The 66,573-nt window shown below is 60.2% G+C and overlaps 3 protein-coding genes across 4 annotated transcripts in view; 2 read left to right on the top strand and 1 right to left on the bottom strand.

Annotated features, from left to right (window-relative positions):
• Window positions 1-9,795, top strand: part of RPIA (ribose 5-phosphate isomerase A) — a 23,343-nt gene extending 13,548 nt beyond the window's left edge. For both annotated transcript variants that reach the window (XM_064151682.1, XM_064151681.1), the window contains 5 exons: window positions 1,011-1,075; window positions 1,772-1,840; window positions 2,669-2,810; window positions 4,908-5,007; window positions 8,684-9,795. In XM_064151682.1, the coding sequence (XP_064007752.1) occupies window positions 1,011-1,075; window positions 1,772-1,840; window positions 2,669-2,810; window positions 4,908-5,007; window positions 8,684-8,781 (474 nt within the window). In that variant the 3' untranslated portion in view covers window positions 8,782-9,795. The remainder of the gene's footprint in view (window positions 1-1,010; window positions 1,076-1,771; window positions 1,841-2,668; window positions 2,811-4,907; window positions 5,008-8,683) is intronic.
• A 14,191-nt stretch (window positions 9,796-23,986) lies between these two features.
• On the top strand, window positions 23,987-46,665 carry SUCLG1 (succinate-CoA ligase GDP/ADP-forming subunit alpha). The gene is made up of 9 exons (XM_064151680.1): window positions 23,987-24,105; window positions 29,326-29,429; window positions 31,414-31,530; window positions 33,020-33,232; window positions 33,322-33,379; window positions 40,377-40,460; window positions 44,148-44,299; window positions 45,135-45,323; window positions 46,421-46,665. The coding sequence occupies exons 1-9, from the start codon at window positions 23,997-23,999 to the stop codon at window positions 46,445-46,447; spliced, it is 1,053 nt and encodes a 350-aa protein (XP_064007750.1). The 5' UTR covers window positions 23,987-23,996; the 3' UTR covers window positions 46,448-46,665.
• An 8,764-nt stretch (window positions 46,666-55,429) lies between these two features.
• Window positions 55,430-60,895, bottom strand: LOC135179813 (succinate--CoA ligase [ADP/GDP-forming] subunit alpha, mitochondrial-like). The gene is made up of 3 exons (XM_064151850.1): window positions 60,709-60,895; window positions 56,848-56,999; window positions 55,430-55,924 (listed from the first exon to the last, which is right to left on the bottom strand). Exons 1-3 carry the CDS (start codon window positions 60,878-60,880, stop codon window positions 55,430-55,432), a joined length of 819 nt encoding a protein of 272 aa, XP_064007920.1. The 5' UTR covers window positions 60,881-60,895.
• Between the last annotated feature and the right edge of the window lie 5,678 nt (window positions 60,896-66,573).

The raw sequence follows: 66,573 nt of genomic DNA, 5'->3' as shown, positions 1-66,573 counted from the left end.
CTGAGCTTGGAGAAGCTCCTGGTGTTAATTACCTCCACTGTGTTAATGAGGAGAGAGGTGTGCAGAGAAAGCTGGATTCAGTTTCAGGGCCCACACTCCAGTAAGGACATTGAGGGCTGGAGCAGGTCCAGAGAAGGGCAACAAAGCTGGTGAAAGGTCTGCAGAACAGTGCTGGGGAGCAGCAGCTGAGGGAGCTGGGGGTGTTGAGCCTGGAGAAGAGGAGGCTGAGGCAGAGCTCATTGCTCTCTGCAGTGCCCTGAAAGGAGGCTGCAGTGTGGTGGAGGTTGGGCTCTGCTGCCTGGTCTCAGGTGATAGAAGGAGAGGAACTGGTCTGAAGCTGTGCCAGGGGAGGGTTAGGTTGGAGAGGAGGAAAATGTCTTTGGTGCAAGAGCAGTCAGGGATTGGCAGAGGCTGCCCAGGGAGGTGCTGGAGTGCCCATGGCTGGAGGCATTGAAGAAAGGTGTGGCCGTGGCCCATGGTCTGGTGGCCATGGTGGTGCTGGGTTGCTGCTTGGACTGGATGATCCTGGGGCTCTTTTCCAAGCCAAACAAGTCTCTGTTTCTCTGAACAAGAACTGGCTTCATTTGCTTTCTCCTCCAAGCTCCAGTGCTGCCCGAGTGCTTGTCCTGATAGCTGGCAAGCAGGCTGCCCTGCCATGGTTCCTCCAGGTGCTTGGAGTCTCCCAGGCTGAGGCTTGCTGGCCTGAGATGGAGATGTGCTGTTGCTGAAGTATCGTGGCCAAGATTCCCCCCAGGAGCCCCCCAGCCCATGGCTATCAGCAGCAGAGGGGAGGAGATGTGCCCTGCAGGGCAGAGTTGTTCAGGGCTTTAGGTGGGCAGGTGCCCTCGGGTGGCTGCTCACAGCTTGGGGGGGTGCAGCAGAGTGCTGCCAGCTCTCAGAGCACTGCTGCCTGCTCTCTGGGGCCTGACAGCCTCCCAGGCTGCAGCAAGAGCAGCAGCTGGGTGCTCCACAGGGGAGATTTCCACAACGAGTTTCTCCTCTTCCCACAGCTGGATGTTGCCATCGATGGAGCAGATGAGGTGGACTCTGACCTCAACCTCATCAAAGGGGGCGGGTGAGCCTCCTGTCCCTCTGCCCGCGCAGCTGCTGCTGGCCTCTCCGCAGCCTGGCCTGGCTGCAGGTGTCTCTGGGGTGGGCTGGAGAGGCTGAGGGGGTCCTGTGCAGGGCTGTGAGTGCTCCTGAGGCTTCTGACCTGGAGTGTGTGCAAGGGACACAGTGGGGCTGGGGAAGGAGCCCTGGAATGGGACAAGAGCACTGCCAGAAGCAGAAAGCCAGTGGAGGGGACAGGACATCGAGAGTGTCAGAGACACTGAGGGGCAGTCTGCTTCCTGCCTGCCTTTTACAGCCTGAGGTTGTTGGGGCTCCTTAGCCTAGGGAAGAGAAGGCTGCAGCGAGACCTAAGAGCAGCCTTTTGCTACCTCCAGGAGAGCTGGGGGGGAGGGGGCTTTTGACACAGGCATGGAGTGACAGGACAAGGGTGATGGCTTCAAACCGGGAGAAGCTGGGTGTGGATTAGATGTTAGGAGGAAATTCTCCCCCCTGGGGGTGATGAGGCACTGGAACAGGTTGCCCAGAGAAGTGGTGGGGGCTGCAGGCCTGGCTATGTTGAAAGCCAAGCTTGAGCAACCTGGGCCAGTGGGAGGTGTCCCTGCCCGAGGCAGGGGGTTAGAGCTGGATGAGCTTGAAGGCCCTTCCAAGCCAACCCCATCCTGGATTGCAATGCTGATGTGGTTTCTTTCTCTCCTTGCAGTGGCTGCTTGACCCAGGAGAAGATAGTTGCAGGATATGCAAAGTGTTTCATCGTTATCGCTGACTACAGGTGACAGTGGTGGCAGCTCAGTGTCCCAGGCAGGGTGGGGATGCTCCTGTATCAGGCCTTCCACTGGGGCAGGCTCCCAGCAAGTCACTTCAGCTTTGCTTCTTCGTGTTGACCTCAGCAGGCCTGCTAGGAACCAGCAGAGCTGGGGAGGGCAGGGCAGGGCTGCTCTGCTCCCTGAGCTCGGTGCCTGGAGCACACAACACATCTACCCTTCTGCACATGTGGCTGCAGGGCTGCACCAAAGGAGGCTGTGCAAACGTGGCAGGGCAGCATCCTGCACTGAGCTGCACATGTGGCTGCAGGGCTGCACCAGAGGAGGCTGTGCAAACGTGGCAGGGCAGCATCCTGCACTGAGCTGCACATGTGGCTGCAGGGCTGCACCAAAGGAGGCTGTGCAAACGTGGCAGGGCAGCATCCTGCACTGAGCTGCACATGTGGCTGCAGGGCTGCACCAGAGGAGGCTGTGCAAACGTGGCAGGGCAGCATCCTGCACCGAGCTGCACATGTGGCTGCAGGGCTGCACCAGAGGAGGCTGTGCAAACGTGGCAGGGCAGCATCCTGCACTGAGCTGCACATGTGGCTGCAGGGCTGCACCAAAGGAGGCTGTGCAAACGTGGCAGGGCAGCATCCTGCACTGAGCTGCACATGTGGCTGCAGGGCTGCACCAAAGGAGGCTGTGCAAACGTGGCAGGGCAGCATCCTGCACCGAGCTGCTCCTCCTGCGCCTCTGCGCACCGTAGCTGCCCGCTGTGTCCTCTGGGGCCTGGCTGGGAATGGTGGCAGCAGTGCCAGGCCTGGTGCTAACCCCCACTCCAACTGTGTCCTCAGGAAAAGATCCCAGAGCCTGGGGGAGCACTGGAAGAAGGGAATTCCCATCGAGGTTATCCCCATGGCTTACGTCCCTGTCACCAGAACCCTGACCAGGAGCTTCGGCGGCACCGCAGAGCTGCGGATGGCAGTCAGCAAAGCGGTGGGTGGCATGGGTGGCATGGGCACCACAGCCCCTGGGAGCCAGCTGGCTGTAGGCAGTACAGAGGGCTGCCCTTCAGTTCAAGCTAGGAGCTTCTGCTCCTGCAAGGGGCATCCTTTGGAGCTCCTCCTAATTAACCTTTAGTGAGTGAGGCCAAGTGCGAGCTCCTGCAGCTGGGCCATGGCAGTGCCAAGCACAAAGCCAGGCTGGGTGAGCAGTGGGGGTGCCAATTGGTGCCAAAGTGCCCAGCAGCCAGCACTGGTCCCTGGCAGCCCAGAGCCAGCTGTGTGCTGGCTGCAGCCAAAGCAGGCAGAGCAGCAGCACAGGGAGGGGATTCTGCCCCTCTGCTCTGCCCTGCTCAGCCCTCACCTGCAGCACTGCCTCCAGCTCTGGGGAACACAGCACAAGAAGGACCTGGAGCTGCTGGAGAGGGTCCAGAGGAGGTCACAGAGATGCTCAGAGGGCTGAAGAACCTCTGCTGTGGGCACAGGCTGAGAGAGTTTGGGCTGTTGAGCCTGGAGAAGAGAAGGCTCCAGGCAGACCCTAGAGCAGCCTTCCAGTACCTGAAGGGGCTCCAGGAGAGCTGTGGAGGGACTTGTGACAAGGGCTGGGAGTGACAGGAGGAGGGACAATGGCCTTGAGATGGGAGAGGGGAGATTGGGACTGGAGATGAAGAAATTCTTTAGAATGAGGGTGGTGAGACACTGGCACAGGTTGCCCAGGGAGGCTGTAGATGCCCCCTCCCTGGAGGTGTTCAAGGCCAGGCTGGATGAGGCCTTGAGCAGCCTGTGCTGGTGGGAGGTGTCCCTGCCCGTGGCAGGGGGCTGGAACTGGAAGGGCTTTGGAGGTCCAACCCAAAGCAGTCTATGACTGTTTAGATGTTCAGGGTGCTCACTGAGTGCCTCCCAAGTGTCTGTGAGCTGGCAGAGGAGGGCCTGCCAGGCTGGGGCTGCCCTGCTGTCTGTAAAGAGTGCTGGGGGCTACAGGGCACTGCCCTGCCATGAAGGGCCTCAAGCTGGGGCTGTGCTCATGCTCACTCCCAGGCTCCTCTATACCACATGCAGCTGCCACTGCTGCAGACTGCCCCATGCAGGGCACTGCACTGCTTCCCCTGGGAGCTGATTCCAGGGTCTGAGTGTGCTCAGGGGGAACGTTTCCTTCTGGAGTGCAGGGGGAATGTCCTCAGCAGCCCTTGTCTTTCCCGTGGCACTCCTTGTGCCAGGGGAGTCTCTTCCCTCCTTGGAGGCTGCTGCTGCCTCCTGGCACATGAGTGCTTGCTGGGCCCTGCTGAAGTGCCCTGTCCCCAGCCACAGCTGGCTCTGCTCTGTTGAAAGGACTCAGTTGCTCCTGCTGTTGGGCTTGAGAGGGTGCTGGGCACCTCTGGGATGCCCAAGTCCAGCAGCTCTTCAACTCCAAAACCTCCCCATGGTAGGCAGCAGCACCCCCTTTCCCCTGGGGCAGAGCAGCCTTGCTTTGGGCTTTGCTTGCAGGAGTGTTCTTGGGCCTTCTCTTCTGAGAGGTGCAGTGAGCAAAGTACAGCTCCTGAATGGTTCTGTGGGCAGGAGGAGGAGCAGTTGGCCTGGGTGGTGCTGTTATGGACTGGGCTCTTGAGTGATGACCCTGAACCATTGTGCTGGGGATGGCTGGAGCCTGGGAGGCTGTGACAGACCCTGGCTGTGCTCAGGAGAGAAGGAGCTCATGGTGACAAATGGAGTTTGGGCCCTGTGAGGAGCAGCTGAGGGAGCTGGGGGTGTGCAGTGTGGAGAAGAGGAGGCTGAGGCAGAGCTCATTGCTCTCTGCAGCTCTCTGACAGAAGGTTGCAGTGATGTGGGGGTTGGGCTCTGCTCCCCAGTTTCAAGTGATAGGAGAGGAACTGGCCCGAAATTGTGCCAGGGGAGGGTTAGGTTGGAGATGAGGAAACATTTTGTTGCAGGAGTGGTCAGGGATTGGCAGAGGCTGCCCAGGGAGGTGGTGGAGTGCCATGCCTGGAGGGGTCGAAGGGAGGTGTGGCTGTGGTGGTGCCACATTGGTGGTTGGATTGGATGATCTCAGAAGGCTGTTCCAACCCAAACAGTTCTGTGATCCTGTGCTTCTCAGGGCCCTGTGGTGACAGACAATGGGAACTTCATCCTGGACTGGAAGTTTGACAAGGTCCACGACTGGAGGGAAGTCAACACTGCTATCAAAATGATACCAGGTAAGGGCTGTGACACTGAGCAGCACAGAAGCTGCCTGGGGCCTGCTCCATGGCACACAGCCCTGGGGTGGGAGCTCTGCCCTGGGCAGCAGCAAATGTCAGAGTGTTTCCTGCCCTCACATGGCTCACACAATCCCAGCACCATGCTGGGGGTTGAAAGGGGCCTGTGCAGATCATCCAGTCCAACCTGACTGTTGAAGCAGGTGGCACAGGAACATGTCCAGATGGGGTTGGAGACTCCACAGCCCCTCTGGGCAGCCTGCTCAGGGCTGTCACCCACCTTTGTTTTCCCTTGGGAGATCACTCAGCTGTACCCAGGTGGCCTTCCCGTGGGGGCTGACCAGCTGGGCTGGTGCTGGCTGCCCAGGCTGCATTTCCCTGGGGCACAGCACTGCTGTGCTCAGCCTTGCTCCCTTGAGCCCCTCTGGCCAGTGACTTCGGTGGAGCCCCTGCTGGGCTCTGGAAGGCTCTGCACTGCCTTACAGCATCTTCCAAGAGGCTCACAGCCTCCTGTAGTCACAGAACTGTTTGGCTTGGAAAATTCCTCTGACATCATCCAGTCCAAGCAGCAACCCAGCCCCACCATGGCCATCAAACCATGGCCCCAAGTGCCATGGCCACAGGTTTCTGGAACCTCTCCAGGGATGGGCACTCCACCACCTCCCTGGGCAGCCTCTGCCAATCCCTGACCACTCTTGTACCAAAGACATTTTTCCTCCTCTCCAACCTAACCCTCCCCTGGCACAGTTCCAGGCCATGTCTCCTCCTGTCACCTAACAGCAGGCAGAAGAGCCCAGCTGCCCTTGCTATGAGGGTGCAGCAGGTCCTGGCTATTCCTGTTGCTGTGCAGGGGAGCAGCAGTGGCTGACCTTGCTCTTTGCAAACCTCCTGCAGGCACCCTGCTTTGCCTCAGACCTGCTGCCTGGGCCAGAGCTGCCTCTGGGTGACTCAGGTCTGCCCAGGGAGCTGCCACTCTGGAGCAGCAGAGGGGTGCAGCCACACCTGGATTTCTGTCTGGTTGTCTTGGCAAAGCCTGCTCCTGGATCTGGTCAGCTTTGGGATCCCTATTGTTGTGTTTTCAATTGTACCTCCCTGTGCTTGCCTCTGGTGAGGTCACACCTGGAATCATGGTTCACTTCTGGGACCCCCACTCCCAGAAGGACAGGGCATGGTGGAGGGAGTCCAGAGGAGGGCAAGAAAGGGTCTGGAGAACAGGTCTAGGGAGGAGCAGCTGAGGGAGCTGGAGGTGTTTAGTGTGGAGAGGAGGAGGCTGAGGCAGAGCTCATTGCTCTCTGAGAGGAAGCCGCAGTGAGGTGGGGGATGGGCTCTGCTCTCTAGTCTCTGGTGACAGGAGGAGAGGAAATGGTCTCAGGTCGCCCCAGGAGGGGTTAGGTTGGAGATGAGGAAAAGTTCTGCTGCAAGAGTATTCAGGGATTGGCAGAGGCTGCCCAGGGAGGTCGTGGAGTCCTCATGCCTGCAAGGGTTCCAGAAACCTGTGGCCATGGCACTTGGGGACATGATTTGGTGACCATGGTGAGGTTGGGTCAGTGCTTGGAATGGAAGATCTCAGAGGGCTTTTCCAAGCCAAGCAGCTGTGTGGTTCTCTGCAGTCCATGACACAGCTGCCTTGGCTGGCTCTGTGCTTGGTCGGGGCAGGCTGCTTTGGGTGGCGTCCTGTGGCAAGCAGCAATGGGCACAAGCTGGATCCCAGCAAGTTCCACTGCAGCATGAGGAGAAAATTCTTTGGTGTGAGGGTGCTGGAGCCTGGAGCAGGCTGCCCAGAGAGGCTGTGGAGTCTCCTGCTCTGGAGACCTTCCAAACCGACCTGGCTGTGCTCCTGTGTGCCCTTCCCTGGGTGCTGCTGCTTTGGCAGGGCTTGCACTGGCTGCTGTCTGAGCCCCCTGCCCTGCCCTGGGTGCTGCTGCTTTGGCAGGGCTTGCACTGGCTGCTGTCTGAGCCCCCTGCCCTGCCCTGGGTGCTGCTGCTCTGGCAAGGCTTGCACTGGCTGCTGTCTGAGCCCCCTGCCCTGCCCTGGGTGCTGCTGCTCTGGCAAGGCTTGCACTGGCTGCTGTCTGAGCCCCCTGCCCTGCCCTGGGTGCTGCTGCTCTGGCAAGGCTTGCACTGGCTGCTGTCTGAGCCCCCTGCCCTGCCCTGGGTGCTGCTGCTCTGGCAGGGCTTGCACTGGCTGCTGTCTGAGCCCCCTGCCCTGCCCTGGGTGCTGCTGCTCTGGCAGGGCTTGCGCTGGCTGCTGTCTGAGCCCCCTGCCCTGCCCTGGGTGCTGCTGCAGCGCAGTGTTGCAGTGAGTTCTTTGTGCACCAGGGAAGGCTCTCACACATGGGTCCCCCCCCGGGTACAGTTTCAATACTTCACTATAGCTTAAACACTAAAGCCATAAGGAGAAAGGGGTACTGGAAACCACAGTACCTGTGGCCCACCTGCTACAGCCACAGAGGGAAGGGCCTGTGGGAGAAGCTGCAATGCTGGGATATGACTAACAACCCCGAGTAGCTCTACTGCTGGAAGGACAGGGTATGCTCACCCTGTCCCTCTGGCCAGCAGAGCTGGGCAGCTGCTGTCCCCAAGGGCAGGCATCCCCAGCACGGGGCAGCAGCTGTTAGGCTGGTGAGCCTGGTGCTGCCCACAGCTCAGCCACCTCTGCTCTCGGTTCAGATGTGTTCAGAGCTCTGGGCTATGTGACCAGGCTGTCCCAGGAGGCTGAGCCAGGCAGAACCAAGCTTTCAGAGCTCTGGGCTGTGTGACCAGGCTGTCCCAGGAGGCTGAGCCAGGCAGAACCAAGCTTTCAGAGCTCTGGGCTGTGTGACCAGGCTGTCCCAGGAGGCTGAGCCAGGCAGAACCAAGCTTTCAGAGCTCTGGGCTGTGTGACCAGGCTGTCCCAGGAGGCTGAGACAGCAGAACCAAGCTCCTCCCTTGTTTCCCAGTCTGTTACTTAAGGACTTTCCCTACTGCCCATGTGCACTGTTGGCTTCGGTGGTCACGTAAGCCCCTAGCAAGGGGAGCCTTCATCGTCCCTCAGCTCCCTCTGCAGCTGGCTGTCCCTGCAGAGCTGGCTCCACATGCTGTTCAGCCAGCACCACATCCCGGCCTCTGGTTACAGGCATGGTGCCTGCAGGCTCTGTTTTCCTTAGGTGTATCACTTGAGAGCTCCCAGAGCCTGTTTCTTGCCAGGTCTTAGCTCTGGTAACCTGGCAGCTATTGGCCTGCTGCCCTCACTCCAGCCAGCCACACACCAACTGCCCTCTTACACGTGGCTGTGCCCTGGCACAGGGGGTGGCTGGCCCTGGCACAGGGGATTTCTATCCCTGGCGCAGGGGGTGGCTGGCCCTGGCACAGGGGATTTCTATCCCTGGAGCAGGGGGTAGCTGGCCCTGGCACAGGGGATTTCTATCCCTGGCACAGGGGGTGGCTGGCCCTGGCACAGGGGATTTCTATCCCTGGCGCAGGGGGTGGCTGGCCCTGGCACAGGGGATTTCTATCCCTGGAGCAGGGGGTAGCTGGCCCTGGCACAGGGGATTTCTATCCCTGGCACAGGGGGTGGCTGGCCCTGGCACAGGGGATTTCTATCCCTGGCGCAGGGGGTGGCTGGCCCTGGCACAGGGGATTTCTATCCCTGGCACAGGGGGTGGCTGGCCCTGGCTGAGCACAGGCTGCTCCACAGGTGTGGTGGAGACGGGGCTGTTCCTGGGCATGGCACAGGCAGTCTACTTCGGCATGGAGGACGGCTCGGTCAGCGTGTGCCAGCGCCAGCCCTGCTGACCCGCTGCTGCCCACTGCCAGGCTGCCACGCTGCCAACACCGCCCTTGCCTTACGCAGCAGCGCAGCCCGCGGCAGGACCTGCACCAGGCTGCACTGCTGCCACCCCGAATGTGATCTTCAGGAGCAAAGGGCAAGGCTCTGCTGCTGGAGAGCTCTGTGTTGACTGTTCTGGAGCAGTGGCTGCTCTGCAGAACCAGGGGCACCGACCTGCTTTAACCCTCGGAGCTGGGCTTCTGGGAGTGCTTCACCAAAAACAATCTCCCTGGCTGCTGGCTTGGGTTGGAGCTGGGCTTCAGCACCTTGGGAACAGAACCTGAGCCCTTCTGGGTGCTGGCGGCGCTGGGTGGCCCAGGGCAGCAGTGCTGGCAGTGCTGGGTGACCCAGGGCAGCAGCAGCACCCTGCCCGCTCTGGCTGGGACAGCGATGCACAGAGGAGCACATGCAGTGGGGACCTGCTGATGCCTTATTTGGAGCCTTTTTGGTTCAGGATTTGCTGCCTTTTATTTTTCTACACCTTTTGTAAGCCCCTCGGGTCGTTGTCCCCTGTGCACCTGGCAGCTCTCTGCGCCTCTGCTGTCTCCACGGGCATAAGTGAGGTCCTGTTCTGGGCCTCTGCCTGCAGGAGACGTTTCTTCTGTGGGCCCAAAGCTGCTCTCCCTGATTTCAGTACCTCTGAGGAAAGTCTGTTCCTTTAGCTGGAGGTGTTTGAGGCTTTGCTGACCAAGAGAAAGCTTTGAGTGCTTGGTGGAGCTCAGAGAAGCAGCTCCCAGCAGCTTAGGGCTTGGTGGCAGCTGAAGGTTTCTTGTCCCCGTGGTGGCAGCTGGTTGGGCTGTGGAAGGGCAGAGCAGCAGGCACAGGGGAACGGAGTCTTCCTGCCCAGGTTTCCCACATGTAGCAGGAGGGAGACTCTTCCAGCATCTCGTGCTCGGCGTCCAGGTGCTTTGCATGGTTCTGATGCCCAGGTGCAAGCCCTCTCTCTGTGTGGTGGACTCCAATAAAACTGTTCTACCGTTTGGTTCTTGCAGCGACTCTTCACTTGTGTGGGCAAGGGAGGAGGTCATCCTCAGGCTAACTTCTGCCCCTTGCCAGGGCCCTTTCCTCCTCTGTGCACTTGGCCTTTTTGCTTAAGGTTTTAAAGGCTGAACTGAGCAGGCTCTCTAATTGCCACTCATTAGCTGCAGTTCTCCTCTCTTACATTTGTCTGTCCAGCACCTCTGCACCTAAATACAGCTGCTTTTGTCTCCAAAAAGGAGCTCTTTTTATGGCTCTCATCTTCCCCTCCCTGCACATCAGTTGGGCTGACTGAAGCAGGGCTTGGGTGCCAGCTGGCCAGCAGCCAGCCCACAGCCTGCTGGCAGCACGGAGGTAGCTCTTGAGGAGCAGCTCTCCCTGTGAGCCTGATGCTGCAGTTAGGCTTGCAAAGCCACAGTGCTTGCCACGGGATTGGGATTTGGGATGCACCTTGGGCTCCTGAGGTAATCCCAGCTGAACAGAAAGCAATGGAGCAAAACTGTGCCCAAGCCCCTCCACACTCAGCACACTCTGGAAGTCAGAGGGGCAGGAGCTGATGCTGCTGGGGATCCTCTCTGAAATCAAGCAGCTCCTCTCAGAAAGCTAACAAAACCATTCCTGCTCCAGTGCCTCCCAGACCCACACCAGATGTGAGCTCTTTCGGCTCTGTGCTTAGCAGGGGCTTGGGAAGCCTGAGGGGGAAGGTCTCATTCCTGAGCTACTCAGAGTGCTTGTGCTGCAAGTAGCACTGCTGGGATGGAACTGCGAGTTGTGGCTGTTCAGCTTGGGGAAGGCTGCAGGGAGACCTCAGCTGCAGTTCAATACCTGCAGGGGACCTGCAGGCAGGCTGGGGAAGGACTGTTCAGAAGGGCCTGTGGGGATAGGACAAAGGGCAATGGTTTGGAGCTGGAACAGGGCAGAGTCGTGTCGGACATCAGGAGGAAGCTCTGCACAGTGAGGGTGGTTAGGTGCTGGCACAAGCTGCCCAGGGAGGTGGTTGAGCTTTGACTTGCAGACGTTGAAGATCAGCCTGGATGTGTCCCCGTGCAGCCTGCAGGAGGTTGCACAAGATGCCCTTGGAGGCTTCCTTCCAACCTGCTGCACTCTGAGACTTCCCTGGGTGGGGGTAGTTCAGCTGTGGCCACACCAGAGGGCTGCTCCCAGAAGCTCCTGGGCTTGAATTTGCTGATGACACCTTGGGTGGTTTGCTCTGTGGATGTTAAAGAGCCTGAGAAGGTTTCACGGGGATCAAAGCTGGCATGAGTGAGTGGGAGGAGCTGCCCCTGGAGAGCCCACGGCAGGGTGGTTGTGGCTGGCTGTGGTGGGATGATGCTGTCCAGCCCTGGCCTGGCCTTTTGGACCACACACAGCAGGGGATGCAGAACTGAGCTGCAATCAGCCCTGATTCATGGATTCACTTGGCCCTGGGGAAGACAAAGGCGTCAAGAGGGAGCAACGGCAGCACTGAAGGTAATGAGCAAGAGAGGTAATGAAACACAAGTCCATTCCAAAAATAATGCACCAAGAGAGGGCTTCAGCTGGAATTTAATTAACCTCTGGTTAATAGGGGAAGTAATTAAGCTGAATTAATTAAACTAAGCAGAAAGAAATTAAGTGTTCAGTTAAAATGGATCACCTCATGACACCCTGCCAAGGCTCAGGGCTAGGCTGGCCTCTCAGCCAGAGGCTCTCCATGAAGACCTCTGCTTCCCAAAGGGAATGGGGGAGACAGATGGATGGGGTGGGAAAGAAGCTAACCCAGCTAGGCTGGAAACAATGATAAAGTGCATAGAAATAGAAACCAACACCAGCCCTGGGTGTGTGAGCAGCTGGACTGAACCAGCCCTGTGCAGTGATGCTGGCTGTGGCCCAGCTGCTCCAGCGCAGGGAAACAAAACCAAGGGCTGGGACCTGCACTTGGGTCACAACCACCCCAGGGAGGCTCCAGGCTGGGGGCAGAGTGGCTGGAAACTGCCCAGCAGAGAAGGACCTGGGGGTGCTGGGGGACAGCTGCTGAAGATGAGCCAGGGTGTGCCCAGCTGGGCAAGAAGGGCACCAGCAGCCTGGCCTGGATCAGCAGTGGTGTGGCCAGCAGCAGGGCAGGGGTTGTGCTCCTGGACTGAGCACTGAAGAGGTCACACTGAGTGCTGGGTTCAGTTTTGGGCCTCTCACTCCAAGAAGTACATTGAGGGGCTGGAGTAGGTCCAGAGGAGGGCACCGAAGCTGGGGAAGGGTCTGGATGACGGCTGGGGGGGAGCAGCTGAGGGAACTGGGATGTGCAGCCTGAGGAAGAGGAGCCTGAGGCAGTCCTCTGCTCTCTGGAGGCTGCAGTCAGGTGGGGGTTGGGCTCTGCTCTGTGGCCTTAGGTGATAGGAAGAGAGGGAATGGCCTGAAATTGCGCCAGGGGAGGGCTAGGTTGGAGAGAAGGAGAGTTTCTTTGGTGTAAGAGTGGTCAGGGATTGGCAGAGGCTGCCCAGGGAGGAGGTGGAGTGCCCATCCCTGGGCATGTTCTGGCATTGAGCCTGGGGGTGTAGCTCAGTGCTACGGTGGGGCAGGGTTGATGTTTGGAGTCCAGGATCTCGGAGGCTTTTCCAACCCAAACAGATCTGTGACCCTATGCAAAGGGAAGAAATCCTCCTTCCCAAAGTGACTTCCCGAGTTCACCCAACAGCTGGACCATCAGGTAAAGGCTGGTGTGCTCCAGCCTGAAGATGAACAGGAAGACCTAGAATCCACCTTTTCTTCCCCACCTGAAACTTCTCAAGTTTATTCATTTCCCCTTCCAGGACCTTCAGTGGGAGCTGTCTCAGCCCTGTACCTCCACAGCCCACCCTGCTCAGCCTAAGCAGGGCTGGGGCAGCTGCTCTCTGCTGGCTGCAATCCCATCTGGCCTTTGTTCACAGATTCACAGAGTGGGTTGGGTTGGAAAAGACCTTCAAGATCATCCAACCCCCTGCCATGGGCAGGGACACCTCCCACCAGCACAGCTTGCTCGAGGGACACATCCAGCCTGGCCTGGAACACCTCCAGGGAGGGGACATCCACCTCCCTGGGCAGCCTGTGCCAGTGTCTCACCAGCCTCACTGCACAACTTCCTCCTCATGTCCAACCTCACTCTGCCCTGCTCCAGTTCCACACCACTGCCCTCAGCCTATCCCCACAGGCCCTTCTGAACAGTCCCTCCCCAGCCTGCCTGCAGGTGCCCTTTAGGTACTGAAGTGCTGCTCTGAGATCTCCCTGGAGCCTTCTCTCCAGGCTCAACAGCCCCAGCTCTCCCAGCCTGTCCTCACAGCAGAGGTTCTCCAGCCCTCTGAGCAACCTTTTGGCCTCTTCTGGACCCTCTCCATTAGGTCCATGCTCATTGTGTGCTGAGGGCCCCACAGCAGGTGAAGTCTCCCCAGAGCAGAGCAGAGCAGAGCAGAGCAGAGCAGAGCAGAGCAGAGCAGAGCAAGGGGCAGGATCTCCACTCCAGCTCTGCCCACACTGCTTTGATGCAGCCCAGGCTGCCCTTGGCCTTCTGTGCTGCCGGTGCCCATTGCTGGCTCCTGTCCAGTTCCTCCCCCACCAGCACCCCAAGTCAGCAGTAGGAGCTGCTCTCAGTCTCATCATCCCCCAGCCTGGATTTTCCTTTTGTGCTAAGTCCTGGGTGTGACCTGGTTCCTTGGGTGACACCAAAGAAGGCAGGAATCAGAGTAGCCAGTGAAGGGAGAAGTGCTGGGACCAGCCCTGGAGCCCTCAGCACAGACAGAGACCTGTTGGAGTGGGGTCACAGGAGGCCACAGACATGATCCAGGGTCTGACAGCTCTCTGCTGTGAGGCCAGGCTGAGTGTTGGGATTGTTCAGCCTGGAGAAGAGAAGGCTGCAAGGAGGCCCTCTGGTGACCTTTCAGTGCTGCAAGAGGCTGAGCAGAAGGCTGGGGGCAGAGTTTTGAGCAGGGGCTGTTGTGTCAGGACAAGGACAGATGGTTTGGACGAGCAGAGGCAGACTCAGGCTGGAGAGAAGGGAGAAACGTTTGACTCTGAGGGTGCTGAGGATGCCCAGAGAGGTGGGAGATGTGCTGTGCCTGGAACCACTGCAGGTCAGGCTGGATGGGGCTCTGAGCAATGTGATGCACTCCTGCTCACTGCAGGAGGGTTGGACTGGATGACCTCTGAAGGTCCCTCCCCACCTAAACCTTTCCATGAACCTTCTCCCCTGCCCTTCACACTGGCACAGCAGCTGTGCCCACTCCTCGTGCTGCCAGCATCAGCCTCTGCCACAAGCTGCTAAAACAGAGCCAAGCTGAAGGCAGCCCGGAGCAACCTGGCACTGCAGTTAGCTGCCTTTGGCAGAAGCCTCCACTTCGGAAGAATTCTTTTCAAGTTGATGTTGTCTTTTCTGGGCTGCTGTGGTGAGAGCAGTGCTGTGGTGTGAGCAGTGCTGTGGTGTGAGCAGTGCTGTGGTGAGAGCAGTGCTGTGGTGGGAGCAGTGCTGTGGTGAGAGCAGTGCTGTGGTGTGAGCAGTGCTGTGGTGGGAGCAGTGCTGTGGTGTGAGCAGTGCTGTGGTGGGAGCAGTGCTGTGGTGGGAGCAGTGCTGTGGTGAGAGCAGTGCTGTGGTGAGAGCAGTGCTGTGGTGTGAGCAGTGCTGCACTGACGAGCTCCAGGACCAGTGTCAGTGACCACAGCAACACTGCAGGAGTCCCCTGCTGGCCCCGGGGAAGGAACAGGAAGGTTACTTCCAACCAGGACATCATCACAGCGAAGGAGAAGACATCCTGGAGGTCACTTCACTTTCCTGCCTTCGGCAAAGGTTTTGGTGTCCCTCATCACATCTCTTCTCCTCTCCAAGTTCCTGCTGTAGCTTCAAAGAGCCAGGGAGGTGCTGCAGGTTTTACAGAGTCACAGAGTGGGCTGGGTTGGAAGGAACCTTCAAGTCCCACCCCCCTGCCACGGGCAAGAACACCTCCCTCTAGCCCAGGCTGCTGAAAGCCCCATCCAAGTGATTCTTCCCCTCTCCTCTTGTGAGACCCCACCTTGAGACTCCAGCTCTGCTGCCCCAGCGGACGATGCACACAGAGCTGCTGGAGAGAGTCTTGAGGAGGCCACAAAGATGATGCCAGGGCTGGAGCAGCTCTGCTCTGAGCACAGGCTGAGGGAGCTGCAGAGGAGAAGGCTCCAGGGGGACCTCAGAGCTGCTGCCAGTGACTGAAAGGCTCCTGCAGGAAGGCTGCAGAAAGACTTTTGCTGAGGGCATCTGAGACAGGCCAAGGGGGAATGGTTTGGAGCCGAGGAAGAAAGTCTGCAGTGAGAGGGTGGTAAGAGTCTGGCACAGGCTGTCCAGGGAGGCTGTGGCTGTCTTCTGCCTGGGGATGTTCAAGGCCAGGTGGGATGAGGCTTTGAGGACCCAAGCCTGGCTGAGAAGTGTCCGTCGTGCATGGCAGGGTCTGGACTAGATGAACTTCAGAGGTCCCTTCCAGCCTAAGCCATCCTCTGATGCCTTCGCGTCGAAGAAGCTGCAGAGTGTTTTTCTGCCTGAACCCAGAGGCTTTCGGCAGCTCACAGACCCCAGAGAGCTCTGCCCTGGGTGGTCCTGCACTTCCTCTGACCAGCAGCCGGTGTCAGTGTGGGCTGGGTGGGTGCTGGCTGCTCGCAGCTGCCCTGCAGCCGGTGTCAGTGCGGGCTGGGTGGGTGCCGGCCGCTCGCAGCTGCCCTGCAGCCGGTGTCAGTGCGGGCTGGGTGGGTGCTGGCAGCTCGCAGCTCCCCTGCAGCCGGTGTCAGTGTGGGCTGGGTGGGTGCTGGCAGCTCGCAGCTGCCCTGCAGCCGGTGTCAGTGCGGGCTGGGTGGGTGCTGGCAGCTGGCAGCTCCCCTGCAGCCGGTGTCAGTGTGGGCTGGGTGTGTGCTGGCCGCTCGCAGCTCCCCTGCAGCCGGTGTCAGTGTGGGCTGGGTGGGTGCTGGCAGCTCGCAGCTGCCCTGCAGCCGGTGTCAGTGCGGGCTGGGTGGGTGCTGGCAGCTGGCAGCTCCCCTGCAGCCGGTGTCAGTGCGGGCTGGGTGTGTGCTGGCCGCTCGCAGCTCCCCTGCAGCCGGTGTCAGTGTGGGCTGGGTGGGTACTGGCTGCTCGCAGCTGCCCTGCAGCCGGTGTCAGTGCGGGCTGGGTGGGTGCTGGCAGCTGGCAGCTGCCCTGCAGCCGGTGTCAGTGCGGGCTGGGTGGGTGCTGGCTGCTCGCAGCTGCCCTGCAGCCGGTGTCAGTGCGGGCTGGGTGGGTGCTGGCCGCTCGCAGCTGCCCTGCAGCCGGTGTCAGTGTGGGCTGGGCGGGTGCTGGCCGCTCGCAGCTGCCCTGCAGCCGGTGTCAGTGCGGGCTGGGCGGGTGCTGGCTGCTCGCAGCTGCCCTGCAGCCGGTGTCAGTGCGGGCTGGGTGGGTGCTGGCAGCTCGCAGCTGCCCTGCAGCCGGTGTCAGTGTGGGCTGGGTGGGTGCTGGCTGCTCGCAGCTGCCCTGCAGCCGGTGTCAGTGCGGGCTGGGTGGGTGCTGGCAGCTCGCAGCTGCCCTGCAGCCGGTGTCAGTGTGGGCTGGGTGGGTGCTGGCAGCTCGCAGCTGCCCTGCAGCCGGTGTCAGTGCGGGCTGGGCGGGTGCTGGCTGCTCGCAGCTGCCCTGCAGCCGGTGTCAGTGCGGGCTGGGCGGGTGCTGGCTGCTCGCAGCTGCCCTGCAGCCGGTGTCAGTGCGGGCTGGGCGGGTGCTGGCCGCTCGCAGCTGCCCTGCAGCCGGTGTCAGTGCGGGCTGGGCGGGTGCTGGCTGCTCGCAGCTGCCCTGCAGCCGGTGTCAGTGCGGGCTGGGCGGGTGCTGGCTGCTCGCAGCTGCCCTGCAGCCGGTGTCAGTGCGGGCTGGGCGGGTGCTGGCTGCTCGCAGCTCCCCCGCGGCCAGGCCGCCCCGCAGCAGCGCTGGGCGCAGCCGTGCGGCAGCTCTGCCCCCCGGTGGCGCTGGCAGCCTCTGCGGCACACGGCAGCCTGCGCCCCGCCACCGCACGGGGAGACCTCTGCCACCGTCCAGCCCCACGCACAACCAGCACCTCCGTGGCCACCACGGGCACGTTTGGCTGCCTTTGGCACACCTGCAGGGACGGTGAGTCCGCCGCTTCCCTGGGCAGCCCGTGCCAGCGGCTGCGAGCTCTTTCAGTGAAGAAGTTTCCTCCAATATCCAACCGAAGCCTCCCCTGGGGCAACCTGAGGCCATTTCCTCTTGTGCTGTCTCATTATTAGGGAGCAGAGCCCAAGCCCAACCTGGCTCCAGCCTCCTCTCAGGGAGCTGCAGAGCACAATGAGGTCTGCCCTCAGCCTTCTGTTCTCCACACTAACCACCCCCAGTTCCCTCAGCTGCTCCTCCCCAACCCTCTTCTCCAGGCCCTTAGAATCATAGAATCAGCCAGGCTGGAAGAGACCTCTAAGATCATCCAGTCGAACCTATCACCCAGCCCTATCCAACCAACCAGACCTTCCCCATGCCCAGGCAGTGGCTGGCAGGAGAAGGCTTCATGACCAGTTAGTTCCTCAGTGCTGGAGCTGCAGAACAGAACTGGCATCATTTGCAGTCAGCGTGGTGCCTGCACCTCCCGTGCAGGAGCAGGGCTGCTTGGCCAGCCCTTGCTGCTCTCCACTGCCACAGAGCTTCACAGGTCTCCCAGAACCTCAGAATGGAAGCAATGGCTCAAAAAGGCAGCTCTCAATGATACTAATTCTGGGCTTTCACCAGCCCAGAGAGGAGCTTCAGAGAGGAGCAGAAAAATCTCTCAGGCAATGGTGAAGAACAGGTCCAGGAGGTGAGAGCAGGGCCTGTGTGAGAGATCATCCCTGAAGAGCTGGCTGCGGCTTTGCACAGGTCCCCAGACTGCATCGGGCTGGAAGGGACCCCAGGGGCATCCTGTGCGACCCCCTGCAGGCACAGGGACAGCTCCAGCCAGAGCAGGCTGCACAGGCACCCAGCCAGGCTGACCGTGAATGGCTCCAGGGACACAGCCTCAAGCACAGCCCTGGGCAGCCTGTGCCAGTGTCTCACCAGCCTCACTGTGCAGAGCTTCCTCCTCGTGTCCAACCTAACTGCCCTGCTCCAGTTCCAAACCACTGCCCTCAGCCTATCCCCACAGGCCCTTCTGAACAGTCCCTCCCCAGCCTGCCTGGAGCTCCTCTGCAGATACTGAAGTGCTGCTCTAAGGTCTCCCTGGAGCCTTCTCTCCTCCAGGCTGAACAGCCCCAACCCTCCCAGCCTGTCCCCATAGCAGAGGTTCACCAGCCCTCTGAGCACCTCTATGGCCTTCTATGCACTCTCTCCAGCAGCTCCGGGTCTCTCTTGTGTTGGGGTCCCACAGCTGGCCCCAGCCCTGCAGGTGAGGTGTCCTCAGAGCAGAGCAGAGGGGCAGGATCCCCTCTCCAGCTCTGCCCACACTGCTTTGGATGCAGCCCAGGCTCCCCTTGGCCTTCTGTGCTGCCAGTGCCCACTGCTGGCTCCTGTCCAGCTTCTCCCCACCAGCACCCTCAAGGTGTTTACTGCAGGGCTGCTCTCAGCCTCAACATCCCTGGGGATGGTGAGGTGGTTTGCCTCAAGCTAGGATCTAGAGCCAGGGAGGCCTCACAGGGTCTGCAGTGCTGCAGCTGAGCTGCCTTCACTGCTGGTGCTCCACATTTAACTGCCATGGAAGGAGGACCAGCCCTGGGTAGTGAGCTCAGACATCTGCCTACATCTTCTAGACTTTAGACTGTAAGAGCTGATCCTGGAGCAGAGAAGTGCAGCAGAATGTTAACTGGGCCCCGCAGAGCCTTGCTCAGGGACACTGCTGAGTCAGCACGAGGAGGATCCAGCAAGAAAAGCCTTCAGCTTATAAAGGAGCTGAGCCCTTCTGCTGCCAGAAACAGCCAAAGGTGACTTCAGCACAAACAAAGCCTCCACCTTGAACCAAATACCTTCTTGTTTAGGTGCAAGAGAAATGTGGCACTGAGCACTGCCAGCCCCAGCCATGCCCTGGGCTGATCCCCACAGCGTGGGCAGCAGGGGCAGGGAGGGGATTCTGCCCCTCTGCTCTGCTCTACTGAGACCCTCTCTGCAGTGCTGGGGCCAGCTCTGGACTCCTCAGCACAGGAAGTTCATGGACCTGTTGGAGGTTGTCTAGAGAAGGCCATGAGGAGGATCAGAGGGCTGAGGAAGCTCTGCTATGGGAACAGGCTGGAGAAGAGAAGGCTCCAGGGAGACCTTAGAGCTGCCTGCCAGCAATGATCCCATAGAAGCATGGAGCATGGCCTGCAGGGCTGGGGGCTGAGCAGGTGCAGCACATAGGGCTCCACTGACAGCCACTGGAGGTCTCTTTCAGGCCCCAAACTGAACAGCTGAACAAGCCAGAAGGAGTCTTTCTGGTGTAGCCTTCTCACAGAACTTCAGCCCATCTTGCTCCCACTGCTTCCTGGCTGGAAGCTCCTTCTCTGGAGCCTGCATCCTGCTCCAGCAGCAGTGAACCCCACCCAGGGTCCTGAAGAGAACTTGTCCTGAGTTTTTCCTTTTGTGAACCTCTCCCATCCTCATTTCCACTGCATTCCAGCTGGGCACCAGATCACCTGCAGCTCCCACCTGCAGCTCTGTGCAGCCCGCAGGAGGCTGCCTCAGCATCCCCTGCCCGGCACACAGCCTGCAGGCGGAGCAGTCCATGGTGTGCAGCCCTGAACTGCTGCCTGCCAGCTGTGCACAGCAGCAAACAGCTGTCTGCAGAATTCCCCAGCAGGCTCCTGCCTGGCAGATCAGACTTAGAGCATTGTGGAATTGCTTTGGCTGGAAGAGACCTCCAAGCCCATCCAGTCCAGCCAGCAACCCAACCCCACCATGGCCACCGAGCCATGGCCCCAGGTTTCTGGAACCCTCCAGGCATGGGCACTCCACCACCTCCCTGGGCAGCCTCTGCCAATACCTGACCACTCTTGCAGCAAAGAAACTTTCCCCACCTCCAACCTAAGCCACCGGGCAGGGCAGGGCTGCAAGAACACTTCCCAGCACCCTGGGGCAGCCCCAGCTCTGTCCCTGGCACCTGAACCACCCAGACCCTTGGCCTCAGCTGCCCTGTCCCTGGCAGGAGCAAGGCTGCGGGCCCTGGCTGGCTGAAGACCACTGAGCTGCTCCCAAGCCCTGCAAGGGGCCAGCTCTGCTGAGCCCTGCAGCTGCAGCAGCATTGCTGGAGCAGCTACTGACAGCAGCACCTTTCCTGCTGGAGAAATCCATGAGGGACATAAAAAGGGCAGCACAGCATGGGGCTGGCAGGCTGTGACCACTGATTTGGTGTCTACCCATGGGGACTTCCCCTAAAGTGCTTCTGACAGAATCACAGGATGGGTTTGGTTGGCAGAAGCCTTCCAGAGCATCCAGTCCAACCATCCTCTGACTGCCAAGGCTGGGCTGACCATGGGCCTCAGCACCACAGCTCTGCCCCTGTCAGGGAAGACGACTCCACAGTCTCTCTGGGCAGCCTGCTCCAGCACATTACCCCCGGCTGCAGAGGGACAGGGATCTGCTGGAGAGGGTCCAGAGGAGGGCTATGAGGATGATGAGGGGCCTGGAGCACTGCCTGGTGAGGAGAGGCTGAGGGCCCTGGGGCTGCTTAGTCTGGAGAAGAGAGGACTGAGAGGGGATTGAATCAATGTTTATAAGCACCTGAGGGCTGGGGGCAGGAGGGGGGGACAGGCTCTGCTCACTGCTGTCTGGGGCAGGACAAGCAGCAGTGGATGGAAGCTGCAGCACAGGAGGTTCAGCTCAGCACAAGGGGAACTTCTTTACTGCAAGGGTCCCAGAGCCTGGCACAGGCTGCCCAGAGAGGTTGTGGAGTCTCCTTCTGTGGAGCCTTTCCAGGCCTGTCTGGATGTGCTCCTGTGTGCCCTGAGCTAGATGGTGTGGTCCTGCTGTGGCAGAGGGGGTGGACTGGATGATCTCCTTGGGTCCCTTCCAGCCCCTAATGTCCTGTGAGCCTGAGATCTCTGCTCTGGAGAGAGGCTGAGAGCCCTGGGGCTGGGCAGTGTGGGGAGGAGAAGGCTGAGAGGGCTCTGAGCAATGTCTGTCAGTAGCTGAGGGGTGGGTGCCAGGGGGAAGGTGCCAGGCTCTGTTTGGTGGTGCCCAGTGACAGCACAGGGCACAAGAGGCACAAGCTGGAGCCCAGGAGGTTGCAGCTCAGCATGAGGAGAAACTTGTTTGGTGTGAGGGTGCTGGAGCCTGGAGCAGGCTGCCCAGAGAGGCTGTGGAGCCTCCTGCTCTGGAGCCTTTCCAAGCCCCCCTGGCTGTGCTCCTGTGTGCCCTGCCCTGGGTGCCCCTGCTCTGGCAGGGGTTGGACTGGCTGAGCTCTGGAGGTGCTTTCCAGCCACCACCACTCTATGATTCTGTGACTGTCCTGACGTTCAGCTCCAGGACCTGTGTTGCTCTTGTAACAAAGTCCCTTTCTTAACATCACTTCCAGGAGGAACTCCAGCCCTCAGCTGAGCTTCAGGCTCTCCTCGGTGGCTGCAAACCATTGTTCTCAGATTCAATCCCTAGATCTTTCCTAACCCTTTGGCTACCACACCCCAGCTGAGCCTGCCCTGAGGGTCTCAGGCAGCCCCAGCCGCGGCTGCCGGAGTGCTGCTAATTGCTGTGTGTTTGTCCCCGGGCTGGATAGTTTCTTTCTAGGCAGTTGATGCAATCAGCTAAAGGGCTCCCGGTGGGACAGGATGTTCCTGGCAGCAACCAAACCACTGCCTTAAAACACTGCTCCCCATTCCCTGAGTGTGGCCAAGGAGTTACTGCACAGCTGGCACCTCTGCCCTGGCCTTTTCACAGGTAGGGCAGATGCCAAGGCGAGTGATGTGCTGTGCTGTCTGCAGGGCAGGATGGGAGCTACTCAGGGGGCACCAAGCTAGGAGCAGCTGTGGAGCTGCTGGAGGGTAGCAGAGCCTTGCAGGGGGACCTGGCCAGGCTGAATGGGTGGGCAGAGGCCAAGGGGATGAGACTGAACATGTGGTGGAAGGCCCAAACTATGCCAAGCTCATCCAGCCCAAACTCTTGCCCAGCCCTATCCACTCAACTAGACAATGGCACTAAGTGCCCCAGCCAGGCTTGGCTGCAACACCTCCAGCCACAGCCACTCCACCACCTCCCTGGGCAGCCCATTCCAATGCCAATCACTCTCTCTGCCAGGAACTTCCTAACAACATCCAGCCTAGACCTGCCCTGGCACAGCTTGAGGCTGTGTCCCCTAGTTCTGGTGCTGCCAGGGCTCTGCCCTGGCCCTGTCCCAGCACTGCCTTAGCACAGAACGGCGCTGCCCCGCCACAGAACAGCGCAGCCCCGCACAGAACGGCGCTGCCCCGCCACAGGACGGCGCTAACCCGGCACAGAACGGCGCTGCCCCGCCACAGAACGGCGCTGCCCTGCACAGGACGGCGCTGCCCCACCACAGAACGGCGCTGCCCCGCCACAGAACGGCGCTGCCCCGCCACAGGACGGCGCTGCCCGGCACAGAAAGGCGCTGCCCCGCACAGAAAGGCGCTGCCCGCCACAGAACGGCGCTGCCCCGCACAGAACGGCGCTGCCCCGCACAGGACGGCGCTGCCCCGCCACAGAACAGCGCAGCCCCGCACAGAACGGCGCTGCCCCGCCACAGAACAGCGCAGCCCCGCACAGGACGGCGCTGCCCCGCCACAGAACAGCGCAGCCCCGCACAGAAAGGCGCTGCCCCGCCACAGGACGGCGCTAACCCGGCACAGAACGGCGCTGCCCCGCCACAGAACGGCGCTGCCCCGCACAGTACGGCGCTGCCCGCCACAGAACGGCGCTGCCCCGCACAGTACGGCGCTGCCCGCCACAGAACGGCGCTGCCCCGCACAGTACGGCGCTGCCCCGCACAGTACGGCGCTGCCCGCCACAGAACGGCGCTGCCCCGCACAGTACGGCGCTGCCCGCCACAGAACGGCGCTGCCCCGCCACAGAACGGCGCTGCCCCGCACAGTACGGCGCTGCCCGCCACAGAACGGTGCTGCCCCGCACAGTACGGCGCTGCCCGCCACAGAACGGTGCTGCCCCGCACAGAACGGCGCTGCCCAGCCACAGAACGGTGCTGCCCCGCACAGAACGGCGCTGCCCAGCCACAGAACGGCGCTAACCCACACAGGACGGCGCTGCCCGCCACAGAACGGCGCTGCCCCGCCACAGAACGGCGCTGCCCCGCACAGTACGGCGCTGCCCGCCACAGAACGGTGCTGCCCCGCACAGTACGGCGCTGCCCGCCACAGAACGGCGCTGCCCCGCACAGAACGGCGCTGCCCGGCCACAGAACGGCGCTGCCCGGCCACAGAACGGCGCTAACCCGCACAGGACGGCGCTGCCCCGCCACAGGATGGCGCTAACCCGCACAGGACGGCGCTGCCCGGCCACAGAACGGCGCTGCCCCGCCACAGGACGCCGCTAACCCGCACAGAACGGAGCTGCCCTGCCACAGAACGGCGCTAACCCGCACAGAACGGCGCTGCCCGCCACAGGACGGCGCTGCCCCGCCACAGAACAGCGCAGCCCCGCCACAGAACGGCGCTGCCCCGCCACAGAACAGCGCTGCCCCGCCACAGAACGGCGCTGCCCGGCACAGAACGGCGCTGCCCGGCACAGAACGGCGCTGCCCGGCACAGAACGGCGCTGCCCCGCCACAGAAAGGCGCTGCCCCGCACAGAACGGCGCTGCCCGGCCACAGAACGGCGCTAACCCGCACAGGACGGCGCTGCCCCGCCACAGGATGGCGCTAACCCGCACAGGACGGCGCTGCCCGGCCACAGAACGGCGCTGCCCCGCCACAGAACGGCGCTGCCCGGCACAGAACGGCGCTGCCCGGCACAGAACGGCGCTGCCCGGCACAGAACGGCGCTGCCCGGCACAGAACGGCGCTAACCCGCACAGGACGGCGCTGCCCGGCACAGGACGGCGCTAACCCGCACAGGACGGCGCTGCCCCGCACAGGACGGCGCTGCCCCGCACAGGACGGCGCTGCCCGGCCACAGGACGGCGCTGCCCCGCACAGGACGGCGCTGCCCCGCACAGGACGGCGCAGCCCCGCCACAGGACGGGCCCGGGCTCGGCCCTGCCTGCCCGCACTGCCATCCCCACAATGCACGGCGGCCCCGGCGCTGCTGATTGGCTGCTGCCGGGCGGAGGGGGCCAATCGGCGCGGAGGGGGCTGCGCGGGAGCCAATGGGCGCGCAGGGCTGCCCCCGCCGCCGCCGCCGCTGCCGCCAGTGCGCCCGGACGATGTCTCGCTGCAGCCGCGCCGCCGCCCCGCTGCTGGGCCGCGTCCTGCGCCGTGAGTACCGACCCGCCCGCGGCCCCGCTGCGCCCCTCTCCGCGCCGCCGCCTGCGCCCTCGCCTCGCCGCTCCGCCTCGGCAGGCCGCGGCGGCTGACTGAATGCCGCTGCCGCCGACCGGGGCCTATCGCCCCGGAGGGGCCGGGCCTGCGGCGGGGCAAGGTCACCGGGGGGAGTGTCCTGCCCGGCACCTGGGCCGTCGCCAGGCCTCGGGGCGCGGGGGTGCGGCGAGCCGGGGCTCGGGCCCGGGGCTGCTGCGGAGCTGCCCCGCCGCAGCCTCCGCGCAAGGCTCAGAGGCTCCGCGGTGCTGCCTGCGGCGGGGCACGGGGGGCAGGCCACGGGGCACGCGTGGCTGCGGGGGAGACAACGCTAGGAGAGGGTTTGGCGCTGAAGGTGGTCAGCCGCAGGAGCGGGCACCCAGAAAAGTGCCTCTCTGTGTCCTGTCCCCGGAAACGGAACTGCACAAGCCAAGGAGGCGCTGGCAGGGTTCATCTTGGCGCTGCGAGTGCCGGCTTGGACCGGAGACAGCTGAGATCCCGGTGTGGGTAGGGCTGCAGACAGCTGAGATCCCGGTGTGGGTTAGGCTGCAGACAGCTGAGATCCCAGTGTGGGTTAGGCTGCAGACAGCAGAGGTCCCAGTGTGGGTAGGGCTGCAGGCAGCTGAGATCCCAGTGTGGGTAGGGCTGCAGACAGCTGAGATCCCAGTGTGGGTAGGGCTGCAGACAGCTGAGGTCCCAGTGTGGGTAGGGCTGGAGGCAGCTGAGGTCCCAGTGTGGGTAGGGCTGCAGGCAGCTGAGGTCCCAGTGTGGGTAGGGCTGCAGGCAGCTGAGGTCCCAGTGTGGGTAGGGCTGCAGGCAGCTGAGATCCCAGTGTGGGTAGGGCTGCAGGCAGCTGAGGTCCCAGTGGTAGCTCTGGTTTCGGTTTGTTCTCTGCTGCACGTCAGCACTCTGCAGCTGGGTGGTCAGTCTGCAGAGTTATTTTATGTGCTGTTCTGTGTTTCTTATCTGTTGTTCACAATAAAAACACACAGGGCCTTGCTTGAAGCTTGGGGAGGGGAGTCTGAGACTGGAGATGAGGAAGATATTTGTGACAGTGAGAGTGGTGAGACACTGGCAGAGGCTGCCCAGGGAGGCTGTGGCTGCCCCCTCCCTGGCGGTGCACAAGGCCAGGTTGGATGATGCCTTGAGCAAACGGTGCTGGTGGGGGATGAGCTTTGAGATCCCTGCCAGCTCAACCCATTCTGTGGATCTCTGGAATCAGAATGGGTTTGCATGGGCACAAGAGCAGTTCCTTGGAATCTAAGCAAAAGAATTGGTGCCTTAGTCTTGGTTCTTGCAGCTGGGAATGAGTGCACAAGCTTAAGCTCACCTCATTTCACTGCACAGTGATCTTTTGTCTCAGTGTGGTGATGATCTGCAGCTCAGGGGCTCGTAACAGAAACTACCACACAGCTCCCATGCCCTCAGCTCTGCGTCCCTGCCTGCGTCCCCTCAGCTCCCAGTACCTGCAGGGAGCTACGAGCAGGCTGCAGAGGGACTGTTCCCAAAGGCCTGCAGGGACAGGATGAGGGCAATGGCTGCACACCAGAGCAGAGCAGGTTGAGACTGGATGTGAGGAACAAGTGCTGCACCAGGAGGCTGCTGGAACACTGCAACAGGTTGCGAGGGAGGTGGTTGGGGCCCCATGCCTGGAGACATTGCAGGTGAGGCTGCAGAGGGCTGTGGGCAGCCTGCTCTGGTGGAGGATGTCCCTGCTGAGTGCTGGGGGTTGGGCTGGAGGAGCTTTGGAGGTCCCTTCCAGCCCGTTCTGTGATTCCATGATCTAGCTAGGAGGAAGAAATGCTTTGTGATGAGAATGGTGAGAGCCTGGCCCAGGTTGCCTGGAGGCAGGAGCTGCCTCATCCCTGGAACCTTTCCAGGTCAGGTTGTTTGGGACTCTGAGCAAGCTGCTCCAGTTGCAGATGTCCCTGCTGACTGCAGGAGGGTGGACTGAAAAGTCCCTTCCAACACAACCCATTCTGTCATTCTCTGACTGCTGCTGAAGGTTTTTAAGGAAGCTGCTGCAGGCTGAAATCTTCTTTCAGTGGAAGCCTTTCTGGGTTTTGTTTGGTGCTCTGCACAGGGTTCAGAGGCTGCTGAAACTGGAGGGCTGGACTGTGTGTGTGTTGCCAGTAGGAAGCAGTGACCACCTGCTTCTTGGGGCAGTGGCAGGTCCTGAGGTTCTGCTGTGTTCTGCTGCAAAAGGGGTGCAGGAGCTCATTTGTTGGTGCCCCGAGGCTGTACCCATGAGGTGATGGAGTCCTGAGCAGTGTGTCACTGCTGGGAAGTGGTTGCCCAGAGGTCAGCTGGAAGCAGTTTGAGGGCAGAGGCAAGCCCCAGTATGCTTTGCTCTGCAGTTCCAGCTGTGCTTGGAGGGCTAAGGTCAGGGCCCTCATGCTCCTGGTGTGTGGCAGGGCTGTGCAGAGCTCCTAGCTGGAGAGATTGCAGTGGATTGTGTGGATGACCCTGGCAAGGAGCTGCTGCAGCAGCTGCAGTCCAGGCTCACCCTGTGGTGTCTGTGGTGTCAGCAGTGTGGTGGGAGACGTCCTAGAGGGTAGTTTGGGTTGGAAGGGACCTTAAAGACCATCCAGTTCCAACCCCTCTGCCATAGGCAGGGACATCTCCTGCTATCCCAGGACTCCATTGAACCTGACCTTGAATGCTTCTGGGTTTGGAGCCTCATCTTCTCTGGGCAGCCTGTTCTAATGCCTCACCACTGTGATGGGGAAGAATTCCTCCTGATGTCTCATCTCAGTCCAGCTTCTTCCAGTTTGAAGCCATTGTCCCTCCTCCTGTCACTCCAAGCCTTTGTAAAACATCTGCCCCCAGCTCTCTTGGAGCCCCTTCAGGTAGTGGAAGGCTGCTCTGAGGTCTCCCTGGAGCCTTCTCTTCTCCAGGCTGAGCAGCCCCAACTCTCCCAGCCTGTCCCCATAGCAGAGGTTCTCCAGAGCCTCCAGATCATCTCTGTGGCCTTCCCTTGACCCTCTGCAACAGTTCCATGTCCTTTCTGTGCTGGGGGCCCCAGAACTGGATGCAGTGTTCCAGGTGGCACCTGAGCAGAGCAGAGCAGGGGAGGAGAATCAGGAGAGCTCACAGAGCTGTGCTTAGAGAAGCAGGCCTGAGGAGCATCACTAGGCTGGTGAGTGCTGAGAAGAACTTGGGAGTACCTCCCGGGTCTGTGGGCTCCTGAGCTGCTTTTCTTTGGTTCAGCTTCATCAGTCTGGGGGAGAGCTCTTTCAGACCACAGACCCCCGGAGTGCCAGGCTGGGGGAGACCCCAAGAATCATCTGCTCCAGCCCAGTGCAGCTGGAATGAGCTGGCCCAGCAGCCTGGCAGGCTGAGGCTGCAAACTGCCCCATGCAGGGCACTGCACTGCTTCCCCTGGGAGCTGATTCCAGGGTCTGAGTGTGCTCGGGGGGAACATTTCCTTCTGGAGTGCAGGGGGAATGTCCCCAGCAGCCTTTGTCTTTCCCGTGGTACTCCTTGTGCCAGGGGAGTCTCCGTCTTTCCAGTAGCCCAATGCCATCGTGTCTCTGTGCACCTCTGCAGGCAGTGACAGCCAGCACAAGGAGTGGCAGTGTGTGATGAGGAGAGAACTGAAGGTTTTCCCCTTAGTCCCAGCCCTGGTTTAAGCTGGTAGGTGTGTGGTACTCACTGCACCTGCCTGGTACGGCCTGGGGAAGCTGCTGAGTGCCTCAGATCCTGTGCCATGCTCCTAGGGTGGCTTTCCATAAGGAACAGGAGCTTGGCAAGGGAAAGGTGAGAGAAGAGAGGCTGGGGAGTGACACCTCGAATCCTCTGAGCATGTGATGCTCGGAAAGAAAGGAGAAGGCACTTGGAGCAATCCCTCATGGACATGAAAGCCTCTTTCTTGCCAGAGATGTGAGTGACCAAGTGCAGCGTTGGGGATTTACTGTGGCTTGGCCCTGTGCTCCAGGACTCCGTCTGCAGCCTGCACCTTTGTGTCTTGGGCTGGTGTTCAGCTCTGTGCTTTAAGCTGGCATCACCAATGGGTTTGGCTTCTGCTGGGTCATGTTTTCCTTGTCCCTCTGCTGTTTTTTGGATGTGGAGCCAGGCACCTGCCTTTCTTCAGCTCCAGGCAGCTGCCCGGGTGGCTGCTGGAAGCTGTGAAGCAGGAAGAGCTGACAGGGGAGGGTCCTGCCTAGACATTGACACCTGGATGCTGTTTCTGACTCTTAGCTGCCACGACCTTAGCTGTGCCATTTCCTTTGCCCACCTGTTTCCTTCCCATCTCCAGTCTGTCTTTAACCATTCCACTTGCCAGCTGTTTGCACCCAGGACTTGCTGCTTGCAGGACCTCGTCCTGAGCCGTGCCCTGCTGCTGCTGCCGCTGTGCATAGCAGCTTCCAGCCAGGCTCCTTTGGGCCAGCTGCATTTCCCCTCAACCAGGCTCTGCAGGGATGTGGGAAACATTTCAGGAGAAAATCCACACAAAGCTTGGAATTTAGTGGTTTGGCTTGGTTTAGTTCCCCATGGTAGGTATTTGCTCAGCAGCTCCCCAGGAGCCAGCAGTGCCCTCATGCAGCCCAGCAGGCAGCTGTGTGCTGGCTGCAGCCCAAACCTGTGCCAGTGTCTCACCACCCTCACTGCAAACAACTTCTTCCTAACATCCAGTTTCAGTCTCCCCTCCCCAGTTCAAACCCATCTCTCCTCATCCTCATTACCAGACCTTCCCCAGCCTTCCTGTAGCCCCCTTCAGATCCTGCAAGGCCACTCCAAGGTCTCCTCCAAGCCTTCTCCTCTCCAGGCTGCACAGCCCCAACTCTCTCAGCCTGTGCTCACAGCAGAGCTGCTGCAGCCCTCTCAGCATCTTGGTGGCCTCCTCTGCACTGGCTCCAACCCTTCCATGTGCTGCTTGTGCTGGGGGCTGCAGAAGTGCCCCCAGGACTGCAGGTGGGGTGTGAGGAGAGCAGAGCCAAGGGGCAGAATCCCCTCCCTTGCCCTGCTGGCAACATGAGGAGGAAGTTCTTTAATCTAAAGGTGCTGGAGCACTGAGCAGGCTGCCCAGAGAGGTGGTGGAGCCTCCATCTCTGAAGGTGTTCCTATGCAGCCTTCTTTAGGTGCTGGTGCCCTGGCAGGGGGCTGGGACTGGAGGGTGTCCAGAGGCCATTCTGGTGTTCTGTGCTCAGTGCTTTGTGCTCTCCTCTCTCTCTTCCCCAGTGCAGCAGAATGGGGTCCGGCGCTGCTCCTACACAGCCTCCAGGCAAAACCTCTACATCAACAAAGATACCAAGGTCATCTGCCAGGGCTTCACAGGCAAGCAGGTAGGTGTGGGAACTGTTGCTTCTGCACCCTTTAGCTTCAGGGAAGTAGGTGGCTGAAAAGCAGAATAAACCTAGAGTGAGGGTGGGGAGACACTGGCACAGGCTGCCCAGGGAGGCTGTGGCTGCCTCAACCCTGGAGGTGTTCAAGGCCAGGCTGGATAATGAAGTTTTTCCTGTCCAACTTGGTGTTGAACATCTCCAGGGAGGGAGGCAAGCTGAGGTTGCCCAGGGAGGCTGTGGATATCTCCCTCCCTAGAGGTATTTAAGGCCAGGTTGGATGAGGCCTTGAGCAGCCTGTGCTGGTGGGAGGTGTCCCTGCCCGTGGCAGGGGGTTATGACTGGAAGAGCTTGAAGGTCCCTTCCACCCCAACCCACTCCATGAGTACAAAAGGCATTCTCTGTTGGCTTTGCGTTGACACAGAACTGGAATTCCTCATCAGCAAGGGCTCTTCAGCCCTGAAATCTTTCTCTGGTCCAAACAGACTTCTGTTTCCCTACATCCCAGGCACTAAATGCTTTTTTTTCACTTCACACTGCTGCTTGAGTCATCTTTCTTAGGTCACCTTTGAGTTTTCTTCTTTGTTTTAGCCATGAACCTTTTAATTGTATACAAAATCCCAGCGTGGTGGGGGTTGGAAGGGGCCTCTGGAGATCACCCAGTCCCACAGCTGTGCTAAAGCAGGGGCACCCACAGCAGCTCCTCCGGGATCCCAGTGGCCAGGTGGCTTTGGAGTCACAGAATGCCCCTCAGAGCTTCTGCCTTCCACTGAAGAGCTGAAGGCCCTGAGCAGCCTGGGCTGGTGGAAGGTGTCCGTGCCCATGGCAGGGGGCTGGAGCTGGGTGAGCTGTGAGGTCCCTTCCAACCCAACCCATTCAGAGGCTCACAGACTGTCAGGGGCTGGAAGGGACCTCCAGAGCTCATCCTGTGCAACCCCTGCACTCAGCAGGGACATCCTCCACTAGAGCAGGCTGCCCCACAGCCCTGTCCAGCCTCACCTGCAGTATCTCCAGACATGGGGCCTCAACCACCTCCCTGGGCAGCCTTTTGCAGTGTTCCAGCAGCCTCCTGGTACAGAACTTGTTCCTCACATCCAATCTCAATCTGCTCTGCTCTGGTTTGCAGCTCTGAGGCCTCTTCCCAAGTCTCAGATGGCAAACTCCATCCCCAAACACCTCCTGGCATGCCCCTAAAGCTTTGATAGGTGCAGAGTCAGCTCCCAGAGCAGAAGCAGAGGTCACAGCCCTCAGAGCCTCCACACAAAACCCTGCCCAGAGCTTTGTGTGGCACTGAAATTACTGAGCAGCCCCAAGGAAATGCCCAGGAGGGCTCCTGCCCTTTGCAACCACCGAGTGGGAGGGCTTGGAAGGGACCTGCAGAGAGCATCCAGCCCAAGCTGCCTGCCAGAGCAGGGGCACCCAGGGCAGGGCACACAGGAGCACAGCAAGGAGGCTTTGGAAAGTCCCCAGAGCAGGAGGTTCCACAACCTGTCTGGGAGCCTGCTCCAGGCTCCAGCACCCCTATAAGAGGTTTGGTTTATGTGTTAGAGGGGGATTTCCAGTTCAGTCCCCAGTGCCTTTGGCTCTCAGTGCCTCTGAAGTAGATTTCTGGGTCTGGCTCAGGATATTTCAGTATTCTCTCACACCCTGCTCCCCTTGCCCACATGTAAGACTCCTCCTGCTAACACTCAGCCAGTCATGAGCTGACTTCTGCTATTTCTTCATAGTGTTTCTCATTCTCCAGACTTGATGTGGGGAACAAAGTCTGCCTGCTGTGTCTGCAGCAGACACCAAACCCTGTGGTGTGAGCACAGGGCTCTGACTAAAACATGTCCTGTCCTGGGTGCACATCAAACATCTGTGTGTGTCTGCTGCCAACTTCCCTGCTCACTCAAGTGCCAGGAATTGCCTTCAGAGTTAAAGGTAACATCACCTTGCTGGGTCCTTCTGCTTTGCCTTCTAAAGTCGCTTCTTTTCTGTCCCACAGGGCACCTTTCACAGCCAGCAGGCACTGGACTATGGCACCAATCTAGTTGGAGGAACTTCTCCAGGGAAGGGGGGACAGACTCACCTGGGCCTGCCTGTGTTTAATTCTGTGAAGGAGGTAATGTGCAGCTGTGGGCAGAGAGGTTAATGCTGCTGCCAGGCTCCTGCTTCACTGCTCAGGCTGAGGAGGCAGTGTTTGAGCTGGGGGTGTCACTGTGCAGGGAGTGCTGTGGAAGCCTTCTGAAAGAGAGAACTTGCAGGCTGATCAGACAGGAGTTTGGCTTCCCCTGTGCAGTTCAGAGGCTGGATACACTTCATGCCTGCAGCTGCTTTCTGCTGGTGTCTGGTGTGGAGGATGAGTCTTTAGCAGGCTGTTGTGATAGGATCGCAGCATATGAGGGCCTGGAGGGGACCTCCAGAGCTCATCCAGCCCAGCCCCTGCCAGAGCAGGAGCACCCAGGGCAGGGCACACAGGAGCACAGCCAGGGGGGCTTGGAAAGGCCCCAGAGCAGGAGGCTCCACAGCCTCTCTGGGCAGCCTGCTCCAGGCTCCAGCACCCTCACACCAAACAAGTTTCTCCTCATGCTGAGCTGCAACCTCCTGGGCTCCAGCTTGTGCCTCTTGTGCCCTGTGCTGTCACTGGGCACCACCAAACAGAGCCTGGCACCTTCCCCCTGGCACCCACCCCTCAGCTACTGACAGACATTGCTCAGAGCCCTCTCAGCCTTCTCCTTCCCACACTGCCCAGCCCCAGGGCTCTCAGCCTCTCTCCACAGCAGAGATGTCCCAGGTTATCTGGGGGTGTTGGTGATGATGTTCATGGGGCAGATCCTTTCCAGGCAGTGGTTAACTGCCAGTTCCCTGGGTGCACAGGGTCAGTGACCTGAGCACTTCCTCTGAATGAAGGCAGATCCGTTGGCTTCATTCATGCTTGTGGCAAATGTCACACCTGCAGCACTGCCTCCAGGTCTGGGACCCTCAGCACAAGGACATGGAACTGTGAGAGAGGGCTCGGAGGAGGCCACCAAGATGCTCAGAGGGCTGGAGAACCTCTGCTGTAGGGACAGGCTGGGGCTGTTCAGCCTGGAGAAGAAAAGGCTCCAGGGGGCCCTTAAGAGCTGCAGTTCAGTATCTGAAGGGGCAGGTTGGGGAGGGACTCTTCAGAAGGGCCTGTGGGGATAGGATGAGAAGAGAAATGGATTGAAGCTTGAGGAGGGTAGGTTTAGTCTGGAGATTGGGAAGACATTCTTTATGGTGAGGATGGGGAGACACTGGCACAGGTTGTGCAGGGAGGCTGTGGATGTCCCCTCCCTGGAGATGTTTGAGACCAGGCTGGATAATGATGCTTTTGTCTCCAATGTAGTGTTGAAGACCTCCAGGGATGGAGATATCCACAACCTCTGTGGGCAACCTAAGGTGAGGGTGGGGAGACACTGGCACAGGTTTGCTCAGGGAGGTGTTCAAAGCCAGGCTGGATGAGGCCTCGGGCAGCCTGTGCTGGTGGGAGGTTGGCCCTGGATGATGCTGAAGGTCCCTTCCAGGCCATTCTCTGCAGCTCTGCAGTGCTCTCTGCCTCACTGCCCCCCGGCCTTGTGCTTTCCCTGCAGGCTAAAGAGCAGACTGGAGCTTCTGCCACTGTCATTTACGTGCCTCCTCCCTTTGCTGCCGCTGCCATCAACGAGGCCATCGAGGCAGAGATGCCCCTGGTGGTGTGCATCACGGAGGGCATCCCCCAGCAGGACATGGTGCGGGTCAAGCACAGGCTGCTGCGGCAGGGCAAGACGCGCCTGGTGGGCCCCAACTGCCCCGGGGTCATCAATGTGAGTAGGCTCTGCATCCGCTGCCAGGGCTGAGCCCTTCCTAGTGCTGCTTTCAGTGTCCCATCTGACTTCTCCCACTCTTTCCTTAGCCTGGAGAATGTAAAATTGGTATCATGCCTGGTCACATTCACAAGAAGGGAAGAATTGGTGAGTCTTTGAACCTTCATGCCTCGTATCAAAGTAAGCTTTGCTCCAACAGTGCTCTGCTTCCTGAGGCCAGTCACAGCCTGCCCCAAAGGCAGCTGGCCTGCTGGGTGTGACAGCTCCTCTGTCCTCCACCCTTGCAGTGAGCTTTGCTATTGCCAGTCCTGAAGACCCACATCATTTGGCACAGACTGCTCAGGGAGGTGGGCGGGAGAGACCATCCCTGGAGATGTCTCGGGAACTGCAGCCAGCAGGACCAGGGAGGTTCTTCTGCCCTGTGCTCAGCACTGCTCAGGCCACCCCTGGAGTGCTATGTCCAGTTCTGGGCTCCTCCATTGCAGAGAGATGCTGAGGTGCTGGAAGGTGTTGAGAGAAGGGCAGCAAGGCTGGGGAGGGGCCTGGAGCACAGCCCTGTGAGGAGAGGCTGAGGGAGCTGGGGGGAGCAGCCTGCAGCAGAGGAGGCTCAGGGCAGAGCTCATTGCTGCCTGCAGCTGCCTGCAGGGAGGCTGTAGCCAGGTGGGGTTGGGCTCTGCTGCCAGGCAGCCAGCAACAGAAGAAGGGGACACAGCCTCAAGCTGTGCCAGGGCAGGTCTAGAGTGGATGTGAGGAGGAAGTTGTTGGCAGAGAGAGTGATTGGCATTGGAATGGGCTGCCCAGGGAGGTGGTGGAGTGGCTGTGGTTGGAGGTGTTGCAGCCAAGCCTGGCTGGGGCACTGAGTGCCATGGTCTGGTTGGTTGGGCAGGGCTGGGTGCTAGGCTGGGCTGGCTGAGCTTGGAGCTCTCTTCCAGCCTGCCTGATTCTATCATTCTGTGTTCTGGAAATGTGTGGATGTGGCACCTGGGGACGTGGTGTGGTGGCTGTGGTGGTGCTGGGTACCTGGTTGGATTGGGTGATCTGAGATCTTGCTGCTGCTGCAGGAGTGGGAGGAGTGGCTGGCAGCATGGCAGCAAGACCTGGGCAGGCTGCAGAGCTGGGCAGAGATGAACCTCATGAAGTTCAGCAAGGCCAGGGGCAGAGTCCTGCCGCTGGGGAGGAGCAGCAGCAGGAACCAGTACAGACCTGCTGGAGAAGCTCCACAGAACTACCTAGCAGTCCTGGCTGATAATATTTTCTCCATGGGCAGCAATGTGCCCTGGGGCCCAAGAAAGCCAAAGGTACCCTTGGGGACATTAAGAAGTGTGGCCAGCAGCTCAGGGGAGGTTCTCCTTCCCCTCTACTCAGCCCTGGGTAGACCACACCTGCAATACCCTGTCCAGTTCTGGGCTCCCCAGTTCAAGAGGGACAGGAAACTGCTGGAGAGAGCCCGACAGAGGCTGAGAGAGTGCTGCAGGGGCTGGAACATCTCTCTTACAAGGAAAGGCTGAGGGGCCTGGGGCTGTTCAGTGTGGAGAGGAGAAGGCTGAGAGGGATCTGATCAGTGTCTGCAGATACCTGAGGGGTGGCTGTCAGGAGGCCAGGCTCTGTGTGGTGGTGCCCGGTGATAAGGTGAGAGGCAATCAACATAATCACAGGAAAGTTCATCTCCACATAAGGAGAAACTCATTCAGTGTGAGGGTGCTGGAGGCCTGGGACAGGCTGCCCAGAGAGGTTGTGTAGCCTCCTGCTCTGGAGATCTTCAGAACCCACCTGGCCACGTTCCTGTGTGCCCTGCTGCTCTGGCAGGAGGGTTGGACTCAGTGCTCTCTGCAAGTTCCTTCCAGCCCTCCATAGTCTGTGATTCTGAAGCTAACTCTACCATGGCAGGTGGGAGGGAAAAATCTGTCAGCTCCTCAGCCTGTGGAGTTAGCAGGGCACTGACTTGGTCAGCACCATTTGTTGTGGCTATGAGCCATGAGAGATGAGAACAGGCTGAGAGAAAGCTGGGGAAGAGAAGGCTCCAGGGAGAGTTAAAAGCAGCCTTACAGTGTTGGATGTGGGCTACAGGAGAGCTGGGCAGGGACTTTTGATAGGGGCTTGGAGTGGCAGGACAAGGGGTGCTGGCTTGAAACTGGAAGAAACTGGATTTAGATGAGGCATTAGGAAGAAATTCTTCCCCATGAGGGTGCGGAGACACTGGCACAGGTTGCCCATGGAGGTGTTCAAAGCCAGGCCTGATGAGGCCTTGAGCAAGCTGTGCTGGTGGGAGGTGTCCCTGCCCATGGCTGGAGTTTGGAATTAGAAGATCTTTAGGGTCCCTTCCAACCCAACCCATTGCTTGCACCCCCTGCTGCCTGCAGGTTTCTTGTCCTGTCCTCTGTGGCTTCCTTGTTCTAAACTCTGGAGAGAGCATCTGACTAATTGAAAACTCCTCCTGTGCAGGAGCTGTAAAGAAATCTCCTTCCAAAGGTGTGTTTGTACTTCAGCAGAGCTTCGGGAGCCTTGTGCAGAGCAGCATGTGCTGCTGGGACCTGCCAGCAGGGTGACCCTCGCCCTGCCATGGCAGGGTCATGGGCTGAAAAGCTCTGCAGTGCTCCTGGCCTGTGTGGACTCAGTGCAGGAGAACCAATCTCTGCTACTTAACCACAAGAGTGTGGGGTGCTGGTGGGGAGGAGCTGGGCAGGAGCCAGCAGTGGGCACTGGCAGCACAGAAGGCCAAGGGCAGCCTGGGCTGCGTCCAAAGCAGTGTGGGTAGAGCTGGAGAGGGGATCCTTCCCCTTGCTCTGCTCTGGGGACACCTCACCTGCAGGGCTGTGCCCAGCTGTGGGGCCTGTCATACAATAAGGGCCTGGAGTTACTGCAAAGGGTGCAGAGGAGGCCACAGAGATGCCCAGAGGTCTGGAGAGCCTCTGCTATGGGAACAGGCTGGGAGAGTTGGGGCTGTTCAGCCTGGAGAAGAGAAGGCTCCAGGGAGACCTCAGAGCAGCCTTCCAGTACCTGAAGGGGCTCCAGGCAGGCTGGGGAGGGACTGTTCAGAAGGGCCTGTGGGGATAGGCTGAGGGCAGTAGGAACTGGAGCAGGGCAGAGTAAGGTTGGACATGAGGAGGAAGTTGTGCACAGTGAGGGTGGTGAGACACTGGCACAGGCTGCCCAGGGCTGTGCTTGAGGCTCTGTCCCTGGAGCCATTGAAGCTCAGGCTGGCTGTGTGCCTGTGCAGCCTGCTCTGGCTGGAGGTGTCCCTGTGCCTGCAGAGGGTCGCACAGAAAGCCCCTGGGGGCTCCCTGTGGCCCAGTGCAGCTCCTGCAGCTTGCAGCGGGCCTGGGGCTGTGGCACCAGGTGCCTGCAGTGGTGCCCTTCGCCGTTGCCTTGGGCTGCACAGGGTTGTTGTTCCAGCTCCCTTCTGACTCTGATGTTTCTGAATGGCTCCAGGGCATGCCTGGGGGCCCTGAGCTGTTAGGCTCCGGGTGGCTGAGTGAGAGGTGCCAGAGGATCTTTGAGACCCTGACCTGCACTGCCCCAGCACTGCCGGAGCCTTGCAGCCGCGCCCCAAGGAGCAGGGCACCAAAGTGCCTGCAGCTTGGCCCTGCTGCTGTCTGGCACTGTCACCTTCGGTGAGAGGCTCCCTGCCGTGCTCCTCTGTGAGGCACCCAACAGCCACTGGGTAACCCTGGGATGCCAGCTGTAAAAATAGCCTCAGCCCTTGGGCTGGAGCTCCTCTGGAGCAACCTGATCTTGCTACGCAGCAGGAAGCCCTTTGTGGGCACAGCAAGGGCAGAACCTGTGCTGGCGGACAGCTGCAGTGGCCAGCAGCATGGGCAGGGCAGGGAGCTCAGCAAAGGTGCAGGGCTGCTGGGCTGTTCTTCCCTCCCTCCACGTGATAGACCCACTCACAGATCCACAGCTTGCTCCAGGTTGGAAGGGATCCTCAAAGGCCATCTGGTCCCCCCCCAGCCCAGCACTCAGCAGGGACACCTTCAACTAGAGCAGGCTGCCTGGGGAGACATCCAGGCTGACCTTGAATGTCTGGATTCAGGGGTTTAAAGGTCCTTTGGCACCTCACGTGGCAGCCAGAACACAGCCCCTCGGGACCTCAAGGCATCCCTTGGAGATCTTCAGAAGCCTCTGAATCAGAAGGGTGCTCAGGACAGCAACCTTTGGCAGTCCCAGGCAGTGTCCTGGTGGTGTCTACAAAGAGCATAGTTGCAGGCATCTGGCTTTGCAGTGCCAGGCTGTAGGAACTTGTACAAGCTGGAGGGACGGCTTGAGTGCCAGCACAGATTGCCTTGGCTGGGGAGGGAGCCTCCAAGGACAGCTTGTGCAAGCCCCTGCAGGCAGCAGGGCTACCTTGAGCTAGAGCAGGCTGCAGAGGGACACACTTAGGCTGATCTTGAATGGCTCCAGAGACAGAGCCTCAAGCCCAGCCCTGGGCAGCCTGTGCCACTCTGTTAGGTCTCTTGCAGTGGCTGGAAGGTGAGCCCAGGTTTTGCTGGAACCCTTTCCTCCTGCAGGAGTCTTGCCCTGGAGCCGTGACCAGAGAGCCATGCAGGTGCTGTGCCCCTGCTCCGGGCTCTGTCACAGCTTCCACCCCCTGCTCAGAGCTGGGGCTGAGGCTGCTGCAGTGCTGCCGTGCCAGTGCTGAGGGTGGCTGCTACAGCAGTGACCCACGGCAGCAAGAGCACCTTCAGAGTGACACCATGGGCTGCTGCAGTGCACTGCCAGCAGGGTGAGTGTGAGCCAGCAGTGCCCAGCTGGCCAAGAAGGGCACCAGCAGCCTGGCCTGGGGCAGCAAGAGTTTGACCAGCAGGAGCGGGGCAGGGATTGTCCCTCTGCAGCTGGCAGTGGTGAGGCCACAGCTTGAGGACTGGGTTCAGTACTCAGTGTCCAAGGAGGACACTGCGGGGCTGGAGCAGGTCCAGAGAAGGGCAACAGAGTTGGGGAAGGGTCTGGAGAACAGGGCTGGGGAGGGGTTAGTGTGGAGAAGAGGAGGCAGAGGCAGACCTCATTACTCTCTGCAGCTCCCTGAGAGGAGGCTGCTGCAGTGAGGTGGGGGCTGGGCTCTGCTGCCTGCCCTCAGGTGATAGAAGAAGAGGAACTGGCCTGAAATTGTGCCAGGGGAGGGTTAGGTTGGAGAGGAGGAAAAATTCCTTTGCTGCAAGAGTGGTCACTGTTTGCCAGGACATCCTAGTGAGCAAGCTCAGCAAGTGTGGGGTGGCAGAGCAGACAGAGAGTGGATTCGGCACTGCTCACAAGGTAGAGTTCAGAGGGTGGTGATCAATGGTGCCAAGTCCAGCTGGAGAGCTGGAACCAGTGGAGTCCCCCAGGGACCAGTGCTGGGTCCAGTTCTGTTCAACATCTTCACCAGTGCCACTGCTGAGGGCACAGACAGACAGAGTCTGCTCAGCAGGTTTGCTGCTGACACCAAGCTGGGAGGCTTGGCTGAGACAGACGCAGGCTGTGCTGCCATCCAGAGAGCCCTGGGCACAGAGCTGGGCACAGAGGAGCCAGATGAGGCTCAACAGGGACAAGTGCAGAGTCCTGCACCTGGGGAGGAGAAATAAACTGCAGCAGGACAGGCTGGGAGGTGACTGCTGGAGAGCAGCCCCAGCAGAGGAGCTGGAGGTGCTGGGGAGAACATCCCTGGCACAGCAGTGTGCCCTGGGGGCCAAGAGGCCAATGGGAGCCTGGGGGCATTCAGCAGAGTGTGTCCAGCAGATCAGGGAGCTTCTGCCCCTCTGCTCTGCCCTGCTGAGACCTCCTCTTGGGCACTGCCTTCAGGCTTGGGCTCCCCAGTTGCAGAGGGACAGGGATCTGCTGGAGAGGGTCCAGAGGAGGGCTATGAGGATGATGAGGGTCCTGGAGCAGTGCCTGGTGAGGGGAGGCTGAGGGCCCTGGGGCTGCTTAGTGTGGAGAGGAGAAGACTGAGAGGGGATTGAATCAATGTTTATAAGCACCTGAGGGCTGGGGGCAGGAGCAGGGGACAGGCTCTGCTCACTGCTGCATGGGACAGGACAAGCAGCAGTGGATGGAAGCTGCAGCACAGGAGGTTCAGCTCAGCACAAGGGGAACTTCTTTACTGCAAGGGTCCCAGAGCCTGGCACAGGCTGCCCAGAGAGGCTGTGGAGTCTCCTTCTGTGGAGCCTTTCCAGGCCTGTCTGGATGTGTTCCTGTGTGCCCTGAGCTACACTGTGTGGTCCTGCTCTGGCAGGGGTTGGACTGGATGATCTCTCTGGGTCCCTTCCAACCCCTGACACCCTGTGAGCCTGTGGGATTGGATCAGGCTGCCCAGGGGAGTGGTGGAGTCCCCATCCCTGGAGGTGTTTCTCAGAGGCAGAGCTGTGGTGCTGAGGGCCATGGGCAGCCCCAGCCTGGGCAGAATGGTTGGGTTGGATGCTCTGGCAGGGCTTTGCCAACCAAGGAACTTCTGTGATTCTCTGATTCCATAAGAGAAAGTGGCTGAGGACTGAGGCCCCTGCTCAGTCCTGCACCCACCTACAGCAGCTGGGCAGCTCTAGAATGGCCTGATCCAACCCAAATGATGCTGTGCTTCCCTCTCTACTCTGGGAGGTCTCTGGTGTGTGACATACCCTGGGTAGAATCTTCTGGAGACTTCTGCCGCGGCAGGGACAGCTGCAGAACCTGGCTTCTTGTGGGCAGCTCCCTAGGAATTGTCCTGCATGGAGCTGACTTCTTCAAGTGAGGACTTTGTTGACCTGGAGCTGTTCAAAGCCAGGCTGGGGAGGCCTTGAGCAACCTATGAGGACAGGCTGAGAGAGTTGGAGCTCTGCAGCTTGGAGTAGAGAAAGCTTTGAGGAGACGTTGGAGTGGCCTTGCAGCATCTGAAAGGGGCTACAGGAGGGCTGGGGAGGGACTGCTGAGAAGGGCTTGGAGTGACAGGATGAGGAGGGATGGGTTTGAACTGGCAGAGAGGAGATTCAAACTGGATGTTAGGAAGAAGTGAGGGTGGTGAGACACTGGCACAGGTTGCCAGGGAGGTGTTCAAGGCCAGGCCTGATGAGGTCCTTGAGCATCCTGTGCTGGTGGGAAGTGTCCCTACCCATGGATGATCCCTTCCAAACCAACCCCTGGCTGTGTGCTGGAGCTGCTGCAGGTCTCACAGTTACTTCTCTCCTTTCCTTTCCTCAAGGCATCGTGTCAAGATCTGGAACTCTGACATATGAAGCTGTGCACCAGACAACCCAGGTCGGGTTGGGGCAGTCCTTCTGCATTGGTAAGTGTCCTCACAGCCTCTGCACCTGGGAATCAACTGCATCTGCTGTGCCCAGAAGCCATCCAAAGGCATTTGGTTTTGCAGGGCAGTTGCTGCAGGGTCACTGTGGTGAGAAATGAGATCCCTGTGTTCCTCTGGAAACACATTTTCCCAGGGAAAAATTGGCCAGGAGCAGCCAGCATGGAGTCACTGAGGGGGAATGGTGCTGCAGAGGCATGGCCAGAGGGGTGCTGAAGGGGGGGCAGTGGGCATCATCCTGTGGCTTCAGCAAGGCTTTGCTGCTGCCTCCCATGGCATCCCATCAGGCAGGCAGAGTGGGCTGGGTGATTGGGCTGTGAGCTGGGTTGGAAACTGGCTCAGGAACAGAGCCCAGAGGGTGGTGATCAGTGGTGCAGAGCCCAGCTGGGGGCCTGTGGCCAGTGGTGGTCCCCAGGGGCTGGTGCTGGGCCCAGGCTTGTTCAGGTTCTCCATCAACAACCTGCACGAGGGCACAGAGTGAACCTCTGCCAGTTTGCTGTGGCACCAAAGTGGGAGGGGTGGCTGAGACCCCCCAGGCTGTGCTGCCATCCAGTGAGCCCTGGGCAGGCTGAGAGCTGGGCAGAGAGGAACCTCCTGGTTCCTCTGCAAGGCCAAGGGCAGAGTCCTGCAGCTGGGCAGCAGCAAGAGCAGGCAGCAGCACAGAGTGGGGGGCAGCTGCTGGAGAGCAGCTCCCTGGAGAGACAGCTTGGGGTGCTGGTGGGCAGCAATGTGCCCCTGGGGCCAAGAGGGCCAAGGGCAGCCTGGGGCCAGCAAGAGGAGTGTGGCCAACAGGGCCAGGGAGGTTCTCCTGCCCCTCTGCCCTACCCTGCTGAGGCCACAGCTGCAGTGCTGTGTCCAGTTTGGGGCTCCCCAGTTCAGGAGAGACACAGAGCTGCTGGGGAGAGTCCAGCAGAGAGCTGGGAGGATGCTGAAGGGCCTGGGACAGCTCTGCTGTGGAGAGAGGCTGAGAGCCCTGGGGCTGGTTAGTGTGGGGAGGAGAAGGCTGAGAGGGCTCTGAGCAATGTCTGTCAGTAGCTGAGGGGTGGGTGCCAGGGGGATAGCACAAGAGAAAGTGGCCTGGATGGATGAGGTCAGGAACCATTTCCTTCCTGCAGAGGGGTCAGGGGCTGGCACAGGCTGTCCAGGGAGGTGGCAGAGTCCCCATCCCTGGAGGGTTCCAGAAGCACGCGGCCGTGGCACCGGGGGCCATGGTTTGGTGGCCAGGGTGGGGTTGGCTTGATGGTTGGACTTGATCTTGGAGGGCTTTTGCAAGCCAAACGGTTCTGTGATTCTGTGCTTCCACCTGGAACAGCTTCAGCCTGGGCAGGGGCTCGGGAGGGCTGGCAGGGGCTGGCAGTGCCCTGGTTCCACGTCCCCATCCCTGCAGCGAGCGCTAGGGACGTGCTGTGCAAAGCCTGCTGCCAGGGAGCCAGCCACAGCCCTGCCACCTCCAGAGGGGGAGAAGCTAACAGCCCGGGGCTGGGCAGATGCTGGAAGGAGGAGATGCTGTCAGCAGGCAGCTCCTGGGCTGGGGGAGAGCGGCTGCTGTGAAAGCTGCCTGCTCTCTGCAGGGCTGCCCTCTGCAGAGGGCCACTGCAGCTCTGCAGCCGCCAAAGCCTTTTAGCACTGGAAGTAAGAAAGGAGGGAGCACAGAAGCTGCCTGACCTGATTGAAATGCCCAAGGAGGGGGAAGATGAAGAAGTCCAAGCGTAGCCAGCAGTGGGGCACGGAGATGTTGTCCCCCTGGGAGGCAGCATCAGCTTTGTGTAGGTGGATCTGGGCAGCTCATGCAATTGTCCACTCCTAGCTCCAGGCAAGAAAGCACTTTGGAGCTTGCAGAGCACCCGCAGAGAAGACAGGGCCTGGTTGTGGCAAGGCAGAGCCTGGGTTCAGTGGCACAGGTGAGGAGGTCAGCAGCACATGCAGTCACCTGGGCACCAGGAGAAGCAAGGCAGCCAGAGCTGCCCAGCAGAGGTGCACAGTGCTGAGCCTCCGGGGCAGGATGGCGCCGGAGCTGGCTGGCAGGTTTGCCCCCAGGGGTGGAAGGGGCCACGGGGATGGGTTTGTGAGCCCCTGGGTGGGGGGAGACGCTGCTGCAGCTTGCAGGGGGAGGCAGGAAGGGTATTTAGAAGATGGTCTTGATTCTCTGCAGGCTTCTCCTCCCCTGGCTCGTGGGGTCGCTGCCACGGAGGGGCTTTGGCATTCAGAGGTTTACAGCAGACCTTTACTGTTTGCCAGGAGCTGCTCTGAGCTGCAGGAAATGTGGGCTGGGGGTACCTTGATGTCAGCCTTTGTGGACGGCTCCTGTGCGTGGGGGGGTGAAGGAGCAAGCAGCAGCACTGCTCACGGCTCGGAGCTCCGGGAGCTGCTCCCTCCAGGGGCAAAGCTGTGCGCGGGGCTGCGGTGGGAAAGCTGCTCCGGCCGCGGCAGAGTGGGCAGCTGCAGCTGAAGCCGCGGAGGGGATGCTGGGCTGCACCCAGGCTTCTTTGTGCTGGCTGGGACTGAGCCAAGTCGCCCCTGCACGAGTGCCTGCTGCAAAGGCAGAGCTCTCCTGCTGGCTTCGCAGGACTCAGGTCTCAGAGCAGAGCCCCCAGGAGAGGAGCTGGGCAGGCAGAATCGGGAGGGGCTCTCCCTGCCGCGCAGCATCACTGCTGTGCGTTTCTGTTGTAGCTCTGCTGCCATCAAGTGATGGAGGGGATTTATTGTTGGGTGAAGGCATCCAAGCCCAACCGCGACTAAGGAAACCTGCACTTCTGCAGCCCCCAGCACAAGCAGGACATGGAACTGCTGGAGCCAGTCCAGAGGAGGCCACCAAGGTGCTCCGAGGGCTGCAGCAGCTCTGCTCTGAGCACAGGCTGAGAGAGGTGGAGGCCTTGGAGTGGCCTTCCAGGATCTGAAGGGGGCTCCAGGAGGGCTGGGGAGGGACTATTGACAAGGGCTTGGAATGACAGGATGAGGCCAGCTGCAGTGCTGTGTCCAGTTTGGGGCTCCCCAGTTCAGGAGAGACAGAGACCTGCTGGGGAGAGTCCAGTGGAGAGCTACTTTTTGGTGGTGCCCAGTGACAGGACAGGGCACAAGAGGCACAAGCTGGAGCCCAGGAGGTTGCAGCTCAGCATGAGGAGGAACTTGTTTGGTGTGAGGGTGCTGGAGCCTGGAGCAGGCTGCCCAGAGAGGCTGTGGAGCCTCCTGCTCTGGAGCCTTTGCAAGCTCCCCTGCCTGTGCTCCTGGGTGCCCTGCCCTGGGTGCCCCTGCTCTGGCAGGCAGCTTGGGCTGGATGCTCTCTGCAGGTCCCTTCCAAGCCCTCCCACTCGGTGGTTGCAAAGGGCAGGAGCCCTCCTGGGCATTTCCTTGGGGCTGCTCAGTAAAGTCAGTGCCACACAAAGCTCTGGGCAGGGTTTTGTGTGGAGGCTCTGTCTGAGGGCTGTGACCTCTGCTTCTGCTCTGGGAGCTGACTCTGCAGCTATCAAAGCTTTAGGGGCATGCCAGGAGGTGTTTGGGGCAGGAGTTTGCCATCTGAGACTTGGGAAGAGGCCTCAGAGCTGCCCCTCTGGAGCCTCTGGGAGCACTTCATGCTGAGCTGGACTTGGCCACGTCTGTGCAGCCTCTGCACCCTGGGGCAGGCTCTTTGCTTTCCTTGTGCTTCTGATTGGTGTCACTTCTCTTCTGCAGGGATTGGAGGTGACCCCTTCAATGGCACTAATTTCATTGACTGCCTGGATGTCTTCCTGAAGGATCCTCACACTGAGGGCATCATCCTGATTGGGGAAATTGGAGGCAATGCTGAAGAAGATGCTGCAGCATTTCTGAAGGAGAACAATTCTGTAAGTGCTAACCCCTGGGCCCTTCAGCCCCTCGTGTGACCATGCCAAGGCAGCCCCAGCTCACTCCCTCCTCACAGCCCTCAGAGCTTCTGCCTTCCCCTGAAGAGCTGAAGGCCCTGAGCAGCCTGGGCTGGTGGAAGGTGTCCGTGCCCATGGCAGGGGGCTGGAGCTGGGTGAGCTGTGAGGTCCCTTCCAACCCAACCCATTCACAGGCTCACAGAGTGTCAGGGGCTGGAAGGGACCTCCAGAGCTCATCCAGTGCAACCCCTGCCAGAGCAGGATCACCCAGAGCAGATCACAGAGGAACACATCCAGGCAGAAGGGTTCTGGATATCTGCAGAGAGGGAGACTCCACAACTCCTCTGGGCAACCTCTGCCAGAGTCTCCCCCTCCTCAACCTCTGCCAGAGTCTCCCCCTCCTCAGCCTGTGCCAGAGTCTCCCCACCCTCACTGCCAGGGATTTGTTCCTAATCCCCAATCTCAGTCTCTCCTCCCAAGCTTCAATCCATTTGCCGTTGTCCTGTCGCTCCCAGCCCCTGTCCAGAGTGCCTCCCCAGCTCTCCTGGAGTGCCTTCAGGTCCTGCAAGGCTGCTCTGAGGTCTCCCTGGAGCCTTCTCTCCTCCAGGCTGCACAGCCTCAGCTGTCTCAGCCTGTCCCCTCGGGGAGGTTCTGCAGCCCGCACTCCGCAGAGTCTTGGCTCTGCCTCCTGCCGCCTGCAGTGGTTGAGCTCTGTCCCTGCCTGGCTGATCTTTGCGAAGCCACCAGCGGCCTGCCAGCTGGAGCTGCCTGTCACCTCCCCTGCCCCTGCCTGACCCTGCGCTGCCTTTGCCCTCAGGGTCCCAAAGCCAAGCCGGTGGTGTCGTTCATCGCGGGGCTGACAGCTCCTCCGGGCCGGCGGATGGGGCACGCAGGAGCCATCATTGCTGGGGGCAAGGGTGGGGCCAAGGAGAAGATCGCAGCCCTGCAGAGCGCCGGCGTGGTGGTCAGCATGTCTCCTGCTCAGCTGGGCAGCACCATGCACAAGGTGGGTGCCGTGGTGCTGCCTGCCCGTGCTGACCCCGAGCACGGAGCTGCTCCCGAGGGGACGCCGCTGGGCAGCGCAAGTCATGCCCAGGCACTTGGTGCTCACAGCTTGCTGCGACAGCAGGCAGCTCTGCTGGCTGCACTGGTACAGTCAGCTGGGGTGGACAAGCCCTTGCAGAGCCTCCACTCCAGCCCCTCTCTAACTCTGCCAAGGCTGATGCTAAACCATGCCCTCAGCACTGCAGCTGTGCCCCTTTGGTATACCCCCAGGGATGGAGATTCAGCCTCCTCCCTGGGCAGCCTGTGCCAGGCTTTGAGAACCCTCTGAGTTAAGAATCTTCTTCTCCTGGCCAACCTAAACCTCCCCTGGGGAAACTTGAGGCCATCCTGCCTCTTGTTCCTAGGGAGCAGAGCCCAATCCCCACCTTCCTGCAGCCTCCTCTTGGGGAGCTGCAGAGAGCAATGAGCTCTGCCTCAGCCTCCTCCTCTCCACACTGCACACCCTCAGCTCCCTCAGCTGCTCCCCTCCAGCCCTGTTCTCCAGGCACCTTCCTCAGCTTTGCTGGGCACCTCCCCAGCTTTGGTGCCCTTCTCTGGACCTGCTGCAGCCCTTCAATGTTCTTCAGAAGTGAGGACCCCAAAACTGAACCCAGCACTCCAGGGGTGGCCTCCTCAGTGTAATCCCTGCCCTGCTCCTGCTGGCCACACCACTGCTGATCCAGGCCAGGCTGCAGTGAGTCTGGAGTGCTGCTGCAGTGCACCACTGCTGGGTGTTGACAGCTGACATGTTCATGTGAGGTGGGAGAACGGCATAGGGAGGCTCAAAGGGCCTCCTGTCCGACCCCCTGCACTCAGCAGGGACAGCTCCAGCTGCACAGGGACACATCCAGGCTGATCTTCAGTGTCTCCAGGCACAGGGCCTCAGCGCCTGCTCTGGGCAGCATCCTCCTCTCCCTCACCTGGCACCCGTGGTGCATTTTCTGATCAGGTTTTCAATTCAGGCAGTCAGGTTTGCCCAGACAGATACAGAGTGGGCAGGGAAGAGCAGCAGCAGCCTTTGCTTTTTGCCCACCTGTAACCTTTGTGTGGCGTTTGCAGGAGTTCGAGAAGAGGAAATTGCTGTAGAAGAGGCTTGGGAACACTGCAGGACACCAGCGCAGCTCCTGGCCTCTGCTTACCTTCTCTGCTGCTCTTCACTTGCCCAAATGACTGGCACTGGTCTGTGAATGTGACTCGGAAGCCATAAACCTCCTGGCTAAAGCTGTTTTGATGTCTCCTTGGTTCAGGCCTGAGCACCTCATTGTAAATCACAGCACCACTAATAAATCTCCTACTCAATCTGACTCACCTCTGGGAGCCAGGAATCAGGCAGCTCCAGATCAGCCTTTTGTCACTCGAGCACTGCCCATTGTGAAGGCAAAGCTGCCTGTGGAGACTCTGGCCAGGTTGGGGGCGCTGCCTTTGGCACACATCAGCCTTTGCTTTCTCCTCAGAGGGCGCAGTGCTGCTCCTCGCAGGCTCTCTGTGCCGCGCCCAGCCCAAGTCTGCTGCACCAAGCCGAAGCTGCGGGGTCCGAGCGGATTGTTTGCTGAGCCACGGAGCCAAGAGCTGCCTTGCGAGGCTGAGGAGTCCCGCGGAGGGGCCAGCAGTTGTGTTTGTGGGAGAGATGGGATCTGTGCTCACAGGGAATCTCATTTCCCAGCAAAAGCAGAGTCGAACTTGCCTGGCCCTGTGGGAGCAGTTTGGTCCCTTCAGTTGCTCTCCCTCTTAGCTGGGCTCACAGTGCCTGTGTGCTCCGAGAGCCCAGCAGCCCTGGGACCTTACCCTCTGCAATGTGCAGAGGGCACTTCCCTGCTGACCTCCCACTGCCCTGGGAAGCTCTTGTTCTCCTTTGGCCTGGGCCAAAGTGAGTGCTTCAGCTTGTCCCAGAGGGAGCTAAAGCCCAGAGAGCTTTCTGTAGAAGGTGGGCTGCAGGGGCTCACCTCCTGGTCCCTGAAGGTGCTGCTGCAGAGACCTGTGGTGTTCTCCGTGGAAACCTGCTCCCAGCTCTGCTCCTCAGTGCCTGTGCCATTTCCCTCCCTCGCAGGGGCAGGAGCAGCTCTCTTGATCCTGACATCTGCACTTCCCAGAGCTAAGCCCTGCTGCAGCGCTGCAGACGACAGCTCCTGCCCCACTGAATGTCTGTTGGTAGCTTCACAGCACAGAGGGCAGCTGCCATACTGCTCCCCTTGCTGTGGGCAGCTCACATGAACCTGGCACCCTGCACCAGCTGCCTGGCAGTGGTGTGGAGTGGTCCATCAGCTGGCAGAGCTCATGGCCGGGGTAGGGGTGGATGTTTCACTGGGGAAAAAAAATGTCCTTCTGGCCAGCCCAGGGCTGCTGGGGGATGGAGTTAGCTGCAGGTGTGGGCACCAGTGCTGCTCCCCAGGGCTCAGGGCTGGGCTAGCTCCACTGAGTGTCTTTATCAGAGACCTGGGGGAGGGCACTGAGGATCCCTCAGTCAGTCAGCAGATGGCACCAAGATGGGTGGGAGTCTTCATTTGCTGGAGGGTAGGAAGGCTCTGCAAAGAGCTCTGCAAAGAGCTCTGCCCAGGCTGGATCCATGGGCTGAGGTCAGGGGGATGAGGTTCAACAAGGGCAAGTGCTGGGTCCTGTACTTGGTTGCAACAATCCCAGGAAGGCTCCAGGCTTGGGGGAGAGTGGCTGGAAACTGCCCAGAGAAGGACCTGAGGGTGCTGGGTGACAGCTGCTGAAGAATCAGAATCAAGCAGGTTGGAAGAGAGCTCCAAGCTCAGCCAGCCCAACCTAGCACCCAGCCCTGCCCAACCAACCAGACCATGGCACTAAGTGCCCCAGCCAGGCTTGGCTCAAACACCTCCAGGGATAACAACTCCACCACCTCCCTGGGCAGCCCATTCCAGTGCCAATCACTCTCTCTGCCAACAACTTCCTCCTCACATCCAGCCTAGACCTGCCCTGGCACAGCTTCAGGCTGTGTCCCCTTCTTCTGCTGCTGCTTGCCTGGCAGCAGAGCCCAACCCCACCTGGCTACAGCCTCCCTGCAGGCAGCTGCAGGCAGCAATGAGCTCTGCCCTGAGCCTCCTCTGCTGCAGGCTGCACCCCCCCAGCTCCCTCAGCCTCTCCTCACAGGGCTGTGCTCCAGGCCCCTCCCCAGCCTTGCTGCCCTTCTCTCAACACCTTCCAGCACCTCAACATCTCTCTGCAATGGAGGAGCCCAGAACTGGACACAGCACTGCAGGGGTGGCCTGAGCAGTGCTGAGCACAGGGACACAAGAAGAGACTCCCTTGTCCTGCTGCTTTTGCCTGCTCTATTACGTTCATTGAGCAGTTTCCTTCTGGGAGAGGCAGAGGCAGTCACGTAACAGAGTGCCAGGAGCAGCAGCTGGACACCAGCTCACAAATTTGCCTACCTCTTGCAGCCTCATAAACCCACCAATATTGTGCCAAGAAGCCCATTCCCCCCAGCAATAGCTAACAGCACTTTGTGCTCTGTGCTCACACCACACACAGGGTCTTGGGCTGCACTGCAGGCATTAGGCTGAAGCAGTTGGAGAGAACGAAAGTTGGCTGCAAAGAGGCCAAGAAATTCAGCAGGAATTCAGCTCCCAGGTTCCTCTGGGCAGGATCACACAAGTTGCTGTTCTTCAGCTGCTTTTATGCTTGTGAGCCTGATCCTGAATCGGCAAAGACTCACCCATAGGATGCGTTGGGTTGGAAGGGACCTCACAGATCATCCAGTTCCAACTTGATGCTATAGGCAGGGACACCTCCCACCAACACAGCTTGCTTAAGGCCTCCTCCAGCCTGGCCTTGAACACCCCCAGGGAGGTTGTGGAGCACAGAAGCACCCAATGGAAGATCACATTGACTGCCTCTGTGCTCCACAACCTCCCTGGGCAGCCTGTGCCAGTGTCTCCCCACCCTCCTGCACGTACCTGGCCTTGCAGCCTGTGCATTTCCACTTAAGGCACTGCTGCCTTCAAGGGGACTGCCCAGAGCAGAAAGTTCATCCACATCCACGTCACTGAAGCTTGGCAGAGTGAGGCCTGGCTTAGGGTGGCTGCAACAGCCAAGAGGAATAGGAATGGGAGAGATGCTCCTTCAGCTCCTTCTCTGCTTCTGGGGAAGGCTCTGAGGAGCAGAAGTACACATCTCACCTTCTGGCATAGCTGTCCAGCCCAGCAGAGTTGTCTTTCTCCTTCTGGGAAAGAGATGCCAGCGAAGTACTTTGCTGGGAATTGATTCTGAGTCCCTGGAGGAAGGTAAAGCAGTAAGGAAGAGGCTGTTAAGGTTTTACAGGTCTGAAAAACAGCTACTAAAGAACCATTTCATGCACTGAACCCAGCAGGTCTCCTCAGTCTCCTTACATCAGCTCTGCCTGGTGGCTGGGAGCAGAGGGACTCAGCCATCAGAGATGCTGATTCATTGATCACCTCCTCTGTTTAGCAGCAGGAGCTTGCAAATAGAGTGGAGCAGGCAGCCTGGGGACTGAATTTACTCCTACCCCTGCCAAAAGCTTGTGGATGATTCCAGACAGGCAGGAGGATTTGGTGCCCTTTGGTTTAGTGGCAGCATTAGAGAAGGTGAGAAAACAACTCCAGCAATTCATTGCCAAAGAAATGTCCCCTTACAGAGCTGCTGTGCCTGGGTCACTCCCGAGGGAGGGGAGGCTGATGTGGAAAGCTCTGCAGGTGCCAACACAGCAGAGATGGGCAAGCAAGCCCTGAGCCACAGCTTCCAGCCCATCCTTGTCCTTGCCCTCATGCTGCTGTGTGGGTGCAGGGCAGGACCTGGGGTAAAGGAGTCACTGCTTGGACAAGCTGGATCAGTCTGTCAGGGCATGATGCAGAGCTCCCAGCTGCCACTGGTCTGTACCCTCGCTTTGCTGTTAGCTGGGATGAAGCTGCTGTAGGTGATGAGGTGAGCTTCAGTTCCTGCACTGCAGCAAAAGGCTGCACAGGTGGAAGAACTGCTTTGGAAACACAGAATCACAGACTCATAGGATGGGTTGGGCTGGAAGGCACCAGAGACTTCCAGCCCCCTGCCATGGGCAGGGACACCTCCTACCAGCACTGCTTGCTCAAGGCCTCATCCAGCCTGGCCTTGGACACCTGCAGGGAGCATCCACAGCCTCCCTGAGCACCCTGTGCCAGTGTCTCACTGCCCTTACCGCCAAGACTTTATTCCTCATCTCCACTCAGTCTCCCCTCTCCCAGCTCAAAGCCATTGTCCCTCAGCCTGCCACTCCCAGCCCTTGTCAAAAGTCCCTCCCCAGCTCTCCTGGAGCCCCTTCAGGTACTGGAAGGCTGCTCTGAGGTCTCCCTGGAGCCTTCTCCAGGCTCAACAGCCCCAACTCTCCCAGCCTGTCCCCACAGCAGAGGTTCTCCATTGTCAGAGCATCTTTGTGGCCTCCTCTGGACCCTCTCCAGCAGCTCCAGGTCCTTCTTGTGCTGTGTTCCCAGAGCTGGAGGCAGTGCTGCAGGTGAGGGCTGAGCAGAGCAGATTGGAGGAGCAGAATCCCCTCCCTGTGCTGCTGCTCTGCCTGCTCTGGCTGCAGCCAGCACACAGCTGGCTCTGGGCTGCCAGGGACCAGTGCTGGCTGCTGGGCACTTTGGCACCAACTGGCACCCCCAGGGCCTTCTCCTGCAGGCTGCTCTGGAGCCACTGCTCACCCAGCCTGGGTCTGTGCTATACTTTGTGTTTCACAAGCCTGCTGCCTGCGGCCCCATTAGCCTCCTGGTACCACTTTGCTGCCTCTGTGCAGGACAAACTCTGGTTCAGCGCAGGTGTAGGGGAAAGTAAATGTCCGAGTCCAGCCAGGAGCCAAGGAGGCCTCTGAAATGCCTGCGGGTGCCCGGCAGAGCCCAGGCAGCACAGCCTGTGGGCTGAAGGGTAACTGGCAGCGTTTGGGTCTAACGCCAGGACCAACAGCAGGTCCCTGCTGCCCTGCCCGGGCACGGCGCTGCCAGGGGGCAGTGAGAGCCTGCCAGAGGCTGCTGCCAGGGCGGCTGCGGGGGAGGCAGGACCGCACCGCAGAGACTGCCCGGGCTGGAAGGCACCCCAGGGGCATCCTGTGTGCGACCCCCTGCAGGCACAGGGACAGCCCCAGCCAGAGCAGGCTGCACAGGCACACAGCCAGCCTGAGCTTCAATGACTCCAGGGACAGAGCCTCAAGCACAGCTCTGGGCAGCCTGTGCCAGTGTCTCACCAGCCTCAGTGTGCACAACTTCCTCCTGACGTCCAACCTCACTCTGCCCTGCTCCAGTTCCACATCACTGCCCTCAGTCTATCCCCACAGGCCCTTCTGAACAGTCCCTCCCCAGCCTGCCTGCAGGTGCCCTGCAGATACTAAAATGCAGCTCCAAAGTCTCCCTGGAGCCTTCTCCTCTCCAGCTGAACAGCCCCAACTCTGCCAGCCTGTCCCCAAGGCAGAGGTTCTTCAGCCTCTGATCATGTTTTTGGCCTCCTCTGGACCTCCTCCAACAGCTGGCCCCAGCCCTGCACTGCCTGCTCTCAGCCACTCTGCCCGCAGCCTGCAGTGCTGCTTGGGGTTGCTGTGGCCAAAGTGCAGAACCCTGCCCTTGGCCTTGTTCAGTCTCATCCCCTTGGCCTCTGCCCACCCATCCAGCCTGGCCAGGTCCCTCTGCAGGGCTCTGCTACCCTCCAGCAGCTCTACAGCTGCTCCTAGCTTGGTGTTATCTGCAAACTCACTGCTGCTGGACTCAATCTCCTGCTCCAGATCATCAATAAAGACATTGAACAGGACTGTGCCCAGCACTGACCCCTGGGGCACAGCACCAGTGCCAGCTGCCAGCTGGATGTGGCACCATTCACCACCACTCTCTGGGCCCTGCCCTCCAGCCAGTTCTTGACCCATACCAGAGTGACTCTGCCCAAGGCAGGAGCTGCAGCTGTGGCAGAGGGTGTCCAGGCGGTAGGACAAGGATGGCTGCTGGCAGTCTGACTTCCAGACCCCATCACTTCCACGCGGTGTTCCCAGAGCGAGCCGAGGGCCGTGGCAGGGCTGAGCCGCTGGGGCTGAGCCTGCAGCACGCAGCTTGGCTGCTGCTGCTCCGCAGGTGCAAACGAGACAAGAGAAGGAAAAAAAGCGAATTCAATCCCGGAGGCAGGAGCCGCTGGGGCAGGTCCTGTCCCAGTGCTGATGTCTTTGCGCAGGTCAAGTCAGCTCCCCGAGGCAGGAGGAATCCCCAACCGGCCGTGGATTGGCTCCTCTGTAAGGTAAATAGAGTCACAGAATCACAGAGTTGGAAGAGACCTTGAAGTCACCCAGTCTGCATGCTCTGACTCTGCCAAGGCTCTGCCTCTCTGACAGCCCTCCAGGCATGAGGACTCCACCTCCCTGGGCAGCCTGTGCCAGGCTTTGAGAACCCTTTCAGTCAACAAATTTCTTCCAATGTCCAACCTAAACCTGCCCTGGGGCCACCTGAGGCCATTTCCTCTTCTCCTGTCACTTGTTATTAGGAAGAAGAGACCAACTCTCCCCTGGCTGCAACCTCCTTTCAGAGAGCTGTAGAGCACAATGAGGTCTGCTCTCAGCCTCGGCTCTGCTGTGCAGAGAGGCTGAGAGCCCTGGGGCTGGTTAGTGTGGGGAGGAGAAGGCTGAGAGGGCTCTGAGCAATGTCTGTCAGTAGCTGAGGGGTGGGTGCCAGGGGGAAGGTGCCAGGCTCTGTTTGGTGGTGCCCAGTGACAGCACAGGGCACAAGAGGCACAAGCTGGAGCCCAGGAGGTTGCAGCTCAGCATGAGGAGAAACTTGTTTGGTGTGAGGGTGCTGGAGCCTGGAGCAGGCTGCCCAGAGAGGCTGTGGAGCCTCCTGCTCTGGAGCCTTTCCAAGCCCCCCTGGCTGTGCTCCTGTGTGCCCTGCCCTGAGTGCTCCTGCTCTGGCAGGGGCATGGCCTGGCTGAGCTCTGGAGGCTCCTTCCAACTCCTAATGTTCTGTGATTCTATGATCCTGCTTTTTCAACTCTCTTTTGATGCCTTCCTCATCCAAAACAGATGGCTCTGTGCCCTTCCTGAGGAGCACCTTGCCTAAGTCAGGTTCACCTGCATGTGGCAAGTGCCCTGGGGTCAGGATAGTCAGAAAACAAACAAAACCCCAACTTAGAACCAAAGAAACCCCAGAGGTATTTTGCCTATTGAGTATAATGATTGCAGATCAGGAAAGAACATCACAGAACCAAGCAGGCTGGCAGAGAGCTCCAAGCTCAGCCAGCCCAACCTAGCACCCAGCCCTGCCCAACCAACCAGACCATGGCACTAAGTGCCCCAGCCAGGCTTGGCTGCAACACCTCCAGCCACAGCCACTCCACCACCTCCCTGGGCAGCCCATTCCAATGCCAATCACTCAAAGCCTCTCCCACCCTCTCTACACATGCAGCATTTAGACCCTTCCATCCTTCTTGATCCCCCTTCACGTGTCCCAGGGGGTTTGGATTTCAACTCTCCAGTGTAGGTCCTCAAGCAAAGGACACCACACAACACAAAGCTAATTAAACTTAACAGAGCACAGTTCTTCTGTGTCAGAAATGAAGACAAAACCCAGGTGAAATCCCCAAGTCAGAGGGAAATTAGGCAGCGGTTGTCTGAGCTGAGGTTCCTTCTACACTGAGCACAAGGACAGCACAACATCTTCACCAGTGCCACTGCTGAGGGCACAGACAGAGTCTGCTCAGCAGGTTTGCTGCTGACACCAAGCTGGGAGGCTTGGCTGAGACAGCTGCAGGCTGTGCTGCCATCCAGAGAGCCCTGGGCACAGAGCTGGGCACAGAGGAGCCAGATGAGGCTCAACAGGGACAAGTGCAGAGTCCTGCACCTGGGGAGAGATAATAAACTGCAGCAGGACAGGCTGGGAGGTGACTGCTGGAGAGCAGCCCTGTGGAGAGGGAGCTGGGGGTGCTGGGGAGAACATCCCTGGCACAGCAGTGTGCCCTGGGGGCCAAGAGGCCAATGGGAGCCTGGAGGCATTCAGCAGAGTGTGTCCAGCAGATCAGGGAGCTTCTGCCCCTCTGCTCTGCCCTGCTGAGACCTCCTCTTGAGCACTGCCTTCAGGCTTGGGCTCCCCAGTTGCAGAGGGACAGGGATCTGCTGGAGAGGGTCCAGAGGAGGCCTATGAGGATGATGAGGGGCCTGGAGCAGTGCCTGGTGAGGAGAGGCTGAGGGCCCTGGGGCTGCTTAGTGTGGAGAAGAGAAGACTGAGAGGGGATTGAATCAATGTTTATAAGCACCTGAGGGCTGGGGGCAGGAGGGGGGGACAGGCTCTGCTCACTGCTGCCTGGGACAGGACAAGCAGCAGTGGATGGAAGCTGCAGCACAGGAGGTTCAGCTCAGCACAAGGGGAACTTCTTTACTGCAAGGGTCCCAGAGCCCTGGCACAGGCTGCCCAGAGAGGTTGTGGAGTCTCCTTCTGTGGAGCCTTCCCAGGCCTGTCTGGATGTGTTCCTGTGTGCTCTGAGCTACACTGTGTGGTCCTGCTCTGGCAGGGGTTGGACTGGATGATCTCCTTGGGTCCCTTCCAACCCCTGACACCCTGTGAGCCTGTGACAGCAGAGCAGTGGGTGGGTTTGTGCCAAGTGACAGCTCCCTGTGGGCAGGAGCCCTTACCCTGGCCCGTGGAAAGAATGCATGCCTGGGTGCCCATAAGTGCACCTGGAAAGCATCCCTCGTCATCACCTGCCTCCTGCAGCCTCCTTAGCATGCAGCTCACAGGAGGTAATGGCTAAAAAATCAGTGTTGCTGGTGGAGGAGAGTAGGAGAGAGCTGTTTGGGTTGTTTTCTTCCTTCGGGCTGTTTGGATGAGAGCTGGTTCTGCCTGGAAACATTGTCCAGGAGGGTGAAAAAATAAACAGGAGGGGGAAAGGCAAAGAAGGGAAAAGAAATCCATTCCTGCTGTAAGCTGTGAGCTGCAGGCTGGAATTGCTGTTCTGCCCCAGAGAAATGGCTCACAGAGCAGGCACAGGTGCCAGAGGCTTTCTTGAGCCTTGTGGCTTGGCCAGAGTCATAGAATGGTTTGGGTTGGAAAGGACCTCCAAAGGTCATCAGGTGGAGAGAAGGGATCCTGCTCCTCTGCTCTACTCTGGGGAGCCCTCCCCGGCAGGGATGTGTCCAGCTCTGGGGACTCCAGCACAAGGACATGGACCTGATAAAGAGGGTCCAGAAGAGGCCACCAAGATGGTCAGAGAGGGGTTGGAGTGGAGGCTCTGCAAGGGCTTGTCCACCCCAGCTGACTGTACCAGTGCAGCCAGCAGAGCTGCCTGCTGTCGCAGCAAGCTGTGAGCACCAAGTGCCTGGGCATGACTTGCGCTGCCCAGCGGCGTCCCCTCGGGAGCAGCTCCGTGCTCGGGGTCAGCACGGGCAGGCAGCACCACGGCACCCACCTTGTGCATGGTGCTGCCCAGCTGAGCAGGAGACATGCTGACCACCACGCCGGCGCTCTGCAGGGCTGCGATCTTCTCCTTGGCCCCACCCTTGCCCCCAGCAATGATGGCTCCTGCGTGCCCCATCCGCCGGCCCGGAGGAGCTGTCAGCCCCGCGATGAACGACACCACCGGCTTGGCTTTGGGACCCTGAGGGCAAAGGCAGCGCAGGGTCAGGCAGGGGCAGGGCAGGTGACAGGCAGCTCCAGCTGGCAGGCCGCTGGTGGCTTCGCAAAGATCAGCCAGGCAGGGACAGAGCTCAACCACTGCAGGCGGCAGGAGGCAGAGCCAAGACTCTGCGGAGTGCGGGCTGCAGAACCTCCCCGAGGGGACAGGCTGAGACAGCTGAGGCTGTGCAGCCTGGAGGAGAGAAGGCTCCAGGGAGACCTCAGAGCAGCCTTGCAGGACCTGGAGGCACTCCAGGAGAGCTGGGGAGGCACTTTGGACAGGGGCTGGGAGCAACAGGACAACGGGGAATGGATTGAAGCTTGGGAGGAGAGATTGAGATTGGGATTAGGAACAAATTCCTGGCAGTGAGGGTGGGGAGACTCTGGCACAGGCTGAGGAGGGGGAGACTCTGGCACAGGCTGAGGAGGGGGAGACTCTGGCACAGGCAGAGGAGGGGGAGGCTCTGGCAGAGGTTGAGGAGGGGGAGACTCTGGCACACATTGAGAGTGGGGAGACTCTGGCACAGATTGAGGAGGGGGAGGCTCTGGCACAGGTTGAGGAGGGGGAGGCTCTGGCACAGGTTGCCCAGAGGAGTTGTGGAGTCTCCCTCTCTGCAGATATCCAGAACCCTTCTGCCTGGATGTGTTCCTCTGTGATCTGCTCTGGGTGATCCTGCTCTGGCAGTCTGTGAGCCTCTGAATGGGTTGGGTTGGAAGGGACCTCACAGCTCACCCAGCTCCAGCCCCCTGCCATGGGCACAGACACCTTCCACCAGCCCAGGCTGCTCAGGGCCTTCAGCTCTTCAGTGGAAGGCAGAAGCTCTGAGGGCTGTGAGGAGGGAGTGAGCTGGGGCTGCCTTGGCATGGTCACACGAGGGGCTGAAGGGCCCAGGGGTTAGCACTTACAGAATTGTTCTCCTTCAGAAATGCTGCAGCATCTTCTTCAGCATTGCCTCCAATTTCCCCAATCAGGATGATGCCCTCAGTGTGAGGATCCTTCAGGAAGACATCCAGGCAGTCAATGAAATTAGTGCCATTGAAGGGGTCACCTCCAATCCCTGCAGAAGAGAAGTGACACCAATCAGAAGCACAAGGAAAGCAAAGAGCCTGCCCCAGGGTGCAGAGGCTGCACAGACGTGGCCAAGTCCAGCTCAGCATGAAGTGCTCCCAGAGGCTCCAGAGGGGCAGCTCTGAGGCCTCTTCCCAAGTCTCAGATGGCAAACTCCTGCCCCAGACACCTCCTGGCATGCCCCTAAAGCTTTGATAGCTGCAGAGTCAGCTCCCAGAGCAGAAGCAGAGGTCACAGCCCTCAGACAGAGCCTCCACACAAAACCCTGCCCAGAGCTTTGTGTGGCACTGACTTTACTGAGCAGCCCCAAGGAAATGCCCAGGAGGGCTCCTGCCCTTTGCAACCACCGAGTGGGAGGGCTTGGAAGGGACCTGCAGAGAGCATCCAGCCCAAGCTGCCTGCCAGAGCAGGGGCACCCAGGGCAGGGCACCCAGGAGCACAGCCAGGGGAGCTTGCAAAGGCTCCAGAGCAGGAGGCTCCACAGCCTCTCTGGGCAGCCTGCTCCAGGCTCCAGCACCCTCACACCAAACAAGTTCCTCCTCATGCTGAGCTGCAACCTCCTGGGCTCCAGCTTGTGCCTCTTGTGCCCTGTGCTGTCACTGGGCACCACCAAAAAGTAGCTCTCCACTGGACTCTCCCCAGCAGGTCTCTGTCTCTCCCGAACTGGGGAGCCCCAAACTGGACACAGCACTGCAGCTGGCCTCATCCTGTCATTCCAAGCCCTTGTCAATAGTCCCTCCCCAGCCCTCCTGGAGCCCCCTTCAGATCCTGGAAGGCCACTCCAAGGCCTCCACCTCTCTCAGCCTGTGCTCACAGCAGAGCTGCTGCAGCCCTCGGAGCACCTTGGTGGCCTCCTCTGGACTGGCTCCAGCAGTTCCATGTCCTGCTTGTGCTGGGGGCTGCAGAAGTGCAGGTTTCCTTAGTCGCGGTTGGGCTTGGATGCCTTCACCCAACAATAAATCCCCTCCATCACTTGATGGCAGCAGAGCTACAACAGAAACGCACAGCAGTGATGCTGCGCGGCAGGGAGAGCCCCTCCCGATTCTGCCTGCCCAGCTCCTCTCCTGGGGGCCCTGCTCTGTGATCTGAGTCCTGCGAAGCCAGCAGGAGAGCTCTGCCTTTGCAGCAGGCACTCGTGCAGGGGCGACTTGGCTCAGTCCCAGCCAGCACAAAGAAGCCTGGGTGCAGCCCAGCATCCCCTCCGCGGCTTCAGCTGCAGCTGCCCACTCTGCCGCGGCCGGAGCAGCTTTCCCACCGCAGCCCCGCGCACAGCTTTGCCCCTGGAGGGAGCAGCTCCCGGAGCTCCGAGCCGTGAGCAGTGCTGCTGCTTGCTCCTTCACCCCCACACGCACAGGAGCCGTCCACAAAGGCTGACATCAAGGTACCCCCAGCCCACATTTCCTGCAGCTCAGAGCAGCTCCTGGCAAACAGTAAAGGTCTGCTGTAAACCTCTGAATGCCAAAGCCCCTCCGTGGCAGCGACCCCACGAGCCAGGGGAGGAGAAGCCTGCAGAGAATCAAGACCATCTTCTAAATACCCTTCCTGCCTCCCCCTGCAAGCTGCAGCAGCGTCTCCCCCCACCCAGGGGCTCACAAACCCATCCCCGTGGCCCCTTCCACCCCTGGGGGCAAACCTGCCAGCCGGCTCCGGCGCCATCCTGCCCCGGAGGCTCAGCACTGTGCACCTCTGCTGGGCAGCTCTGGCTGCCTTGCTTCTCCTGGTGCCCAGGTGACTGCATGTGCTGCTGACCTCCTCACCTGTGCCACTGAACCCAGGCTCTGCCTTGCCACAACCAGGCCCTGTCTTCTCTGCGGGTGCTCTGCAAGCTCCACAGTGCTTTCTTGCCTGGAGCTAGGAGTGGACAATTGCATGAGCTGCCCAGATCCACCTACACAAAGCTGATGCTGCCTCCCAGGGGGACAACATCTCCGTGCCCCACTGCTGGCTACGCTTGGACTTCTTCATCTTCCCCCCCCCTTGGGCATTTCAATCAGGTCAGGCAGCTTCTGTGCTCCCTCCTTTCTTACTTCCAGTGCTAAAAGGCTTTGGCGGCTGCAGAGCTGCAGTGGCCCTCTGCAGAGGGCAGCCCTGCAGAGAGCAGGCAGCTTTCACAGCAGCCTCTCTCCCCCAGCCCAGGAGCTGCCTGCTGACAGCATCTCCTCCTTCCAGCGTCTGCCCAGCCCCGGGCTGTTAGCTTCTCCCCCTCTGGAGGTGGCAGGGCTGTGGCTGGCTCCCTGGCAGCAGGCTTTGCACAGCACGTCCCTAGCGCTCGCTGCAGGGATGGGGACGTGGAACCAGGGCACTGCCAGCCCCTGCCAGCCCTCCCGAGCCCCTGCCCAGGCTGAAGCTGTTCCAGGTGGAAGCACAGAATCACAGAACCGTTTGGCTTGCAAAAGCCCTCCAAGATCAAGTCCAACCATCAAGCCAACCCCAGCCTGGCCACCAAACCATGGCCCCCGGTGCCACGGCCGTGTGCTTCTGGAACCCTCCAGGGATGGGGACTCTGCCACCTCCCTGGACAGCCTGTGCCAGCCCCTGACCCCTCTGCAGGAAGGAAATGGTTCCTGACCTCATCCATCCAGGCCACTTTCTCTTGTGCTATCCCCCTGGCACCCACCCCTCAGCTACTGACAGACATTGCTCAGAGCCCTCTCAGCCTTCTCCTCCCCACACTAACCAGCCCCAGGGCTCTCAGCCTCTCTCCACAGCAGAGCTGTCCCAGGCCCTTCAGCATCCTCCCAGCTCTCTGCTGGACTCTCCCCAGCAGCTCTGTGTCTCTCCTGAACTGGGGAGCCCCAAACTGGACACAGCACTGCAGCTGTGGCCTCAGCAGGGCAGGGCAGAGGGGCAGGAGAACCTCCCTGGCCCTGCTGGCCACACTCCTCTTGCTGGCCCCAGGCTGCCCTTGGCCCTCTTGGCCCCAGGGGCACATTGCTGCCCCAGGCAGCACTTGCTGCCCACCAGCACCCCAAGCTGTCTCTCCAGGGAGCTGCTCTCCAGCAGCTGCCCCCCACTCTGTACTGCTGCCTGCTCTTGCTGCTGCCCAGCTGCAGGACTCTGCCCTTGGCCTTGCTGAACCTCAGGAGGTTCCTCTCTGCCCAGCTCTCAGCCTGCCCAGGGCTCACTGGATGGCAGCACAGCCTGGGGGGTCTCAGCCACCCCTCCCACTTTGGTGCCACAGCAAACTGGCAGAGGTTCACTCTGTGCCCTCGTGCAGGTTGTTGATGGAGAACCTGAACAAGCCTGGGCCCAGCACCAGCCCCTGGGGACCACCACTGGCCACAGGCCCCCAGCTGGGCTCTGCACCACTGATCACCACCCTCTGGGCTCTGTTCCTGAGCCAGTTTCCAACCCAGCTCACAGCCCAATCACCCAGCCCACTCTGCCTGCCTGATGGGATGCCATGGGAGGCAGCAGCAGCAAAGCCTTGCTGAAGCCACAGGATGATGCCCACTGCTCCCCCTTCAGCACCCCTCTGGCCATGCCTCTGCAGCACCATTCCCCCTCAGTGACTCCATGCTGGCTGCTCCTGGCCAATTTTTCCCTGGGAAAATGTGTTTCCAGAGGAACACAGGGATCTCATTTCTCCCCACAGTGACCCTGCAGCAACTGCCCTGCAAAACCAAATGCCTTTGGATGGCTTCTGGGCACAGCAGATGCAGTTGATTCCCAGGTGCAGAGGCTGTGAGGACACTTACCAATGCAGAAGGACTGCCCCAACCCGACCTGGGTTGTCTGGTGCACAGCTTCATATGTCAGAGTTCCAGATCTTGACACGATGCCTTGAGGAAAGGAAAGGAGAGAAGAAACTGTGAGACCTGCAGCAGCTCCTGCACACAGCCAGGGGTTGGCTTGGAAGGGATCATCCATGGGTAGGGACACTTCCCACCAGCACAGGATGCTCAAGGACCTCATCAGGCCTGGCCTTGAACACCTCCCTGGCAACCTGTGCCAGTGTCTCACCACCCTCAATCTGTGCCAGTGTCTCACCACCCTCACTTCTTCCTAACATCCAGTTTGAATCTCCTCTCTGCCAGTTCAAACCCATCCCTCCTCATCCTGTCACTCCAAGCCCTTCTCAGCAGTCCCTCCCCAGCCCTCCTGTAGCCCCTTTCAGATGCTGCAAGGCCACTCCAACGTCTCCTCAAAGCTTTCTCTACTCCAAGCTGCAGAGCTCCAACTCTCTCAGCCTGTCCTCATAGGTTGCTCAAGGCCTCCCCAGCCTGGCTTTGAACAGCTCCAGGTCAACAAAGTCCTCACTTGAAGAAGTCAGCTCCATGCAGGACAATCCCTAGGGAGCTGCCCACAAGAAGCCAGGTTCTGCAGCTGTCCCTGCCACGGCAGAAGTCTCCAGAAGATTCTACCCAGGGTATGTCACACACCAGAGACCTCCCAGAGTAGAGAGGGAAGCACAGCATCATTTGGGTTGGATCAGGCCATTCTAGAGCTGCCCAGCTGCTGTAGGTGGGTGCAGGACTGAGCAGGGGCCTCAGTCCTCAGCCACTTTCTCTTATGGAATCAGAGAATCACAGAAGTTCCTTGGTTGGCAAAGCCCTGCCAGAGCATCCAACCCAACCATTCTGCCCAGGCTGGGGCTGCCCATGGCCCTCAGCACCACAGCTCTGCCTCTGAGAAACACCTCCAGGGATGGGGACTCCACCACTCCCCTGGGCAGCCTCATCCAATCCCACAGGCTCACAGGGTGTCAGGGGTTGGAAGAGATCCAGGGAGATCATCCAGTCCAACCCCTGCCAGAGCAGGACCACACAGTGTAGCTCAGGGCACACAGGGACACATCCAGACAGGCCTGGAAAGGCTCCACAGAAGGAGACTCCACAGCCTCTCTGGGCAGCCTGTGCCAGGGCTCTGGGACCCTTACAGTCAAGAAGTTCCCCCTTGTGCTGAGCTGAACCTCCTGTGCTGCAGCTTCCATCCACTGCTGCTTGTCCTGTCCCAGGCAGCAGTGAGCAGAGCCTGTCCCCCCCTCCTGACCCCCAGATAGTTATAAACATTGATTCAATCCCCTCTCAGTCTTCTCCTCTCCACACTAAGCAGCCCCAGGGCCCTCAGCCTCTCCTCACCAGGCACTGCTCCAGGCCCCTCATCATCCTCATAGTCCTGTCCCTCTGCAACTGGGGAGCCCAAGCCTGAAGGCAGTGCTCAAGAGGAGGTCTCAGCAGGGCAGAGCAGAGGGGCAGAAGCTCCCTGATCTGCTGGACACACTCTGCTGAATGCCCCCAGGCTCCCACTGGCCTCTTGGCCCCCAGAGCACACTGCTGTGCCAGGGATGTTCTCCCCAGCACCCCCAGCTCCTCTGCTGGGGCTGCTCTCCAGCAGGTCCCCCCCTGTCTGTACTGCTGCCTGCTCTTGCTCCTGCCCAGCGTGTCCAGAAGTCCATGGAGAAGCTCTCCGTTCTTTACTTCCACTTCTGGGTCAGGCACTTTGGAGAGAGATGGAAAAGGCAGAACCTTTTTGCCTCTTCCTCATCTGGCAGGCAGAGCTGTTGGTCTGGAGCTGCTCTGCTGTGCACTGCAGCTCCACTGAACCCAGGGCTGCACTGAACCCAGTTAGAGCAAGACATCCTGGGGCTGGGTAAGTGGGTGATGAATACCGTTTGGCCTCAGGAAATGAGCTCCTGTGATGTACTCCAAGCCCCTGCACCTGCGAGAGCCAACCTCTCCAAAACACTGCTCTGGGCTGGCTCTGCTGGCCGCAGCCCCTGCAGAGGACCTGCCCTCAGCGCAGTGAGCTCAGGCACCCCCCGCCCGCACTCCAAAGGGACACTACTGACCTGCTGGGGATATTTTTTCCCCTCCTGTGGAGAGGCATTAGGCTTCTTTGCTTTGATGCCTCCTGAAGTAGTTTTTGCTGTGCCAAGCCCATGTTTCTCCTAGGAGAGCCCCCCTGCCACTTGCCATCAGCGCTGCTGCCGGGACACCGCTGCCGAGCCGCAAGTGGCAGGGTCGGGGCTGCTGTCCTGCCCACGGCACCGTCACTGCTCACGGTGTTGTGCAAAGTAGCTCTCGGGAAAACTGGGGGAAAACATGCGAGGCTAAGGTGTAAAGATCAAGTGATTTACTGCTCAGACATGGAGATCCCCTCCCGAAGCTAAATTCCCCACGTGAGTTCTCTTGGTGGGAGGCTGCAGAGTAACATTTCAGTCAATGGCAGATAAAAGAGTCTGTGATTTCTTAGAGATTGTTGAGTCTTCGAAGCTGTTCAGGCTCTATGTAAAAGAGTCTGTGGCTTTACTCACTGTTAGGCAGCTCAGTTCAGCTGGCTCCGAAGCTTTGGGCAGTGTCCCTCCCTTTGCCAGGACTGGGCCCAAGCAGGTGGTTGGTCTGCTGCGGCCTCTGTGTGCGGGCAGGGCGGATCAGGAGCGAGAGGGCACGGGGCAGGCGGGCAGGGAGCGGGAGCAGGCGGGCAGGGAGCGGGAGCAGGCTGGCAGGGAGCGGGAGCAGGCGGGCAGGGAGCGGGAGCAGGCTGGCAGGGCACAGGGCAGGCGGGCAGGGAGCGGGAGCAGGCTGGCAGGGCACGGGGCAGGCGGGCAGGGAGCGGGAGCAGGCTGGCAGGGCACGGGGCAGGCGGGCAGGGAGCGGGAGCAGGCGGGCAGGGAGCGGGAGCAGGCTGGCAGGGAGCGGGAGCAGGCGGGCAGGGAGCGGGAGCAGGCTGGCAGGGAGCGGGAGCAGGCGGGCAGGGAGCGGGAGCAGGCGGGCAGGGAGCAGGAGCAGGCGGGCAGGGAGCGGGAGCAGGCGGGCAGGGAGCGGGAGCAGGCGGGCAGGGAGCGGGAGCAGGCGGGCAGGGAGCGGGAGCAGGCTGGCAGGGCACGGGGCAGGCTGGCAGGGAGCGGGAGCAGGCTGGCAGGGGGCGGGAGCAGGCGGGCAGGGCACGGGGTAGGCGGGCAGGGGGCGGGAGCAGGCGGGCAGGGAGCGGGAGCAGGCGGGCAGGGCACGGGGTAGGCGGGCAGGGGGCGGGAGCAGGCGGGCAGGGAGCGGGAGCAGGCGGGCAGGGCACGGGGCAGGTGGGCAGGGCACGGGGCAGGCGGGCAGGGAGCGGGAGCAGGCTGGCAGGGAGCGGGAGCAGGCGGGCAGGGAGCGGGAGCAGGCGGGCAGGGAGCGGGAGCAGGCTGGCAGGGAGCGGGAGCAGGCGGGCAGGGAGCGGGAGCAGGCGGGCAGGGAGCGGGAGCAGGCTGGCAGGGAGCGGGAGCAGGCGGGCAGGGAGCGGGAGCAGGCGGGCAGGGAGCGGGAGCAGGCGGGCAGGGAGCGGGAGCAGGCGGGCAGGGAGCGGGAGCAGGCTGGCGGGCAAAGGCGCTGGGCACTCCCATCCGTGCAGGCACGCTGTTATAGCGCTTCTAACGAGGTGCGACCCACCCCTCACACCCATTCCACGGTGTTCTTACAGACTGGCACAAACTGTCATTAACCCATGCAACTGGACAGGTTTTACCACAACCAACTTCTGAGACCACCCCAACACCAGGTGTTGAGCGTGCACGGGAACCAAGGCCGACAGTTGGATAAACAATGGCCAATGTTCACCTCCTATCTTTCCTAGGGAGGCAACTTCTCATGGGCCTGGAAGGTTGGTTTGGGTTTTACGATGCTTTGGCCTTCAATGTGAGACACTGGTACGCACAAGATGGGGACCTGCTAGGGAGCTTTGCTACTCTCCATGACAGGTGTCTGCAGAGAGCAGGCCTGCCTGGACTCCACCAGCTGCCTCTGCCGAGAACACTACTGTTGAACAGCTCATTTCTTCCATGGAGACAGAAGTTAACAGTTCCCTTCACACTGTCTCCTTCTAAAAGAGTCTGGAGCATAGAAAGCTCCAGGGACACCCTAGAACAGCCTTCCAGGACCTCAAAGGTGCCTACAAGAAAGCCCAGAAGGGACTCCTGACAAGGGCTTGTAATGACAGGATGAGGAGGAATGGACTGAAGCTTGAGGGGGCAGACTGAGACTGCAGATGAGGGAGAAATTCTTGCCAGTGAGGGTGGGGAGACACTGGCACGGGTTGCCCAAGAGGCTGCGGAGCACAGAAGCCCTGCTGGGCTGCATGAAGGCACTGCTGGCACCTGGGGAGCTGCTCAGCAACCAACACCCCCAGGTCTCCTCCAGAGTTAATCTGAAGTTTATCAGCTTATGTCTGTCCCTGGCATCCTTCTCTCCTTCCTCCAGACCCAAAGCACTGCACTCCTCTGCAGGTTTCAGGCTCCAAGGTGTCCTACAGCCTGCTTCACCAGTCCCTGCTCACACCCACACCAGAGCAGCCCTGAGCCTTTCAGTCTGGGGGACGGGGAGAGGGATTTGCATCTCCTGACTCCAAAGATCTCACAGATCTCTTAGCAGACCTCCTTGCTGATACTGAAGTTCTCAGCCCCTGCTTGTTCACACAAGCCCCTTAAAATGCTTTTGCACTTTTCTGCTGCCTTCAAAGAGCAGGCAGAGCCTTTACTTGGAAAGAAGAAAGCTGCAAGCCCTTGCAGCAATTCCATTGCCATTCTGCTGCTGTCTCTTCTCCATCCCCACGGACTTAGCAGGCAGAAGCTCTTCTGGCAGGCTGAGCTCTGCCCCTGGTCCAGAGCGAGCAGCTGCTGACATAAAGCCCAGTCAGAAGGGGAACACTCAAGGAGAAAAAAAGGATTTTTAGAAAATAATTATTTTGGGTAAAACAATTGGGCCTCTTTCTGTCTGCTTTGCTGCACAGTGACAAAGCTCAGCCCTCCACACCAGCTGCCCTCTGCCTGCTGTGTTCTTAGCCCTCTGCTGCTCCCAGCTGCAGCCGCTGCAATTGTGAGGGCTATTGGATGCTCGGCAGCAGCTCACTGCCCCTGCCTGGCCCAGCAGCTCACTGCCTCTGCCTGGTGCAGCAGCTCACTGCCTCTGCCTGGCCCAGCAGCTCACTGCCCCTGCCTGGCCCAGCAGCTCACTGCCCCTGCCTGGCCCAGCAGCTCACTGCCTCTGCCTGGCCCAGCAGCTCACTGCCTCTGCCTGGCCCAGCAGCTCACTGCCTCTGCCTGGCCCAGCAGCTCACTGCCCCTGCCTGGTGCAGCAGCTCACTGCCCCTGCCTGGTGCAGCAGCTCACTGCCCCTGCCTGGTGCAGCAGCTCACTGCCTCTGCCTGGTGCAGCAGCTCACTGCCTCTGCCTGGCCCAGCAGCTCACTGCCCCTGCCTGGTGCAGCAGCTCACTGCCTCTGCCTGGCCCAGCAGCTCACTGCCCCTGCCTGGCCCAGCAGCTCACTGCCCCTGCCTGGTGCAGCAGCTCACTGCCCCTGCCTGGTGCAGCAGCTCACTGCCCCTGCCTGGTGCAGCAGCTCACTGCCTCTGCCTGGTGCAGCAGCTCACTGCCTCTGCCTGGTGCAGCAGCTCACTGCCCCTGCCTGGCCCAGCAGCTCACTGCCCCTGCCTGGCGCAGCAGCTCACTGCCTCTGCCTGGTGCAGCAGCTCACTGCCTCTGCCTGGTGCAGCAGCTCACTGCCTCTGCCTGGCCCAGCCCCTGCAATTCCCCAGGCAGCGCGAAGGGGATCAGCTGGTTTGGTTCCCTGGGCTCCAGGCTGCGTGCA

Source organism: Pogoniulus pusillus, chromosome 11 (genome assembly GCF_015220805.1).
Source record: "Pogoniulus pusillus isolate bPogPus1 chromosome 11, bPogPus1.pri, whole genome shotgun sequence".
Classification (NCBI taxonomy): domain Eukaryota; kingdom Metazoa; phylum Chordata; class Aves; order Piciformes; family Lybiidae; genus Pogoniulus; species Pogoniulus pusillus.
Note: the sequence above shows the minus strand (reverse complement) of the source record. Positions and strands in the feature narration are given on the sequence as shown.

Excerpts from the sequence above, each read along its gene's own strand:
- SUCLG1 (XM_064151680.1), top strand. The coding sequence starts at position 23,997 with ATGGGCGCGCAGGGCTGCCCCCGCCGCCGCCGCCGCTGCCGCCAGTGC. Across the intron at positions 33,233-33,321 it reads ACTGCCCCGGGGTCATCAAT|CCTGGAGAATGTAAAATTGG; the intron begins GTGAGTAGGCTC and ends CTCTTTCCTTAG. Across the intron at positions 44,300-45,134 it reads TTCTGAAGGAGAACAATTCT|GGTCCCAAAGCCAAGCCGGT; the intron begins GTAAGTGCTAAC and ends CTTTGCCCTCAG.
- LOC135179813 (XM_064151850.1), bottom strand. The coding sequence starts at position 60,880 with ATGGATGATCCCTTCCAAGCCAACCCCTGGCTGTGTGCAGGAGCTGCT. Across the intron at positions 57,000-60,708 it reads GGGGCAGTCCTTCTGCATTG|GGATTGGAGGTGACCCCTTC; the intron begins GTAAGTGTCCTC and ends TCTCTTCTGCAG. Across the intron at positions 55,925-56,847 it reads TTCTGAAGGAGAACAATTCT|GGTCCCAAAGCCAAGCCGGT; the intron begins GTAAGTGCTAAC and ends CTTTGCCCTCAG.